Here is a 72,089-nt window from a genome sequence, read left to right as displayed (position 1 = left end):
TGATAACTGTTATTATACACAAATTCTACTAATGGCATGAACTGGGTCCAACTACCCCCAAAGTCTAGTACACACGCTCTGAGCATGTCCTCTAATATCTGTATCGTCCTCTCAGTCTGCCCGTCTGACTGAGGATGGAATGCCGTACTAAATGATAACTGAGACCCCAGAGCCTCTTGCAGACTCCTTCAAAATCGTGATGTGAATCGTGGGTCTCGATCCGACACAATAGATACAGGCACCCCATGAGAACGTACTATCTCCTGAATGTAAATCTCCGCTAAACGGCTGAGAGAGTAGCTGATCTTGATGGGAATAAAGTGGGCGGTCTTCGTCAATCGATCAACAATCACCCAGATGGAATTATGACCATGTAACGCCGTCGGCAGTCCTGCCATGAAGTCCATCGATATGTGATCCCACTTCCACTCCGGGATGAATAACGGCTACAACTGCCCTGCTGGTCTCTGGTGCTCAGCCTTTACCTGCTGGCACGTCAAACACTGCGCTACATACTCAGCAATCTCTCTCTTCATACCACTCCACCAGTATGACTCTCGCAGATCTCTGTACATCTTCGTACTACCGGGATGAACTGTATACAAAGATCTGTGAGCCTCCTCTAGAATAGTCTTCCTGATCTCAGTATCGGCAGGAACACATAATCTGGAACGGAACTGCAAAGCTCCGTCATCTTCAATACTGAACTCCTCCCCCTGCCCACTCTGTACTCTGTCTATCACCTCCACTAGCTCTGGATCTTCCTTCTGGGCAGCTTTAATTCTCTCCTGCAGGGTAGGCTGTACCACTAGGCTGGCAATACATACTGGGAGATCACTCTCCACCAACTCTATACCGAGTCTCTCCAGATCCATTATAATCGGATGCTGGATCCCCATAGCCGCCAACACTAGCTCCCTGGATTTCCTGCTCAATGCATCAGCTACCATATTTGCTTTCACTGGGTGATAACTGATGGTACAATCAAAATCCTTAATCAGCTCCAACCACCTTCTCTGCCTCATATTCAGTTCTTTCTGCGTAAAGAAATACTTCAAACTTTTATGGTCGGAGAAGATCTCACACTGCTCACCGTACAGGTAATGCCTCCAAATCTTCAGTGCGTGTACCACTACAGCCAACTCAAGATCATGGGTAGGGTAGTTCTTCTCATATTCTTTCAATTGCCTGGATGTATACGCCACTACCCTGCCATGCTGCATTAATACACAGTCAAGTCCCTTCAAGGACGCATCACTGTAAATGGTATACCCTTCACCCCCACATGGGATGATCAACACTAGTGCTGTGACTAGTCTCTGCTTCAGCTCCTGAAAACTCTGCTCACAACTATCGTCCCACTCAAATCTAACATTCTTCCTCATCAGTCGTGTCAAGGGCCCTGACAAAGCTGAGAATCCCTCAACAAAACGACGGTAATAGCCTGCTAGCCCCAAGAAACTCCTGATCTCCTGGACATTTCTCAGTCTAGCCCAATTCACTACAGCCTCAATCTTGCTAGGATCCACAGAAATACCGCCTCCAGATACAACATGCCCCAAGAACACGACCTTCTCCAGCCAAAATTCACATTTACTGAACTTGGCGTACAACTTCTTTTCTCGAAGTGTCTGCAAAACCTACCTCAAGTGCGTCTCATGCTCCTCATAGTTCCTAGAATAGACCAGTACATCATCAATAAAAACAACAATAAACTGGTCTAGGTATTGGTGGAAGACTCTATTCATCAAGTCCATAAATACCGCAGGAGCATTCGTCAAACCAAACGGCATCACTAGAAACTCGTAATGCCCATACCTAGTCCTGAAGGCCGTCTTTGAGACGTCTTTTGCTTTCACCTTCACCTGATGGTAGCCAGATCTGAGGTCAATCTTCGAATACACCCGTGTACCCTGGAGCTGGTCAAACAAATCATCGATACGGGGTAGAGGATACCTATTCTTGATTGTCACTTTATTTATCTCCCTATAGTCTATACACATCCTCATAGTCCCGTCTTTCTTTTTCACAAATAAAACTGGAGCTCCCCACGGAGATACACTGGGCCGTATGAAGCCCTTATCTAGTAGATCTTGCAATTGATTCTTCAATTCTGCTAACTCCACTGGTGCCATTCGATAAGGTACTTTAGAAATCGGCGCTGTACCGGGAGGTAGATCAATAGAGAAATCCACCTCACGGTCGGGTGGCAAGCCTGGTAACTCATCTGGAAAAACATCCACAAACTCCTTCACTACAAGCGTGCTAGCAAGTTTCGACTCATTCTCTGACATCTCTTTCACAACCGCCACAAACCCCTGACAACCACTCAGCAGTAGTCTCCTGGCCTGAATAGCTGAAACTAGCTGAGGCGGGGATTGTACATGCAACCCTACAAACTTGAATTCTGCTTCCCCCAGGGGTCTAAATATCACCTCTCATGCACGACAATCTATGCTGGCAAAATTAGCTGCTAGCCAATCCATGCCAAATATAACGTCAAACCCATGCATGTCTAACACTATCAAATCAGCAGACAATGTTTTCCCCTGAATCTCTACTGGGCAGTCGCGGAGTACCCTACCACACCTCACTACCGACCCAGTCGGTGTAGATACCAACAGTTCAACATCTAATGATTGTGTTTCAGCCTCACATAATTTAATACACCCCAAGGACACAAACGAGTGTGTAGCTCCTAAATCAAATAATGCAATAACTTTAAAAGAAAGCATAATGACCATACCTGTCACCACGTCACCTGACGCCTCAGCCTCACCCGACGTCAAAGTAAACACCCTGGTTGGAGCCGTATTCCTCTGCTGGCCCCCTCGTGGTGCCTGATAACCTCCCCGGTATGGTCTTGGAGCTGGAACTGCATCTGGTGGAGTAGGGCAGTCTCGTACCATGTGCCCCGATCTACCGCAGCGATAGCACATTGGAACTGCATCTGGCAGGGTAGGACAATCTCGCACTATATGTCCCGATCTACCGCAGCGGTAGCACACTACACCACCAGCTCGACACTCTCCCCAGTGTCTCCTACCACAAGTCTGACAAACTGGAGGACCCTGCCCTGTCTGCACCTGGCATCCTCCCGTCTCCTGTCTCCGCCCTCTACCATGATTACCCCTCCTCCACTGACCCGGCCTGTGACCCTGCTGCTAGCTCGTAGATGCAGATCTCTTCCTCTGTCCCTGCTCATCCGCATCAAGACGCTCACCAATCTCTGCCAAGGCCGCCCTATCGACCAACTCAGAGAAGTCCTGGATCCGCAGCACCACCACGTGCCTAAATATACTCCGCCTCAAGCCTCTCTCAAACTGCCTCGCCTTCTTCACCTCATCAGGAACAATGTATGGGGCGAATCGAGAGAGCTCGATAAAACGTGCTACATATTACTGGACGGATAGCTGTCCCTGCTTCAGACTCAGGAACTCTTCTACCTTAGCCTCCCTCACAGTAGCTGGAAAATATCTGTCAAAGAACAAATCTTTAAACCGGTCCCATGTCATAGCTATTGGAGTCACCCTCTGCTGCTCTAATAGTCTCACCGCAGTCCACCACCTCTCAGCCTCTCCTGTCAATTTATAGGTGGCAAAGAGGACCCTCTGTTCCTCAGTACATTGCAGCACAGCCAAGATTTTCTCAATCTCCTGCATCCAGTTCTCAGCGGCTACAGGATCAACTCCACCTGAGAACGCCGGAGGATTCATCTTCGTAAATTTCTCTATAGTGCACTCATGGCCTATAGATGGACCACTCTGCTCCCACCAAAAAAATCCAATTCAATTTGGATTTTACTTTCAAAGCTTCTTAAAGAAGCTTGTGTTATTATATATATATATATATAATAGTAAACATTTATTAAAGTGTAGCTTCTTGAAGAAGCTTTTATACTTTATACACACACACACACACACACACACACACACATATATATATATACATGCTTTAATATTTATATATATATATATATATATGTATATATTTGTTCCTTATCATACTATTCATTTTACTTGTTAATTTAATTAATTAATTTTATTTTATTATTTTATTATTATTATATTTTTTTTAAATTAAATTTTATTATTATTATTATTTTTTCCCGGTTACTACAGTATGTTTGTAAATGTTCCAGGTATTTGTGAAAAATAGCTATGTGGCGGCTTATTACCTTACGCTGAAATGTATAGGGATGTGAGTTCCAAAGTGATTCCAGGTTTTGTGAAAATCGGCTAGGGGCGGCTAACTACCGTACGCCGAAATGGCTAGGGGCGGCTAACTACCGTATGTTGTGCCCTGTAATGGCTAACTACCGTATCAAGAGTGGCCGGCTCTATATTCGGGGTGCAAAATATCACCAGTATGATTCGGCTGGTCATTGAATGTAGCAACGGACCACAGTGGGCCTAGGTTGATGCAGCGTAGTTTGCGCATGGTAACGTAATCGGGGTTAGACCAGGTGACCTTGTGTATTTGCATGTGTAGCAATGGATTCACTATTGGGCCTGAGTCGGAAACCTTCGTAGTTTAATGTGTTGGAACGTAACCGCTGTGAGACTAGGTGACTTGTGCAGTTGTGAGTAGTGTGACGACATTGACCATATGTATGTATGTATGTATTTGAGTATCGTATGAACTGGAATGGTTTTGGTGAAAATACTGGAACTGTATGGAATTGTATGGGAATATATGGAACTTGTTTTGAAACTGTACGTATGTGTTTCAAACTGTATCGTATGTATGTGTTATGAAGTATGAAAATGACACTGGTATGCCACACACTAATATAACCTGTTTTCTCCCTTACTGAGAGGTGTCTCACCCCGAATATATACAAATGTTTTTTTCAGGTCCTTCGGGTAGCCGAAACTAGCATCTTAGCATCCGGGAGCGGGGGGTGTGTTTAGCTACTGTTAGTACCTGATAGGTACGAATTTTGTAACCGGCTTGTCCTGATGGATTTTGTAGACACCCGTGGTATGTACAGTATTTGTAAGTATGTTTAACCCTGTATGGTATAGACTCTAGTATGGTACAGTTTGATGTAAAGAAAGATCGTATTCCGCTGCGTATATTGATGAGTATGAACATGTATTGTATGTATGTATATAGGGCATCTGTTACCCCCACGGGGTCGGACCCTCTTGTATATGGTATCATGTATGTTTTATATTGATACAAAGACAGGTTAGGTTACTTAATTTACCCCTGGGTCCCATTTCCGAGTTCGGGGCGTGACAGCTTGGTATCAAAGTTAACCAGTTTATTAGGTCTTATAGACTTGGTTAGGAGTATTGATGTGTACATACCAGAGTATAGGATGTGGATATGGGTAGAGTTGGTTGTGGGTTGTTTGGTTGCTAGACGGGAATTGTCAACGGTATTCTGTGTTTTTCCTGGGATGACGATTCCAGTAAAAGCGGGGCAGATCATTGATGACTTTCGTGTCGGTGTGATAGGACATACCTGGACCTGACAGGAAGTAGTTAACATGATTAGTATAGATCATTGTGTTAACTGTATGTGTTGTAGGGATTCTAACCGAATCCTATTCTGTTTTCAGCATGGAGCCCAAGGATAATAACTTGGAAAGTGGCTCCGAGGAGACGGCAAGTGATGAGTCTCCTTCTGTGTCTCATAGCATGGCGAGACAGGTGATCTGGGAAATTGGGCAGAGTGTCAGTAGACGTGAGAGCTCTCCTACTAATGCGGGGTGTACCATCGGGAGGTTCACACACATGCACCCTCCGACATTTACGGGAGGACTGGATCCGATTGTGGTGGAAGATTGGATTGAGAAGATCGAGAGGATTTTGGGAGTCCTCCACTGCACTGAGAAGCAGAAGTTCTTGTACACTACCTTCCAGCTGGCTGGGGAGGCGGGGCGATGGTGGACAACGGTGAGTCTGCTTGAGAGGCAGAGAGCTGGTTCATCTGATATGACGTGGGGCCGCTTCAAGGAGGTATTCTTCGAGAGATACTTTTCGATCTCCACTCGGGATGCGAAGGCTGATGAGTTTTCAAGCCTAACGCAGGGGAATTTGTCGGTGTAGAAATATGCTTCTAGATACATCGAGTTATCTCGATTTGCACCATACTTAGTTCCGAATGAACACGAGAAAGCGCGAAGGTTTGAGAACTTCTTGTGGGGATGCTGCAGATCCATGAGTTTTCTATTCTAGTGGATAAGGCCACCATAGTTGAGACCGACCTTCAAGGAGATGAGGTAGTACAGGTACAGGGGAAGAGGCCAGTATCTTCTGGTCCTCAGAGTGGTTCTCGGCAGGAATCGTGGAAGAAGAAGAAGAGCTATGGTTCCAGGTGTCAGTAGAACACTGAGTGGCTGAGTTCTCAAGGGGATCCATCCTCCGCACCGTGCACAAAGTGCCATAAATGGCACGAAGGTGAGTGTCAGCCGTTCAGGGGTGTTTGCTTCAACTGTGGTCAGTCAGACCACATGGTGAAGTATTGTCCGGAATAGAGAAGGATTATGCCTGCACAGAGCCAGAACCGTGGAAGTAATCAGGTGCCTCGGGGAAATTATCAGGCAACCACGGCTTCAACAATAACTCCGGCGAGAGTATATTCACTTACTCCAGCAAATGTGGAACACGCTGGGAACGTGGTGACAGGTACCATGTTATTGCTTTCGAATAAAGTTGTTGTTTTATTTGATTCAGGGGCAACCCATTCTTTCATATCTGCTAATTTTGTGAAATTGTGCGAGGCAGAAACTTGTGTGATGAATGAGATGATGTCTGTGATTACGCCAACTGGGAGTGTATCGGTCTGTAGTAAGATATTAGAAAACTGCTCAGTTGTGATTCAAGAGAGACTGTTACCAACAAACCTTGTGGTATACGACATGTCAAGTTTCGACGTCATACTGGGAATGGATTGGTTGTTCTCCAGCTATGCAGTAATTGACTGTCGGAAGAGGGTAGTAGTGTTCAGACCTCCTAGGAAGCAGGAATTTGAGTTCGCCGGATCGTGTGTCCGTTCTATGCCAAAAATTCTATCAGCTTTACAGGCGAGGAGGTTACTCTTGGATGGTTGTCAGGGGTACCTAGCTTGTGTGAAGGAACCGTCACGGGATGAGTTGAGACTCGAGGACATTCGGGTGGTCAACGAGTTTCCGGATGTTTTTCTAGAAAATTTACCCAATTTACCTTTGGATCGTGAGGTGGAGTTTGCGATTGAGTTGCTGCCTGGCAAGGCACCAATCTCTAAAGCTCCGTACCGGATGGTTCTAGCAAAACTTCGGGAGTTAAAGGAGCAGTTGCAGGAATTACTGGATAGGGGATTCATTCGACCTAGTGTTTCGCCCTGGGGAGCTCCAGTATTATTTGTGAAGAAGAAGGACGGGTCGATGCGTATGTGCATTGATTACCGTGAGATCAACAAAGTGACGGTGAAGAACCATTACCCTTTGCCTCGTATAGATGATCTATTTGACCAGCTACAGGGAACACAGGTCTTTTCAAAGATTGACTTGCGGTCAGGATATCATCAGATGAGGGTTAGAGCGGGGGATGTAGCGAAGACTGCTTTTCGAACCAGATACGGCCACTATGAATTCTTGGTTATGCCATTCGGGTTGACCAATGCGTCGGTAGTGTTCATGGATCTAATGAACAGGGTTTTCCATGAGTACCTAAATCGATTCGTAGTGGTATTCATTAATGACATTCTGGTATATTCGAAGAGTTTGAAAGAGCATGAGTACCATTTGAGGTTAGTGCTACAGAGGTTGCGAGAGAAGAAGTTATACGCTAAGCTGAAGAAGTGTGAGTTTTGGCTAAATCAGGTCGCGTTCTTAGGCCATTTGGTGTCTAAGGGCGATATCTCTGTTGATCCTAGTAAGATCGAAGCTGTGGTCGACTGGGCTAGATCGAAGAGTGTGCAGAAGGTTTGGAGTTTTCTTGGACTGGCGGGTTACTATTGTCGATTCGTGGAGGGATTTTCTAAATTGTCTGGACCTCTGACACCGTTGACCAGGAAAGGAGAGCAATTTGAGTAGACCAGTGACTGTGAGCAGTGCTTTCAAGAGTTGAAGCACCAGCTGGTTACTGCTCCAGTATTAACCATTCCTTTGGGGGATGGTGGATTTGTGATTTATAGCGATGCGTCTCTAAAGGGCTTGGGATGTGTGCTTATGCAGCAGGGTGAGGTTGTGGCGTATGCTTCTCGGTAACTGAAAGAGTATGAGAAGAATTACCCTACGCATGATCTGGAGTTGGCTGTTGTTGTGTATGCACTGAAGATCTGGCGACACTATTTGTACGGGGTGCAGTGTGAGATCTTCACTGATCATAAGAGCCTCAGGTATTTATTCACGCAAAAAAAGCTGAATATGAGGTAGAGGTGGTGGCTAGAATTGATTAAGGACTACGATTGTATGATCAACTATCACCCAAGAAAGGCTAATGTGGTAGTAGATGCGTTGAGTCGGAAGTCAGAACATGCAGCAGTATCTACAGTTGTAGCTCAGCATCACATCAGACGAGATTTGGAAAGCCTTAGCGTAGAGTTGATGTCTGGTGATCATCAGGCTTTCATTGAAGCTTGGTAATCCAACCAACTTTGTTTGAGCATATTAAAGTTGCATAGGCTAGTGATGCAGAGTTAGCAGAGATTGAGGGGAAAGCACGGCAGGGTTTGGCGGCGGATTTTAACATCTCTGATAGAGGTGTGTTGAAGTTTGGGACCAGGTTGTGTGTTCCAAATGAGGAGGAGATCAGAAGGACGATTCTGGAGGAAGCGCATCGTTCTCTATATACGGTACATCCGGGTAGTACAAAGATGTATCGGGATTTGCACGAGTCCTTCTGGTGGAGTGGTATGAAGAGGGATATTGCCCAGTTTGTGGAGCAGTGTCTGACGTGTCAGCAGGTGAAAGCTGAACATCAGCGGCCGGTAGGGCCATTGCAACCTTTGCCTATTCCGGTATGGAAATGGGAACATATTTCCATGGACTTTGTTACCGGATTACCGACAGCACTCCACGGGCAGAATGCTATTTGGGTAGTTGTTGACAAGTTGACAAAATCTACTCACTTTATACTGATGAAGGTTAACTACTCTTTGAGTAGGCTAGCAGAGTTGTATGTGCATAAGATTGTGAGAATGCACGGAGTTTCGGTGTCCATTGTTTCAGATCGGGATGCGAGATTTACTTCTCGATTTTGGAAGAGTTTGCAGGAGGCATTGGGGACGAAGCTTACTTTCAGTACAGCGTTCCACCCCAGACTAATGGACAGTCGGAGAGGACGATACAGATCTTGGAGGATATGTTACGGGCTTGTGTATTGGACTTCGGTGGTAGTTGGATTCAGTTTTTGCCACTAGTAGAGTTTGCCTATAACAACAGCTTCTAGGATAGTATAGGGATGGCACCGTTTGAGGCTTTGTATGTTCGAAGGTGTCGGTCTCCTTTGTATTGGGATGAGGTAGGTGAACGTCAGGTTTTAGGATTTGAACTTGTGCAGAAGGCGTCTGAGAATGTGGGTTTGATCCGGGAGAGGATTGGATCAGCTCAGAGTTGGCAGAAGAGTTACGCGGATGTTCGCCGCCGTGAGTTAGAATTCGAAATGGGAGGTAAGGCATTTCTGCGAATCGCTCCGATGAAGGGAGTCATGAGATTCGACAGGAAGGGCAAGTTGAGCCCGAGGTATATCAGACCATTCAAGGTACTTGAGCGAGTGAGTCCGATAGCCTACAGAGTAGCATTACCTCCAGCACTTTCGAGGGTCCACGATGTGTTTCACATATCTATGCTGAGAAGGTACGTGTTGGATCCGTCTCATGTTATTAGTTACAATGAGTTGGAAATTGGGGATACTTTAGCGTATGAGGAGATACCTATTCAGGTTCTTGACCATAAAGTTCAGAAGCTCCGTACCAAAGAGATACCGTTAGTGAAGGTATTGTGGCGAAACGACGAGGTAGAGGAGGCTTCTTGGGAGCTAGAAACGGAGATACGTCGGAAGTATCCACAGCTGTTGAGTAGTATTTTGATAGCAGGGTAGTATGAGTATGTATGTATGTAATCCTCTCTTATTGTATTGTATTCAGTGGTTAGTCTCAAGGAGAGTCCTGTAGTATTGTGAGCTCCTGAGACCATGTATGTATGTGACCACGGTATTTTCCTCCGCCATAAGTGAGGGAATGTATGTATGTATCGTAACGGGGCTGTGTATAAATAGCCGGCGTGTCCTCTAGAGAATGTATGTATGGATGGTGACCACTTGGTATCAGTATGTATGTATTGTGACAGCTTGGTACGTATGTGTCTGTCATGACAGTTTGGTTTCGCTTTAGAGTGAGTATGTATGTAGTAGTATGAATGTGTTGTAATGAGAGATTTCAAATTTCGAGGATGAAATTTTTGTAAGGAGGGGAGATTGAAATAACCCAAAAAATATAAAGGGATTTCTGCAGATTCGTCGACGAAGCTAGATTTCGTCGACGAAGGCAGTAGAATTTTCGTCGACGAAATTCAGAGGTTCGTAGACGAAGAGAAGCCAAGAGGTCTAGAAAATTTTAAATATCAGACTTCGTCGACGAGGCTGCCAACATCCGCGACCAAATCCTTGATTTTTCGTTGATGAAGGTACTTTTCGTCGACGAAAACTGGGCAAGTCAAAGGGGGTATAAAAGAAAAATTACTTTTCTTCATTAAGTTTCTCTACTCTCTCTCTCTCTCTCTCTCTCTCTCTAGATTTCCTCGCCGGTCATTGATAGAATCGGAAATCTGAGGTTACTACAAGGATCGTGGAGGGATTCTCTACAACTTCTGCGGATTGCAATCTTGGTTCAAGCGTTTTCAGGTTTCGGGCCAAAATCAAGGTAAGGCTCGATTTTCATTTTTGATTCGGTATATGTATAGTAGTATGGATCGTAAGCATGTTTAGTATTGTGATTTGTAGATTTTGGAGTCTCGGATCGTACTTTTGAGGGCCGTAGAGTTCGTGGTTTGGTTTCAGGTTGAGGTAAGGGGATTCTGTTTATATCAGTTCATTTTCAAAATCAGGATCAGTAAGCTTGTAGGCTACGATCGTATGTATGTTTTGACTACTTATTTGGGGAAATCTATCGGGTGAAAACACGATATTTTCGGGTTATAGTTTTCGAGAAAATTGGGGATTTCGGGTATCATCTCTTATTTGATTGGAAACCGGTTATGTTACTTAAACTGTATTATTGAGGTGACCGTAACCCATATTTGCATAAACTGTATACTTGAAATTGTAAACGATATGATTTTCCATAAACCAAATAAGTGTGGTATGTGTGTATGTTTGTAAATGTTCCAGGTATTTGTGAAAAACAGCTATGTGGCGGCTTATTACCATATGCTGAAATGTATAGGGACGTGAGTTCCAAAGTGATTCCAGGTTTTGTGAAAATTGACTAGGGGCGGCTAACTACCGTACGCCGAAATGGCCAGGGGCGGCTAACTACTGTACGCCATAACAGCTAGGGGCGGCTAACTACCGTACGCTGTAACAGCTAGGGGCGGCTAACTACCGTATGCTGTGCCCTGTAATGGCTAACTACCGTATCAAGAGTGGCCGGATCTATATTTGGGGTGCGAAATATCACCAGTATGATTCGGCTGGTCACCGAATGTAGCAACGGACCACAGTGGGCCTAGGTTGACGCAATGTAGTTTGCACATGGTAACGTAATCGGGGTTAGACCGGGTGACCTTGTGTATTTGCATGTGTAGCAATGGATTCACTATTGGGCCTAAGTCGGAAACCTTCGTAGTTTAATGTGTTGGAACGTAACCGCTGTGAGACTAGGTGACTTGTGCAGTTGTGAGTAGTGTGACGACACTAACCATATGTATGTATGTATGTATTTGAGTATCGTATGAACTGGAATGGTTTTGGTGAAAATACTGGAACTGTATGGAATTGTATGGGAATGTATGGAACTTGTTTTGAAACTGTACGTATGTGTTTCAAACTGTATCGTATGTATGTGTTATGAAGTATGAAAATGACACTGGTATGCCACACACTGATATAACCTGTTTTCTCCCTTACTGAGAGGTGTCTCACCCCGAATATATACAAATGTTTTTTTCAGGTCCTTCGGGTAGCCGAAACTAGCATCCTAGCATCCGGAAGCGGGGGGTGTGTTTAGCTACTGTTAGTACCTGATAGGTACGAATTTTGTAACCGGGTTGTCCTGATGAATTTTGTAGACACCCGTGGTATGTACAGTATTTGTAGGTATGTTTAACCCTGTATGGTATAGACTCTGGTATGGTACAGTTTGATGTAAAGAAAGACCGTATTCCGCTGCTTATATTGATGAGTATGAACATGTATTGTATGTATGTATATAGGGCATCCGTTACCCCACGGGGTCGAACCCTCTTGTATATGGTATCATGTATGTTTTATATTGATACAGAGACAGGTTAGGTTACTTAATTCACCCCTGGGTCCAATTTTTCGGGTTCGGGGCGTGACATCCAGGGGGTTCTAATTAGATTTGAGTCTGAACCTTGGGGAACCTAAACTTAGGTTCGGGAGAGAGCTTGATGCTCCGAAGGGGATGCCTACACTTAAACTCAAAAGCAATTTAAATGAATTGAAATAATTTGAGGAGCGTGAACTTAAGAATTTACCCTCTCTTGCTCTTTTCCGGTCTTCTTTTCCGGATTTTGTGTGCATTTGGCTCTCTGATTCCCTTTCTGAATTCTTCGATTCAATTTCCCTGCTCCTGGGTATCTGAAACTCAATGATTCTAATCTCTTTCTTTGCTCTCTACACTGTATAGTGTAGAGCTTCTCTCAATTTCTCACTCAAATTTTTCTTTCAAATTCTGCAGAACCTCCCCCTTCTAATTATTTCCCTCTCTCAATTCTTACAGAGTATGCTTATGCCCCCTAGAGGTGTCCTGCTACAGTAGTGGGACTCCCTTTTTATAGGGAGTCTCTGGGGGATTTTGGGTGCCAAATCCTCAGTGTGGCCCTCTCTCAACAGAATTCCCCACCAATGGACTGTCAGGGAATGATTTTATTCTCTCCATGTGATTTTATTTTTTTGATTTCTTTTATTTTTTTATTTTTCTGCTACTAAAAAACTGGGTCATCTTTCCCTTCTTTGCACAGGTGAAAGTCCAGGTGGCCACCCAGGACTTGCGGGCTTTTTGTGGGTTTCCAGTTCGCAGCATCATTTTGGTGAGTAGGGCATTTCTTATTTCATTTTATTTTTTCATTTTCCTTTTCTGTTGCTAACCGATTTTACTTTGTTTTACTCCTTTGTGTGCAGGTGGTTGAGGTTATCCAGGTGTCAGCGCAGGAGAGGAGGGCTTTTGGGGCTTCCAGGTGGCATATTGAGATTGGCAGGCATGGCATCAAGCCCACCTTTTTACTTTTATGTTTTGTAATTTCCTTTTTTGCTATATTGTGATGTGTGTACCCATAGTTTGTATGTATTTATTTTTTTACTTTTCTGTGTCTTGATACTTTATTTTATCTTGCACACTTGCCCTTTTGTATGTTTTCGTCCCTTCACGTGTATATGCACACTCGCACTCTCAACTGGCCTATGCTGTAACATCCTCAAAATTCATACCATTTTTTTTTATATATATAAATATACATCTATGTATTCACAACCATACCTAAGCAGCGGAAACACATATCATACAACCATTCACACATTTACTATACAATACCAGAATCCAATAGATACAGACTTTAACCATACAAAAATACCCCTCCAGCATCATCTACTCCAAAAATATACACTACTATGTCAAAAACTCACCTTATAACCAGGGTAATGAAACTACTCTCTATCCGCGAGCTTGATCCACTCACCTAACTGGCTCACCTGAAAAATATTAAATTAATAGGATGAGTCGACGCTCAATAAGTGGAAATATGTTATTACTAGTGTGTGGCAACTAAGTTAAGAATACTTAAAAATAGCAACTAAACTGTAATGCAATAAATAATCTATAAAGCATATCTTTCTTTCTCAATTTTAAAATATATTGTATCGTCTGTATTTTCTACTTTTCATACTGATAATATCATACTGTACTCATCATATACAGTAAAACTGTATACATATACATAACTGTACTTATTCCCTAGGACTCTGTACATCATGATTTGACCCCTCATGACAGGGTTGTGCGGCCCGTAGACAGGATTTCATCTGGTCGGCCCTCCAGATAAGTCAATATACTCTACTCTACCTCAGCCTGGCCAAACTGCATCCACTCCTAAGCTCAGGACTGGCTACTACCTCGTCAAACCGGCCCCCTCTACCTAGTGAACTGGGAAGCTGCAACCTCTCCGAGCACGGCTGACGGTACCCACATACTATCTGAGATATGTGGTTGCACTCTATCTGTATATAGCAACGGTACCATGCTCTGTAATCTACATCTGTACTGTATCTGTCTGTAATATTTCCACAGGGATCTGATACTATATATATATATCTGTTTCATGAAATTATTCGTATAAAAACTGTATATTCATGTACATTTCTCTGTATAATCTCTATAAATATATATTTATATATATATATCTATATCTGTATATTCTGTATAATTCTATATACTGGGAAAAAAACTATATAAACTGTACATACTGTCTACTTTCATGCATTCAGTATAGTATGATATATATATATATATATATATATATATATATATATATATATATTATAAAAGCTATATAAATTGCTTCATCGCATAAAAGTCTACTCAGGCCACACAAGCATTTAAACTCATATTCTATGAAACTGTATAATAAACTGGTATGAAAATATATCTATGAAATCTCTGTTAACTTTATTAAAATTCCTAGCATAGCATATTTCCCTTACCTTAACTTTGAAAAACCCCTATAAAATTCTGACTCTATACCCGCAGGATTCCTAACTCAACATCCTGAAAAACACAATCCCCCATAACAAAACATCAGTATTTTCTTACCTACAACATTTCTTATAACTGAGGAAAAAGGTAAATACTGAATAAAATGTCTTACCCTAAGATTAGGACGAAATACAACCCAACTTTTCTAGCGATCAGCTCCTGTAGACTTGCAGAGAATCTCACCAAGAGCGTCGTGGTAGCCTCAGATATTCGATCCGGCAAGAAACAGGCCCGAAAACGAAGAGAGAAGTGAGAGAGAGTCGTAGAGAGAGAGAGAGAGAGGGCCGCGGATAAGTGATAAAAATCTGGGTTTTCCACTTTTATGTTGCGGCCTTCGTCAACGAAATTCAGGCGTCCCCATAACCCCTCTCGGTATTTTCTCGTCGATGAGGCCCTGTATTCATCGATGAATTTCCTTATGTACTCGTCGACGAAACCCTATATTCGTCGACGAGTTTCCTTATTCACTCGTCGACGAAGCCCTATATTCATTGATGAGTTCTGGCAATTCCTTGAAATTATTATTATTATCATTATCTCCAAAATGCGATGTCGTCGACGAAGCCTACTGTCTCATTCTATTTTTGTTTCTATTTCCCTCTCTCTTAATATTTAAATATCATTATTTTTTGGGTCATTACATATGCTCCCTTAGGTCACGAATCCATAGTGTTGACCAATTTTGACCGAACATATTGACCAACTTTGACCAATTGAATTGGTCAACTTTGACCAAACAATTTGACAAATTTTGACCCAACAAGCATTGTTAATAAAATATGACTTCGATATCCTAGCAAAAGTCGATTTCAAACTTAAGACCCCAAGATTAAAGACTCGACTCAAGAATTGCCAAACTTGGTTTAAAATTTAAACACTTTGACTTGAAGGGTTACAAGCTCAAATGACCCTGTTTAAGAAAAGGAAAATGAAATCAAATCTTAGACTCAAACTGAAGAAAGGAAAAACTGGACTTTTAGAATTTAAACATTTCGAGAACTCAAAGACTTAACTCATGGGACACGAAATTTTGAAGACTTGATAAATGAAACAGATTTTGCAATTAACTGATGTGAAAGAAACCTAATCTAGAAGGAAACCGTTTTGAATTTTTTATGCTTGATCTATAATGCCTAACCTGAAGGGAAATGGGTTTAAAAATTACAGGATCATGGAACTTAACTTTGCGACTAGAAGGATTCACACCATCTAACGAAACCGGTAATCAGAAGGACTCATGTTTTGATTCAAGAAGACTCAATTAACAACTTTAACAGAAACCAAGGACTCAAAATTGGACGTTACGGGGACCCGGGCTTTCTTGATTTGAAAGTCAAGGGTTTTGCTCAGGATTCAAAATCAAGTCTTATCATGTCGGGCTTCTGGGGAGGCCTGGTTAAAATTGGGGTGTCAACAGCTTTCTTTTTGTTGATATTGAAAATATTGATATAATGGGATCAATTAGTACTCTTTTAATAATAAAATAATAATTGAGTTTTATTTGCTTCCGCTGAAAAATTTATATTTAGAAACTCATTCGGGTTTGGGTCCTTACATACATACATACATATATATACATACACACACACACACATAGTAAAAATTAATGTACAAATAAAGCAAACAAAAAAATCGAAAATAACAATTTGTTTCTAGGTCTATGTAAGGACCTGAACCCGAATGGGTTCCTAAATATAAATTTTCAGCGGAAAAAAATAAAACTCGATTATTATTTCATTATTATCATAGTTCTAATTGATCCCATTACATCAATATTTTCAATATCAACAAAAAGAAAACATTTAAAACTTAACCATTTAATATTACAACTCTTTGTATTCCTCGCTCATGCATTTGCTACTCTTGATTTCTTGTATGCTCTTCAAAGTTATTTGAAATGTAAAATAATAATTAGAGTGAGATGACGTTCAGTAAGTAAATAAGATTACTATTATTGTGTTGCCAAAATGAGCTTTCATAATATTATAATTTCGTAAAATAATATTTAATATTAAAACTTTAAGACTGCATTTAAAATAAATATAAATTTAAAAATTTTTATATAAAAATTTTACCATCAACTATAGCAATAAAATTTTTATAACTATATAGTGCAACTGTTAAATTGAACTTGTTAACTTTAAAAAACTGTAACTATAGTACTTAATTATATACATATATATTTTTCCTTCTACGTTTTCTTTTAAATCATCATTTAGACACAAAAATAGTCATGTACACATAAACATATACTTTGCCTTCAAATCTTTAATAGATAAGTTCGCATAATTATATATATATACTGTAAAAATCTCTCTTAGGTCTTTTAATCGTAAGTCATGTTTACCCTCATAACTGGATTGTGCGGTCCAAAAACTGGACTTAACTGGTTGACTGGTCAAATTAAATCAACGTACATCATCATTAAATGAAAATTTTCCTATTAAGTCCTGACTCGAAACCAGGTGTGCACTTAGGAGAAATCTACTATCATATATAATCACTCTGTAAACACTGTTGGTGCATTCTGATCCATTTAAACTTTAGGTTACGGTACCGAGCATTCGTAATTTTTTGTATCCTCTGAGTCATAAAGAGTTTTGAAAATATCTTATTATATAATTCATGCAATTAAAATAATATCAAGGAAATTTCATTTTTACTCATATTTTCATAAAATACGTAACGTAAATATAAACTTATGTCATCTTTACTCATATTTTCGTAGAATATGTAACGTAAAAATAAACTCATGCTACACGATTTTTGTATTAAAAATATTTTCTTGAATATAAATTAATGTTATAAAGTACCCGAGGGGTTTAGAATATTTCTTAATTAAAAAATAAACGCAAGTATATTAAAGATAAAGTTGACATAATTAAATATGCATAAAAATAAATTTGAAATTTTTTTATGAAAAGTAATTAACATAATCAAAATTTGCTTACTCTTACTTAACCTTATGAGATGGTCACAACGAATATCTCTAAAATAAGATCGAAAAAAGAGTGAGTGAGTGAGAATTTTAAGTATAACAAAAATTCTCCCTCCATTACTAATTCTTTCACTCACTAATTTTTCTTTTCCTTAGAAAAATTTTTGTGAAAAATAATTGTTGAGAGATTCCTATTTATAGGAAAATTTTAAGAAATAAAATGAAATTTATAAAAATATGGGAAGAGTGGTGAAATTATATATATATTTTTTAATAAATGAATGAGCATGAGATGAGTTTGGGATAAGAGGTATGGGATGGGGATGGGGATACATGTGAGGGAAATAAAAAAAAAAATGGGAGTACTTGCCTATACTTCCATTTAATTAGTTTTAAATTAATTTACTTAATTATTTATTTATTTATTTATATTTTTTTGAAATCATTACCTCTTTTACATCTATTTTGTTTATCTTATGAAATTTCATTTTGATAAGACCGATCCCCGGGGAGCAATTGAGTCGCAATGGTCTCTAAGCACTCACTTAGATAAGATCTTTCTTATACATCAATCATGGAATTAAGAATCCTAATAGAGAAACATTTTCGTATTGATATTAACTTAATGATCATTATTATTATTATTATTATTATTATTATTATTATTATTATTATACTTTAATCGTATATACCTTTTTGGGGTCATTACAATCTATATTTTTGTAGACCTAGAAAAAACCTCCGAACGGTACAATTTAAAATTTTATTTAAAATTGGTCATTAAGTAAACTAAAATAATAATTTAAAAATTTTAGATAGCAATCACAATTTAAAAATCACAATAAATTTCTTATTGTTTTAATTGAAAGAAGTTATACATTGAAATTTTTATTTAAAAAAAAGTATTAATACTTATGAATTTTTTATTTATAATGTCAACTAATTATTAAAATCTAATATTTAAAATAATTTTAACTTGTGCATTCCTATCATATCATCCCTTTTTATTATTCTTTTTTTTTTTTGGGTGTCCAAGTGGTCTACATTTATATTTTATAAGTTTAAACAATATGTAAATCTTTATAAGTAGCTTTGCATATTCATACTCAAATATTTGTAAACTAAATTGTAATAATACATGATTAATTTGTTTTAAATATATATTTGAAAGTTAATAAAAATTATAAATATGTGTTATATAATATTATTTTGTGTAATCTTGTGCAACATATATGGCATATTTACTATTTTATTTTATTTTATTTTATTTTACGTGGAAACTCCTGCAACCGATGAGCCATTCGGACCCCCCGGTACGATACCAAACTTACAGCGTGACAATCTTCCCCCCTGGTTTGCTACCCGAGTTAATCAGATGCGAACACAGTTTATTCACAGCCGGATTAACATATTTACTATTATAAAGATGTGAAGAGAATATCGCTGTGAGATCTCTTGCCTTCCAAAGAAGTCTTCTTTCATAAATAGAGACCCCTTGTGTTATGCAATATCAAGTGCCTTTAATTCAAAGAGAGTTATAATTTGATCTCTTGTCTTCACACTAATGTTTACAACAAAAAAAGTCCTTACGAAGGAAATATATAATTTGAGCTCATAGAATAAACTTTCAAAAGTTTTAGTATTCTATCAAAAGGAAGCAAATGAAGTATAAAGAGAGAGTGAGAGAGAATGAGAATAAAAACACTTGGTTGTTCAATATGTATAGTGTAGGGACCCGAATTCGTAAATAAGGAAAATAAATAAGAAAAGGGTAAAAAGGGAATTACAGTAGGGTTCTTTGACGAAGGTAGTATATTCGTCAACGAAGTCCCTTAAGCTCTTCATTGTCGAATTTCAAAGAGTCGTCGACAAAGAGATACCGAGTGAAACCAAAGAAAAAATCTGGATGGGACTCGTCGACAAAAGTAGAGTTTCGTCCACGAACTGAACTAGTTCATCGACAAAGGCCCCGCTTCGTCGAAGAATTTGACTCAGTCAAAGGCTCTATAAATATCATTTTTGGTTGCTTAAAGGTGAAGAAAACCTAAAAGCTCTCTCACTCTCTCGCTCTCTCTCTCTAGAACCAGCGAGTTCTCTCTCTCTCTCTACTATCCTTCGTCGATTGTTATCTGTTTCTATGATTGAAGGTTTCTGCGTAGATCAGCAGGAGAATCTCTTTAGTTATAGTGGATTAGATCATCGTTTTGAAGATTTTCGGGTTTTACCCTAAAATCGAGGTAAGTATCTGATGTAGTGACCCGAAAAATAATATGATTTTAATAATAAAAGGAAGGGAAATGGAAACCGGAAACAAAAGGAGGCCGTAGATTTTGTTGACGACATTGCATTTTAGGGGATAACAATAATTTCAAGGAAATTTCCAGGACTCGTCAACAAATACAGGGCCTCGTCGACGAATGCATAAGAAAATTCGTCGACGAACACAGGGCTTCGTCGACGAGAAAATACCGAGAGAGGTTCTAGGGCAGCCTAAATTTCGTTGACGAATACAGGGTCTTGTCGACGAATTTAATGAAGGACTTGTCGATGAGGTGACGTGTCTCATCGACGAAATCCCATGTTCTATAAATATGGAAATCTGGATTTTAACTTTCTAAAGAAGCTATCTCTTCTCTCTCTCTCTCTCCTCTTCCGTTTTTTCCCTCTCTCTCTTCGATTTTGGGCTCGTTTTTCACCGGATTGAAGATTTGAAGCTACCAAGACGCTCCTGGCAAAGTTCTCTACGAGTTTGCCGGAGTGGATTTTTGGGACAACGAAGTTAGAAATCATCCCTAAGTTGAGGTAAGGCTTTTTAAGCCAAATTTGACTTAACTATAGTTATAAGAAGTGTTATGCACGTAGAAATATTGAAATTTAATACTGGGAATTTTCATTTCCAGGGTTGTTAAGTTGGGAACCCTGCGGGTGTAGGGAAGATTTTCTTAGGGGCTTTGTAGGAATCAAGTAAGGGGATAAACTAAGCTAGTTTCGTTTTGAGAAAATGCGTGTATATGTATACATAGCATCTAGTTTTAGGAAAAATAAATATATTAATATATATATATATGATTTATATTTGTAAAATACTGTGAAAATGATCGTATGTTGAATATGTGAAAATCCATTTGTGTGGCATGAGTAAAAATGTTGTGAAATACTATTTTCTGGGAATGTGGATGATACAGACTTTTATGATGGAAAACCGGCGTACGGGCTGAGATTTTTATGATATGCTTGCCGAAGTACAGGCCGTGTTATGTGGATGTGATTTTCTAGCGTACGGCCTGTGCTATGATTTGCCAGCGTACAGGCCGAGTTATGATAAAATGTGTAATATCGGTGTACGGGCCGATGATTTTCATGATATACGTATATATGCAAATGATATGATTGATTTGATAATTAATGATATGAGATATTCATGTATCTCGATTTTAGTATATGTATATGATATCAGAACCTAGTTGGCTTGGTCTAGGCTAGCACTTGCACGGTACCATTTCTATGTGTCCATGGTCATCGTGATCATGATATTTGTGTTAACGCCGCTGTACGGAGTGGTGTGAGATTGGATGGTCGATGTGGTTATTAAAGAAGTGTGCTGCGATCGCCTCTGGTGTACGGACTAGGTCTGGCAGACCCATCGGACCTATAGACTACTGTTTGACTTGACAATGGTTGGCCAACCATTGTCAGGTCCCACCTTCGGGCCACACAACCCAGTCATGTGGGGGTAATACATGACAACAGCTAGCTAACCTACCAGGAATGTTTTTATGTTATTATTATTATGATATGAGATGAGATATGCTTGTGAAATGTAGTATATTCTGCCATGTTTTGATATACATATGTTTTCCTAGATTTGATAAACAGTACTAAATGTGTTATATATGATATATATAGAACATAGAATACTCATGTTGCGACACACTAGTATTAGTTTATTTCCCTTACTAAGAGGTGTCTCACCCCTAAATCTTATAAACTTTTCAGGAGCCCAGATAGGAGAGCGGGAAAAGCCCCGCTGAGCTAGTGTTATTTGTCTACCCTCTGCGAAGGGTAAGTTTTTGTAGGGACAGTTAGATTTTGTGGGAAATGTCCCTAGATATGATTTTTGGGATGTATATATATAGAAATACGGTGGTATAGTGACTCTGGTATATTGTAATGCATGTTATGGTGAGATGTTTATGATTATACGCTTTCTACTGCTTAGGTTTCTACTATTTATTCTGTTAAATCCCTGGTACCCACGGGTCCAGGTGGATGGTGACCTGCTGTGCTAGGATGTATGACGTTGATATTATTATTATTAAAAAAAATGTGGAAAAACGAGCAGGTAGTGACAGTTTGGTATCAGAGCCTAGGTTGCTAGGTTCTGTAGACTCTAGAATACAGCGGAAACAATACGAGAGTTTAGGAAATGATTTGAGGTTTTGTTCTACAGTCTAGAGCAGGACTTCCGTGGTAGTTTCTATGTTTTTCCTTGGGTGACAATTTCAGGAAAACCATAGTAAACTATTGTCGGGTTGTGTTCCTAGAATGTAGGACTAGGGATTAAAAATGAGTTAGAAGTGTTGAGATAAGTGGTGAGGATAGGTGGGTAAAATATAAGGATAGGATTTCTAAGTTGCGTCTATTGTTTTCAGGATGGATCCGGAAGGAAATAGTGCCCATGCGAGTGGCAGTGATGGAGCAGGACCATCAGGTGCAGCTGGGACCGACTCTAACGCAGTATTACGTAGCGTGGCTCAGCAGGTTATAGCTGCAAATCGCTAGGAGTTCGAGGGAGCTGAGTGGTCCATCTGCAAGCCATGGATGCACCATAGAGAAGTTCACAAAGATGAATCCTCCAGCGTTCTCAGGCGGAGTTGATCTTGTAGCCGCTGAGAACTGGATGCAGGAGATTGAGAAGATCTTGGTTGTACTGCAGTGTACTGAGGAACAAAGGGTTCTCTTTGCCACCTATAGACCGAAAGGAGAGGCTGAGAGGTGGTGAACTGCAGTGAGACTGTTGGAGCAGCAAAAGGCAACTCCTATAGCCATGACATGGGACCGGTTTAAAGAATTGTTCTTCTATAGATATTTTCCAGCTACTGTTAGGGAGGCCAAAGTAGAAAAGTTCCTGAGTTTGAAGTAGGGACAGCTATCCATCCAGTAGTATGCAGCACGTTTCATCGAGCTTTCTCTCTTCGCCCCATTCATTGTTCTCGATGAGGTGAGAAAAGCCAGGCAGTTTGAGAGAGGTTTGAGACGAAGCATATTTAAGCATGTGGTGGTGCTGCAGATCCAGGATTTTGCTAAGTTAGTCAACAGGGCGGATTTGGCAGAGATTGGTGAGCACCTTGATGTAGAGGATGAGGGACATAGGAAGTGATCTGCATCTACTGTCTATCAGTAGGGTCATAAACCGCGGCAGTGGAGGAGAGGAAATAATGGCAGAGGACAGAGACAGGAGACGGGAGGACGTGAGGCGCAGACAGGGTAGGGTCCTCCAGTCTGTCAGACTTATGGTAGGAGGCAACTGGGGAGAGTGTCGAGCTGGTGGTGTAGTGTGCTATCGCTGCGGTAAATCAGGGCATATAGTGCGAGATTGTCCTACCCCACCAGATGCAGCTCTGGTGTGCTATTGCTGCGGTAGATCGGGGCACATGGTACGAGACTGCCTTACTCCACCAGATGCAATTCCAGCTCCTAGACCATATTGGGGAGGTTATCAGGCACCACGTGGGGGCCAACAAAGGAATACGGCTCCAGCTAGGGTGTTTACTCTAACGCCGGGTGAGGCTGAGACATCAGGTGACGTGGTGATAGGTATGGTCATTATGCTTTCTTTTAAAGTCATTGCTTTGTTTGATTCTGGAGCTACACACTCGTTCGTGTCATCGGGGTGTGTTAAATTATATAGGGTTAAAACACAGTCATTAGATGTTGAATTATTGGTATCTACACCGACTGGGTCGGTAGTGAGATGTAGTAGGGTGCTCCAGGATTGTCCAGTTGATATTCAAGGAAAGACTTTGTCTGCTGATTTGATAGTGTTGGAAATGCATGGGTTTGATGTTATTCTTGGCATGGATTGGCTAGCGGCCCATTTTTCCAGCATAGAATGTCGAGCACGAGAATTGATATTCAGACCTCCGGGGAAAGCAGAGTTCAAGTTTGTAGGGTCACGAGTGCAATCCCCGTCTTAGTTAGTTTCAGCTATTCAGGCCAGAAGATTACTTCTGAGTGGTTGTCAGGGATTTGTGGCGGTTGTAAAGGAGATGACAGAGAATGAATTGAAACTTGCTAGCACGCCTGTAGTAAAGGAGTTTACAGATGTTTTTCCAGATGAGTTACCAGACTTACCACCTGATCGTGAGGTAGACTTTCTTATTGATCTACTTCCAGGTACAACGCCTATTTCCAAAGTACCTTATCGAATGGCGCCAGTAGAGTTGGCAGAATTGAAAAATCAGTTGCAAGATCTTCTTGATGAGGGCTTCATACGACCCAGTGTGTCTCTGTGGGGAGCACCAGTCTTATTTGTGAAGAAAAAATACGGGACTATGAGGATGTGTATAGACTACAAGGAAATTAATAAAGTAACAATCAAGAACAAGTATCCTCTACCCCGTATCGACGATTTGTTTGACCAGCTCCAAGGTACACGAGTGTATTCGAAGATTGACCTCAGATTCGGATACCATCAGGTGAAGGTGAAAGCAGAAGACGTCTCGAAGATGGCCTTCAAGACCCGGTACGGGAATTACGAGTTTCTCGTTATGCCGTTTGGATTGACGAATGCTCCTGCGATATTTATGGACTTGATGAACGGAGTCTTCCACCGATACCTAGACCAGTTTGTTGTTGTTTTTATTGATGATGTACTGGTCTATTCGAGGAGCTATGAGGAGCATCAGACACACTTGAGGCAGGTTTTGCAGACACTTCAGGAAAAGAAGTTGTACGCCAAGTTTAGTAAATGTGAATTTTGGCTGGAGAAGGTCGTGTTCTTAGGGCATGTTATATCTGGAGATGGTATTTCTGTGGATCCTAGCAAGATTGAGGCGGTAGTGAATTGGGTTAGACCGAGAAATGTCTAGGAGATTAGGAGTTTCTTGGGGCTAACTAGCTATTATCGCCGTTTCGTTAAGGGATTCTCAGCCCTATCAGGACCTTTGACATGATTGACGAGGAAGAATGTCAGATTTGAATGGGATGATAGCTGTGAGCAGAGTTTTCAGGAGCTGAAGCAGAGATTAGTCACAGCGCCTATATTGATCATCCCATCTGGGGGTGAAGGTTATACTATCTACAGTGATGATCCCTTGAAAGGACTTGACTGTGTATTGATGCAGCATGGCAGGGTAGTGGCATATGCGTCCAGGCAGTTAAAAGAATATGAGAAGAACTACCCTACACATGATCTTGAATTGGCTGCAGTGGTACACGCACTGAAAATTTGGATGCATTACCTGTATGGCAAGCAGTGTGAGAATTTCTCCGACTACAAGAGCTTAAAGTATTTCTTCACGCAGAAGGAACTAAATATGAGGTAGAGAAGGTGGTTGGAGCTGATTAAGGATTTTGATTGTACCATCAGTTATCACCTGGGGAAAGCGAATGTGGTAGCTGATGCATTGAGCAGGAAATCCAGGGAGCCAGTGTTGGCAGCTATAGGGATCCAGCATCCGATCATGATGGTTTTGGAGAGACTCGGCATAGAGTTAGTAGAGAGTGATCTCCCAGTATGTATTGTCAACCTAGTGGTACAGCCTACTTTGCAGGAGAGAATTAAAGCCGCCCAGAGGGAAGATCGAGAGTTAGCAGAGGTGATAAACAGAGTACAGATGGGTTAGGGGGAGGATTTCAATATTGCAGATGACAGAGCTTTGAGGTTCCGTTCCAGATTATGCGTTCTTACTGATATTGAGATTAGGAAGACCATTCTAGAGGAGGCCCACAGATCTTTGTATACGATTCATCCTGGTAGTACAAAGATGTACAGAGATCTACGAGAGTCAACTGGCGGAGTGGTATAAAGAGAGAGATCGTCGAGTATGTAGCTCAGTGTCTGACGTGCCAGTAGGTAAAGGCTGAGCACCAGAGGCTGGCCGGGCAGTTGCAACCGTTATTTATCCCAGAGTGGAAGTGGGATTATATATATATATGGACTTCGTGTCAGGACTGCCGACGGCGTTACATGGCCAGAATGCCATCTAGGTGATTATTGACTATTTGACGAAGACCGCCCACTTTATTCCTATCAAGATCAGCTACTCCCTCAGCTGTTTAGCGGAGATTTACATTCAGGAGATAGTTCGTTCTCATGGGGTGCCTGTATCTATTGTGTCAGATTGAGACCCACGATTCACATCACGATTTTGGAGAAGTTTTCAGGAGGCTATGGGGTCTCAATTATCGTTTAGTACGGCATTCCATCCTCAGTCATACGGGCAGACTGAGAGGACGATACAGATACTAGAGGATATGCTCCGAGCGTGTATATTAGACTTTGGGGGTAGTTGGACTCAATTCATGCCGCTGGTAGAGTTTGCGTACAATAACAGTTATCAGTCCAGCATTGGCATTGCACCATTTGAGGCTCTGTACGGTAGGAGATGTCAATCTCCTTTATTTTGGGATGAAGTGGGCGAGCGGCGAGGAGTGGGGCCAGAGCTTATGCAGCAAGCGTGTGATAAAGTTCAGCTTATCAAGGACAAGATCAGTGTAGCTCAGAGCTAACAAAAGAGTTATACCAACCATTGCCGCAGGAATCTGGAATTTGATGTGGGCAATCATGTGTTTTTTAAGATAGCTCCGATAAAAGGGGTTATGCGATTTGGGAAGAAGGATAAACTTAGTCCTAGGTTTATCAGTCCATTTGAGATTCTAGATAAAGTGGAATCGATAGCCTACAGGCTAGCTTTACCACCTGTGTTATCCAGGATCCACGATGTATTCCATGTTGCTATGTTAAGGAAATACGTCCCAGATCCTTCTCATATCATCAGTTACGATGAGTTGGAGCTTAGTGATTCACTGGGGTATGAAAAGGTACCAGTACAGATTTTGGATAGGAAAGTGCAGGAGTTACGTAACAAAAAGATTCCTTAGGTAAAAGTTTTGTGGAGGAATCATGCGGTAGAAGAGGCTTCTTGGGAGTCCGAGGATCAAATGAAGCAGAGGTACCCGCATCTATTCCAAGAAGGTTGATTGGATAAAATGTAAGTGGTTAAGAAGTTGTCTTTTTGCAGGTACATGTAATGGTTTAATTAGTGTAGCATTTTAGTGTTGGGAAAATTTTCTTGTGTATATGTAATCTCCCAAGACTCGGAATGTAACCACGGTATTCCTCCGCCAAAAGTGAGGGTAAGTAATGAAATAAGTAGACCATTTTGCCTAAGGGATGATGAATTATACGAATAGTAAATTTCAAGGACGAAATTTTATAAGGAGGGGAGAATGTAGTGACACGAAGAATAATAAGATTTTAATAATAAAAGGAAGGGAAATGGAAATCGGAAACAAAAGGAGGTCGTAGACTTCGTCGACGACATTGCATTTTGGGGGATAACCATAATTTTAAGGAAATTGTCAGGACTCATCGACGAATACAGGGCCTCGTCGATGAGTGCATAAGAAAATTCGTTAACGAACATAGGGCTTCGTCGACGAGAAAATATGGAAAGAGGTTCTGGGGCAGCCTAAATTTTGTCGACGAATTTAATGAAGGACTCGCCGATGAGGTGACGTGTCTCGTCAACGAAATCCCCTGTTCTATAAATATGGAAGTTCAGATTTTAACTTTCTAAAGAAGCTATCTCTTCTCTCTCTCTCTCTCTCTCTCTCTCTCCTCTTTGGTTTTCTCCCTCTTTCTCTTCGATTTTGGGCTCGTTTCTCACCGGATCGAAGATTTGAAGCTACCACGACGCTCCTGGCGAAGTTCTCTACGAGTTTTCTGGAGCGAATCGCTGGGATAATGAAGTTGGAAATCATCCCTAAGTTGAGGTAAGGTTTTTTAAGCCAAATTTGACTTAACGATAGTTATAAGAAGTGTTATGCACGTAGAAATATTGAAGTTTAATATTGGGAGTTTTCGTTTCTAGGGTTGTTGAGTTGGGAACCCTGCGGGTGCAGTGAAGATTTTCTTAGGGGCTTTGCAGGAATCAGGTAAGGGGATAAATTAAGCTAGTTTCATTTTGAGAAAATGCGTGTATATGTATACATAGCATCTTAGGAAAAATAAATATATTTATATATATATGATTTATATTTGTAAAATACTGTGAAAATGATCGTATGTTGAATATGTGAAAATCCATTTGTGTGGCATGAGTAAAAATGTTGTGAAATACTGTTTTCTGGGAATGTGGATGATACGAAATTTTATGATGGAAAATTGGCGTACGGGCCAAGATTTTTATGATATGTTTGCCGGCGTACAGGCCGTGCTATGTGGATGTGATTTTCCAGCGTACGGGCTGTGCTATGATTTGCCGGTGTACGGGCCGTGCTATGTGATGTGATTTACTAGCGTATAGGCTGTGCTATGATTTGCCAGCGTACGGGACGAGTTATGATAAAATGTGTAATACCGGCGTACGGGCCGATGATTTTCATGATATACGTATATGTGTAAATGATATGATTGATTTGATAATTAATGATATGAGATATTCATGTATCACGATTTTAGTATATGTATATGATATCAAAACCTAGTTGGCTTGGTCTAGGCTAGCACTTGCACGGTACCATTGCTATGTGTCCATGGTCTTCGTGATCATGATATCTGTGTTAACGCCACTATATGGAGTGGTGTGAGATTGGATGGTCGATGTGGTTATTAAAGAAGTGTGCTGTGATCGCCCCTGGTATATGGACCAGGTCTGGCAAAACCATCGAACCTACAGACTACTGTTTGACTTGACAGTGGTTGGCCAACCATTGTCAAGTCCCACTTTCAGGTCACACAACCCAGTCATGTGGGGGTAATACATGACAACAACCAGCTAACCTACTAGGAATGTTTTATGTTATTATTATTATAATATGAGATGAGATATGCTTATGAAATGCAGTATGTTCTGCCATGTTTTGATATACATATGTTTTCCCAGATTTGATAAATAGTACTGAATATGTTATATATGATATATATAGAACATAGAATACTCATGTTGCCACACACTAGTATTAGTTTATTTCCCTTACTGAGAGGTGTCTCACCCCTAAATCTTGTAAACTTTTCAAGAGCCCCAAATAGGAGAGCAGGAAAAGCCTCGCTAAGCTAGTGTTGTTTGTCTGCCCTCTACGAAGGGTTAGTTTTTGTAGGGATAGTTAGATTTTGTGGGAAATGTCCGTAGATATGATTTTTGGGATGTATATATATAGAAATATGGTGGTATAGTGACTCTGGTATATTGTAATGCATGTTATGGTGAGATGCTTATGATTATACACTTTCTGTTGCTTAGGCTTCTGCTATTTATTCTGTTAAATTCCTGGTACCCATGGGTCTAGGTGGATGGTGACCAGCTGTGCTGGGATGTATGACGTTGATATTATTATTATTAAAAAAATATATGGAAAAACGAGTAGGTCGTGACATCTGATTTCATTTTCGATTTGGTAGTTATGTAGTAATCGAGATTATAGTGAAGTAATGTTCTTCGGTTTTTAGGTTTCGGGGATCTCGAGTTGTTGTTTTGGACCGATCCATTCGTATTTTTGTTTTCGGGATTAAGGTAAGGGGATTTTTTTACATCAATATTTTTTTAGAAAACTGAACCGCTAGAAAGATGGCTTATTCCATTATACACATTTTGATTGCTTATCTGCAAAATTTTATTGGGTATAAATGTTGTTTCTTACGATTTTACAGTTTCATGATTTTTGGAAAAAAATAGGGGTTTTATTATATGAACTCCAAACTTTCCAAAACTACTTTTTTTTGTTTTAAAACTACAGTAGGAACTGCTTGATACCCATGTTTGCAATCCAAATGATATTTTTTGAATTATACATTGTTTATAGTGAATTTTGACGAAATGAGCGTGACATATGATATGAAGTGGAACATACTAAACTGTTATATTTGAAAATGAACTGTGAGAACTGGAATCCATTCTGTTATCTGAAAATGTGAAAAATAGGTGTCGATTAATCACCTAGCTTAAAATGTAAAAAGGGTTGAACCAAGAGCATTTTGTGCTAGTTAACACCACTATTTGACAGAAAAAATGAATGCATGAAAGATTGCATGATTACGATTGTGAAAATACTGGAATTGCACAAGTTGTTATGTTTTATTGTAAATTATATATATGATTGATTGGGAGCACAACTTGTCACTAAAGGAGTTGAAAGACACTCCAAATTATCTGAGACTTTAAATAGCTTGAGGCACGGTTTTGTATTTGAATGAGGTATAGTGCTACCACACATGTGAATCAATGTGGGTATCGAGATAGTTGGCTTGCAGGAGTGTATGGGGCCACTGGTGAAATAATAGACCAGGTGGGGCAGCCGGACTATATCTGTGATGCTTGATAGTGCTTGCATAAACAGGGCTCTATCAAAGTTATCAGTGCATGACCTGTACCACGGGGTAATTAGGCATATTTTTGAAAGTTCCAAAGCTGGTCATTGTCCTAAATTTTCTTATACATAATTTAAAAACTAAAATGGGTAAAGTCATAGGGTTGAGTACCGTATGGAGGGAATCGTACAGTGTATGGGCCTGTACCCTACCCGAAACTCGGGGACTCTCGCTTGTGATGATGTTGTATTATGTTTATATATCTGGTAAAGTACTGTACTGTGAATGTGATAATGTGCAACTGATTTTCATTGGAATAAACTCATGGAGTCACGTGCTGATGTAGTATCTTCCACCCTAGTAAGAAGTATTTCACCCCAATCTTACAACCTTTGTTTCATGTCTTACAGGACGTCGGTCCTAGTTCTTCTAAAGGGACTTTGGCGCGTATAGTCTTATTAGCATACGTAAGTTTTTGTATCAATACTAGGTTGTTAGCCTAGTTGAAACGACCTGCTACTAAAATAAAATCTTTTCCCCTAGTTTTAAATTCAATCATTAACCTAAACAGTAGAAGGTCAATCATATAAAATAAAACCAAACATAATACAATACCAGAGTATCAAATCATCCCATAATATACAAACATCGATGTTCTCTCGAAAACTACCGTTACAGATACCAAGGGTTTATAATACATGCCACCCAAAAATAATACTCACTCTCAAAAAGGGCAGTACAACAGCACCTCTACCTGCGAGTCTGCTCCGCTCACCTAGCTGGTTCACCTGAAAAAAAATTCAACACTGAGATGAGCCAATGCTCAGTAAGACGAAACATGTTATTACTAAGGTGTGGCTATTGAGCTATAGTTTGGTTTTTAGAATAATATGAATAATTGAATCTAAAAAAAATACTAATATTACATAACGTATAATAAAACCATTAACTACATAACTGAACATGTCAATCTGTATGAAATTACTTTTCATATTAATACTGCTATTTCTGAAAGTCTGATAGTACTCATAATATCTAAGAAATTTCCCTAAATGGTTGTTTGTCATGATTTAACCCCTCATGACAGGGTTGTGCGTCCTGAAGGTGGGACCTATCCTAATTGGCCGACCAGGGTAAGTCAACTGAACTTCGACATTCTGATCGGCCCCTCATCCATATCTAATGGAGAGCCTATCCCGACGTGGGCACGATCGACCTCATACCACTTACTATCTAAGTAAAGTGGTTGCACTTTAAACTGAATATCTGTAGTTATGGTACTGTGCTCTACTGTCTGATCCATCAGGGTCTGATACTATATAAGTAGCTGATATCTATAATATACTATTTTTACGGTGGTTTCTAAAATAACCATAACCCCATAGAATCTATCTAAAATTTTAAATAAACTAACTGGAAATCTGTTTTCTGTATAACTGAACTGCTATCTGAATATATGTTTATTGGGGCGTTATGATATTGATAAACATGTTATTCTGTAATTACTGAAAATGCATACTTCTAAGTATACTGTACACTGAAAAATTCGTCATTCTATAAACATGCAAATATTATGGTATTTTTGTTAATAATTATAAACTTGATATTCACAAATTCTATAAATATAGTATTGTTTCTGTTATTTACTCAAACCATACCAATAAATATTAATATTACCAGGCTCTGAAAACTGTATATATAGTTTGAATAATAAGTTAATACAAGCATATAATTTGTACTGAAATCATATATGGTTGCCTAGCATAGCATGTTTCCCTTACTTGACTATTGGAAAGCCCCCTATGGTATACTGGTCTAACACCCGCAGGGCTTCCTACTTAACACCCTGAAAACAACATTCACAAAAAAAAAATATCATTATTTCTCTGCCTCCATCATTTCTTACAACTGTCAGAAGGCCAAAAATTGAATATAAGGTCTTACCCTGATTCTGGGAAGAAATTCAAATTGATTCCACCGATGATCTGCCCCGGCAAACTTGGAGAGAACTTTTCTAGGAGCGTCGTGGTGGCCTTAGATCATTGATCTGGCGACTGACGAGGCCAAAATCGAAGTGAGATGGAGGAGAGGTCGTAGGTGAGAGAGAGAGAGAGAGGAAGAATTATGTTGGATTTCTGTGATTAAACCAAGTTTAGGGCTATTTATACTGTGGGATTCATCGACGAGCCACGTCACCTCGTCGACGAGTCCTGTAGAAATTTCATCGTCGAATCTGCACCCTCGTCAACAAATTTCAGATTTCCCAAAAATCCTCTCTCAGTATCTTCTCGTCGACGAGACGGGACCTCGTCGACGAGATCCTGAAGAACCCTCGTTGACGAGATCCCTGTGTTCGTCGACGAGTGCTTAGAAAATTTCTTGGGTTATTATATCCAAAATGCAATGTCGTTGACGAAGTCTACTGCCTCCTTATGTTTCTGTTTTCATTTCCCTCCCTCTTTATTATTTAATTATCATTATTCTTTGGGTCGTTATATTGGTGCAGTGTAAAGGGGATGTAATACAATTTATGTTTTAAGTATGGATCTTATGTACGGAAAAATACAGATAGAACTTTAGTATATGTCTAATAGAATCCCAAATGAGAATGTTTATGTTTTCTGTTGTGCATGAATACAGATATGTATGAGATACACCCACTTGTCCCTATTTAGGGCGGATTGTTTATATATGCTTATCAGATACAAATATTACATAGGTGTAGTAGCACTCTGGGTTTGTATAAGGACCGGGGCGTTACATATAGTTTCTCTAGTGTTCTTCATATTTACGAGGGCATGTGTCAAGCCCCAAACCCACAAGTGGGTCTTAGGTGTGAATATAGTAACCTAACCTCTCTATGTATCAATTAAACATATACGATATAATACTGAATGAGGGTCCGACCCCGTGGGGTATACATAAATCCTTTACACATACACATACATATCCATACTCATCAAATATGCAACAAAAAATGTTCTTTCTATACATACATCATACCATACCAGAGTATATACATAACTAGAAATATACATCCCAAAATACAATACATACCCTGGGTGTCTACCAAACCCAACACTAACAACTCGGTTACAAAACTCGTACCTACATAGGTACTGAACGTAGCTAACCGACACCCTCGCTTCCGGACGCTAGGATGCTAGTTTCGGCTACCCGAAGGACCTAAAAAGCAGTTGTATATTCGGGGTGAGACACCTCTCGGTAAGGAAGAAAGCAGGTTATATCAGTGTGTGGCATACGAGTGTTATTTCAGCATAAAACATAACACAACACAATATAGTACGATACAGTTCAATACATTTCAATACAGTTCCAATATTTTTCACAAATCCGTTCTAGTATATACGATACCCAAACATATGGTTAGTGTCGTCACACAAAGCACCCAATTACCCTGCGATAACCAAAGTCTCGCAGCAATAACGTTGTCAATACGAGCACCCGATAACCTATGATAACCGAAGCCCCACAACGATACCGTTGCCACTATGGTGTAGCGCACACCCATCAGTGACCAACCGAAAAGAACAGGCAATATTTCATACCCTTGGATATATAGCCGGACACTCTCGCCCACGGTAATTAGCCGAGACATGGCGTCAGCGTACGGTAATTAGCTGCCATTAGTTGATTTAGCGTACGGTAATTAGCCGCCACTAGTTGATTTACAAAATCTAAAACAATTTTGGAACTCATGTCCATATACTTGTCAGCATACGGTAATTAGCCCCCACTAGTTGATTTTACAAAAAACCTGGAACATTTTACAAACAACCATCCATTCCACACTTATTTGGTATACAACAAATCATATCGTTTTCAGTTCAAGAATACAATTTAATACAAATATGGGTACGGTCATCTCAATACTACTGTTTTAATACAACATACGATTTCCCAAAAAAAATAGAGATGATACCCAAAACCCCCAAATTTTCCAGAAAACTGTAACCCGAAAATCCGCATTTTCACCTGATAGATTTTCTCAAATAAGTAGTCAAAATGTACATACGGTCGTAAACTATAGGTTTACCGACCCCAATTTCGAAAATAGACTGATATAAACAGAATCCCTTTACCTTTTCTCGAATACCAAACTACGAACTCTGCGACTCCAAAACTACAAATCGAGACACCAAAACCTAAACAACCAAGAACAATACTTCCTTACAATTCTTACTACTACACTTATTCCGAAATGAAATTGAAATCGGACCCTTATCTCGATTTTGGGTCAAAACTTGAAAATCCCCGAAACGACCTTTCGATCCACTATTCTCAAAGATATTCCTCCCCTGATCTACGCAGTAACGTCGGATCGTCGAATCAAACGACAAACAGCGAAGAATCAAAGAGAGAAAGAGAGAGAGAGAGATCTCGCTGGTTCTAGAGAGAGAGAGAGAGAGAGAGAGTTTTGACTTACTTAGCCAAGAAGCAAATGAAACAGATATTTATAGCCCCTTTGACTCGCCCAACCTCGTCGACGAGATGGCGCCTTCGTCGACGAATCTATACATTTCGTCGATGAACCAACTCCTTCGGCGACGAACCCTATTCCGATATTTTACAACACATTCGGTATCTCTTCATCGATGAGACTCTGAATTTCGGAGAGAAAGAGTATGAGGGCCTTCGTCGACGAGAACAATGGCTTCGACGAAGCCTACAAAATTTACCTTTTTACCCTTTTTCATTTATTCAATTTACATACCTCGGGTCGGGTTCTTATAGCATGTATATAGTAATTAAATGAAAGCTAGTCGTTCTCCACTCGTTAGAGCATTTTGACTTGTCAGATCGGTCAACCACTTATAGAGTTTGATTGACCGTTTACTAGTTGTTAGAGAGAGAAAAAAAGAAGTAGCCATTTCTAACAAGACTTAATTACTACACTGGTCAACCACCTTCAAGGGCTGGTTGAATGCCTTTGACCTTTGCCTATGCCGGTCGACTGCCCCTGATACAAAGATCGAGGTTCGATATACTTTTATTCCCAATTTGTCAGTTTAAGTTCATATGTGTTATGTCTTATATTTTCTCATAGTTTTGTACTTTAAAGTACATTACAGTTGAGAGAATAATTATGACTTTGAGATTTTTTATTTTTTATTTTTTTGAAAAACACTAAAGAAGGAATCCCTTTACAATATTAGAGATGTATAATCTAAATAATCGAATAATTAAAAAAAATTAATTATTTTATAATTTTTGCGTATTTTAGTGATAAAATGACATAACTATGGTTAGAAATTCATTTTCAACTTTAAAAATTAAAAAAAAAATAAAAATAAAACAGAAACATGAAATTTTGAAATAAACAAATAAAATAAAATTATCCATTGTACATTTTTTTGACAAAAATTGAGTAATCTTAGATATGAAATTTCTTATTCAAAACATCAAATGTGTGTCAATGATTAAAGGGGTTAATAATTACTTTTTTATTTAATTATTTGATGGTAAATTAACAAAAAGAATTATCAATGTCTCACAAATTAAATAGTCATGGAAGCTTGTAAAATTTTTGAAGCTTAAAAAGGAGGACTCCATCTCTTTAGCGAACTTAAACAAACATAAATTTTTTTATCTTGAAATTGAGAATACATATACACACATATACACATAACCACGTTTTGAGTTTTATAACTTAAAAAATAATTATTTAAGACCATGCCACTGCCAAAAATTCTCCACTGGGGCCGCGTTTTTACCAAACTTTAAGGAAAAATAAGTATTTTATCATAAAAGTGAAAAAGGTCCCACCGGGAGTCGAACCCAGGTCGCTGGATTCAAAGTCCAGAGTGCTAACCACTACACCATGGAACCCGTTGATGCTGGCGAGCGAAATTATACTATACAAAATAATTAATTAACGGTAGACGATGCCCTGACAAACACTGATAACGCCTGCATTTTAGTTTTTTAATAAAACTAATTATATTTTATATCTTAACAACTTTATTGAGCTATTTTTTATGTTTCGATTGTTTAACCTCATGAATTGTTAAAATTTCTGAGCAAATGGGATCAAACAATTATGAAATTTTTTACTAAAATTTAAAATTTGAAAATAAATATTTTAAGATAAGAATTAGGGAAAAAGAAAAGTTATAAATTGATTACGAGTTAATTATTAGTAGTTCTAGGACATGCGAAGACCTACGCAAGTGGGAAAACATATTTTTATTTTTATAGTTTCTAAAAATTACAAAATATCACTTTATTCTTAAATTTTTCGAGCATGTAAAAAATCAATAAGTAATTAAGTAATATTTATAAATTTTTTTATGCAAATTCAAAAAAAAAAAATGTAACACTGTTGCATTATTTTGAAAATCTAAAAATTAAAAATAAAATAGTTTTCCACGAGGGAACAAGACGTAATCTTTTTTACAATTTAATAAATATTTATGTTAAAATATTTAAGGAATAAAAGTGAGCGAATCCCCTTTCTCATGATTAAGGGGGCATTTTTTTTTCAATTCATTAATTTAAAAAACTTAATGAGTTTGTAAAAGATAAATTAAAAAATGAACATACTCGCGATAAGTTAGGTGTAACTCGTATAAAAGATAAGATAAGAAAAGGATGACTCGGAAGGTATGGACACTTGCAGCATAGGTCACATAGTATACGAGTGAGGAAGAGTGAGTTAGTTACTGTGGGAATAGTGAGTTAGTTACTGTGGGAGGTAGTAAAAAGAGTAGGGATAGACCTAAAATAATTTGGGAGGAAATTGCGAGTAAAGATTTAATATCCCTAAATCTGTCAAAAGAAATTGTTCATGATCGCGTAAATTTTCGGAAAAAGATTCATATAACCGATCTTACCTAGTGGAATTAAGGTTTGATTTTGTTGTTATTGTTTGTTGTTTTTGGGTAGTTCTCTCTCTCTCCTTTTCTATTTTCTAAAGAATAAAGACATAGCATTTAAAGAAAAATAATAGTGTTTTTGATGATAACAACATTAATAAGTTACATAATAAATTATATCATCTATAAATTCATAATACGAAATAATTGTTGTAACTTTCAGAATGAGAGTATCTATTTCTCATTACACGGTTGATGAAAAAGAAGGAATATATAAGAAATAGTCATTCCTTCTATTACTGTATTTCTCTTTTTTTATACTGATGAATAGCTATATTAAGAACACCTATTTCCAATTTTCATTATTGGGAATATCTTTTTATTTTTTGATTTCATGTTGGATGAAATAAAACATAAATAAAAACATTTTCTTTACTCTCAACTTTCTCACTGTACTCTACATATTATTCCAAAAAATAGCTAGTTTATGTATTTTCTTTATTCTTTCATTCATCGCACAATGAGAAAATGAATAGATATTCTCATTGCGTAACTTAAAATTGTATTTAATTATCTAATTTTTATTACAGATTCATAAATAGCTCACTTATAAATTATTTATTTTATAGTAACAAAATAATTTCTTATATAACTAATATAACTAACTAACTAACTAACTACATGCATAACTAATTCTTGTGGGGCCTTAGTATAATAAATATTTTTGCTCAAGCTCGATGAAGTTATAATATACATTTTTTAATGAATTTACTTTGTTTCCGGTAACCATGATTGTTAAATTTACTATTGATTTTATCGAATATGAAATTAGATAAAGAATAAACATTCGCATGTTAATTCAAATTTGAGAAAAGCCATCGTATATTTCAAGTTATGGATCTATTATTTTTTCTACAATATTTTATTATGGCAATATAATTATCTGAAAGTTTATCAAATACTTGTATTTGATCACTCTACTTATAGGAACAATCATTTTATGAATCAAATGCAACCTACTTGTTTGTGTTATTTGCGAAAAATCTTTTATTTTATTTAAAATTTTCAAATAATTACAAATATATATATATATATATATTTTTTTTTCATTTTCCAATTTTATATATAAATGTTAAAGAATTGAAAAACAAGATGGCATTTTTGTAACTCTTTAAAAACCATACGTTAATATTATTTCTGTAAATAATATATATTTCTTCCCACATTTTGCTTCAAACCAATCAGCCCCCACTGTGCCGAACTGAGCCTTAAAGTTGGGCTCAAACCAGCGCAACTAGACGTTAGTCACTTTTGGGCTTGAACTAAACCTAGACTGAAATTGGGCCAAACCCTGATTGGGCCTGAGCCCAAACTATCTGCGCTCAGCCCAATTGGGCTTTGAATTAAAGGTCTGGGCCCAGTCCAATATACAGGCTAAGACACTTGGGCCTTGGATTTTAAATTAAACTTTTAGGCCTCCAAACAAATTTGGGCTCAAACCCATTGTGGACTCTTAACTAGTTTTGGGCTCAGGTCCACAATGGATTTTTAAAAGGAGTTGGGCTCAGGCCCACAATAGATTTTTAAATTCCGGCATCAATGGATCTAGGTCCAAATTGGACTTGGGTGTCGGGTATTTGGATTCATAATCCAAATGGATCGGGTCGGGTCAACCCAGCTAAGTGGATCGGGTCAATGGATCCGATTCGATCAGGTTGGATCTATCGATTGGATCCAGCTCTATAGTCATTTTCAATGCATTTTTCTATACCATATTAAATATAGAAAACAAAACTAAAATTGACACCTACATCTAGTCTTCAACTCCTCCACTCTTTAAATCCATATTTCTTTGATTTTGGCTTCAATTTTGAATTCAAATTCTGATATTTAGAGCCTCTAGACTCAACAGTTTTTCCGAACAGTTTTCTCGAACTTTCAATCAAAATTTGATCTGATTTTCTCACTAAAACTACTTGAACATTATCGTGCAAATCTTACTGTGTGCTCCTCACTGTATGAATTTCTCTTTGTGTGAATTTTTCATTGCGTGAGCTTCTCTGTGTCTCTCATTATCTAAATGTTTTTGTGAGAATTTTTCATTGTGTGAATTTCTCATCATAACTCTCACTGTCCTTCGCTCATTTCAAAAACCTCTATTTATAGGCTTTTGAAAAATAATTAAATTAAATTTTGATTGATTAATCAATATTAACTAGCTAGTTAACCATTAATTTTATCAATCAGTCCTTCAATTTAAAATGGATGCAGATTGAAGAATGTTGGCCCACTTCCATACATCCTCTTTTATGTTGTTTTTTTCAATGTAAAATGTATTTTTTTCCCCGTATCTTTATTTTTTTTTATTTTGATAATATAAGGTTCCAGACAATTTGGGGTGTTACACAAAGAATACACAAGATTCGTAATTTGATTGAGAGTTTATAAAAAAAATCATTTTCAAAAACTTAAAAATTAAGGAAACAATTTAAGGAATCTCTCGCATTTTAGTGCATAGTTTTTTGTATGAGTGTATGCAATGAAGACGCATGGTAGGAGGCATAACCCATTTTTTAAATAATAATAGCTAATGAAACTACTACTACTACTATTACTATTTGTTTTGTTGTTGTTGTTGTTATTATTATTAAGGCATATGCATCACCTCTTGAAGGTCAAAATTAAAACATTGATATAGTCTAATGACAATAATACTCTTAATAACTCTCACTAATTAACATACTAACACACTCAGTGATAATAGTAAAAGACATAAATAACTTTTAATACTCCCTCTCAAGTTGGAACATAAATGTCACATGCTCCTAACTTGTATAACAAATGAATATAACACGAGCACCCCCGGACGCTTTGATAAACAAATCAGTAAGTTGTATGTTTGACTTCATATAAGTGGTTGTAATGAGCTTTTGCACAAGTTTCTCATGAACAAAGTGACAATCAACTTTAATGTATTTCGTCCGCTCATAGAAGACTAGGTTGGAGGCAATATAAAGAGTAGTTTGATTGTCACACATAAACTTTATAAATATAGAATGATCCAATTCTTCCAATATGTATTTCAACCAAACAAGTTCACAAGCACTGTGAGTCATAATTTTTTATTCTGATTCTGCACTTAACCTTGCCACTAAGGGTTGCAAAACTTGACAGGTGACTTCTTATTCATCCGTTTAAATCAGGTTTTTGTTTAGTAAAAGGCAACTCATTTTATAAATGGGTCAACCTGAACCCAACCTATTTAATAAAATGGTTGGGCAGGCTTGGATTGGGTACTCGCTAGGTGTCTTGTTTACTTTTGGGTGCCCACAATCGGCCCACCACTTAGCACAACCGCACAAACATAGAAGGCCCAGTTGCCCAGTCTCCCAGCACATCGCTCCTTGGTCCTTTCAGCTTTGTCTTTAGCGAATTAGGGCCCTTTTTTTGAAAAAAAAAAACTAGAGGTAGTAGTTCACATAAATCTTGTGATTCGAGCCAATTCGAATTAATAACTCCTACTTAGTGTATTGCATGTGTATGAATGTGTAAATGAAGTATTTTGATTCAATTTGTTCCATGCTTCCTAAAGCATTATTTGTTTAAATTATATTTTCATGATGTATTATTATCATTTTTATTTTATGTTATTCTACTAGTAAGATTGGGTTTTACCAACAACATAATCATATAAAGCAAGGTAAGATACTATATTTCAATAATATAAAGACAAGTATTATTTATTTATTTTTTAATTAGTGGGGGTGAATTTTGATATTTGTGGGAGGCGAATCCAATGGGAATACATATATTCAAGGTCTTAAATTTTGATTTCGACTCAAATTTGAAAACTTCAAAATAATGGAAATCAGCAATAAAGTATGAAAACTTTAGAAATGATTAATATAAAAATAATAATATAAGTTTTATGACTAATTTATTACAAGTTAAATGCATATATGTTGTGTAACGTCAAAAGGTTATAATTTGTATATCAAACATATTTATAAGATAATGCACATTCAATATATTCTGTTAGTATAAATAAAATTTCTAAATTATTTAAATATAATTATGAACGATTATATAAAGAATATTATTATAAGTTTATATTTTTCATATAATTTCAAAAGTCTTTATTATAATTTTTTATTTTAATAAAAAATTAAAATGAATTAAAAAAAACCTTTTACTTTGCTAATAAATATCTCATTTGATCTTATAATTAAAATTTTGTAAAATTTTAAGATTTCAATAAATTTTTTCACTTTGGAGGGTGATGAAAATCGGAAATTTTGATGAAAATTTTGAGAATTTCGTGAAAATTTAATACTTCAGGGCGGTAGGAGGGAGGGATAATTCTTGGCAGGGTGGATTCAGGATTCAGGTTATGCTCCTTCTACTCCAAATTCACTCCATTTACATTTCATAGATGATCAAGATTAGCCATAGCATTCATACCTCTCAGATTTGTAAATTTGTTCTCTATTGACTATCGTTGTTCTTCCTTCATAGGGCTTTATCACCGAGCTTTGAAAAAAAAATCAAAACATTGAGTGCTTTAGGGTATTGAAGGAAACCCCTGCAGTTGTACCTGAAGGTTTAGTGCCTTCGTTCCTCCTCCTTTATTCATGTTCTCTCTCTCTCTCTCTCTCTCTTTGTGATTTAATGATTTAATTTAGAATGTGGATATTATGAAAAATTTTCATTTTCAGTGTTATAATTAAAAAATTCCCCCCATACTGTTATTTTTGATTTGCTGAGAAATCGTAGATTAAGGAAGTTGGATATGAGGTATTTCATTTTCTGCGATTTTGGAGCTGCGGAAACAAAACCCTCATAAGATTAATGCAGCCATTGGTGAAGCTGAGATTCGGTTATGTCGCTTTTCAGGAGCCAAAAGAAACAATCCATTTTTTCTTATTTTTCCTGTGTTTCCTGGGCAACTGAACTGACGGTGGGAGAAATATTGGTGATGTGGTTTTGATTGTTTGCATAAAAAGAATCAGCTTAATTATTGTTTTTTTCCTTTGATTATCCTTTTTTAACAAAAAATTTTTTTTATAAAAGAATCTACAAGCTTTTGAATGAATGATCTTTTGAATCTGGCAGGTGTTTACAATGTTACCAATATGGAGCAGAAGCTTCAGTCATCTCTCAAGGATTGGATTGCAGAGGAACATGGGATTCAGGGATCATCTGTATTTGGTTCCTCAATTGAGCTATTCTAAGGTTGCTGCAGTTGCAATGCCAACTGGTGCCGATTTAACAGAAAAAAATTTCTCAGGCAAATCAGAGGTAATCCATTTCTATTCACATACTAAAGATAAGGGCAAAGATACAACATTCAAAGACCACAAAAAGCATTGAAAATTGTAAACAATAATAGGAAATGCTACCCTGTGGATTCTGATCAGTTGCTCTTCTGATTTTATGTGTTAATTCTTATAGATTATCCCGAAAGTATTCCTATTTTTTTTTAGTATATCATTTTTGAAAAGATTTTTGTTTGTTTGTTTGTTTGTTTGTTTTTAATGAAAAAAACAAATCAAGCTAAGTAGGGATATACTTATGCATGAGATAACAATCGATGTAAGAACCCAAAAAATTTGCAAGATTGCCTACATCCACAAGCCAGAATGAATGAAGCACTCTCATCTTGAATAAAAAATAGAGGACATGTCAAAACTTGAAACCCTGGCCTCTCCTGCACTAGCCTAGCAACTACCGCCCAACTTTTAAACAAATAGTTACTATTTTTATATGATTGGTCATTCATAATACATGAGTGCATACATATATGTGTGCGTATACACATAATAATGGGAGAACTGGGGTGTGTGATGGAGAGGTTCAAATAGAGGTATAGATGTACAATATAAGGAAAGAGTGACATTAGTTTCTAAATTGGAATTTGCACTTTGAACTAGTACACAACTTGTTAACTACTTTTGCAAGTGGTCAGGCATGCGACTTCTCATGTTTCTGAAAGTTGAAATTGCGTATCAGTAGTCTATATTACCAAAAAAAAAAAAAAAAAAGTGCACTGCAGTCTATATAATTACTGTTTGATCTTTTTGGCACTGTTGAGTTTGGAATCCTAAACAGATTGCCTGTGAAAATCCTGGAAGTTGAGGATGTCATCCTGCTTCTTTTTTCCTTGGGCTATTTTGTTTAATCTCTCTCTCTCTCTCTCTCTCTCTCTCTCTCTCTCTATATGTGTGTGTGTGTGTGCGTGCGTACGCGGGAGCTTTGTGCACTGGGCTGCCCTTTTTTTCATCTGTTGGAGAATGAAAAGAGTTGAAACTGCTATGGCATGGAATGCTTCTGCTTCCACAATAGTTTTCTTCAATACATTCATTGAGAAAATTTTATCATCAACTGTGAGACCAAAATTTCAGAGGACCTGTGCAATTATTCAACATATCTTGATCAAAAGCTGACAATATCAGATGCTATTTAGAGGGAAAAAAGATCTGATCTTTGAAATGTTGTACGCATTTTATCTTTCTTGTTTGATAAAGCCACCTAAATATAATGTGGTGAAAGTGAGATTTTGTGGCATGTCAAGTTGTCAACATGAATAACATCTCTCCCAATAAAATTTCTTAATCTTCTTGACAGTGATAGTAGGGCATTGAAAGAAACTCTAGGAAAGAGTCATGTACGATAGATTGGGAACACAAAATATAGGTATCAAAAAAATAATTTTGTGCTTGGGTTGTGCCCATTGTGTCTTCAATTTGATAGAGTGCTTTTTGAGAAAAGGATCTCAACCTAAGAGGCTTTAGTTGGTAATCAATTTTGCCATTTCAATATGTCATCGACTCATCGTTCTAGACCGCATTGACAAGAGAACATCTATGGTCTTCATTATGATAATGAGAGTTGCACGCTTTTTGATTTACTGAATGTTTTTTGAAATTATGCACATGCGTTTTCGACTAAACATTCTTATAAATTCTTCTACTGTGTGGATAGAATTAGAGAGTTTTATTTTCTTTTTTGTATTTTTGTTACTGGAAAAGTTAAAGGAGCAGGAAATGGATTTACACCTGGTTTTTCGTTCATTTGTGAAAAATTACGTAATTCCTGATTTGGATTGTTTATTTGTCATCAGTCCATCAATTGCTTTCTAGCTGGCAAATCCGTAGTTACTAGAAAATGCTTATACTCTAGTGAGCAAATTAGTATGAGCATTCTGAGACATAGTTTATTAACTCTGAAGCTATCAATCCAAAGTTTCAATTGAATGTTTTCCACATAACAATTTTATATGTAAAAATAGAGTGTTATTTTTCAGTTTTATCTTCAGTCGTTATTCATCTGCATTACTAAATGTTATATATTATTTTGATGGGCAAAAGAAAAGCCACACTAAGGGAGTGTAATCCATGTACAAGAGAGCAGAAACTTGGAAAGAAAAAGAAAAATCAACAAAATCAGTTGGTGCCTGAACGTGCTGCCTCAGAGGGGGTTCTTGAGAGGGGAGGAGAGCTTGTTGTACGCAAGCAATGGGTGTTCCATAGAGGGCTCAGAGAGGAGAACTGTGCGATTCCTAAGAAGCTCAAGCCATCAATTATGGAAGGAGGCAGGCAGAGGGGTTTTAATGATGACTGATGGGATTCCTTGAAGTAGTAGGAATCCAGAGAGAGTTGCTTTATTTCCAAAAGATCTCTACTGAAAAATGGTTGGGGCATTTTTTTAGGGAAAGGTGAACTAGTGTGAGACATTATCATCTAATAAAAGAATGTCGCATCATGTCTAAGCCAATGAAAAAATGATAAACTGTTGGATCAATGGAGTGACTAAAGTCATGACACATGGTCAGGGTGAGAGAAAGGAATAGGAATCTCAAATGACATTTGTCTGATGCTTGAGCAACCTAGGAAATTGCTAATGGGTCAGAACATCACATATCAACCAATGAGAAAGTGATAAATTATTGAACCAATGGTCAGAGTGAGGGAAGAAAAAAGGACACTTGTCTGAAGTCAACATAGGAAACAACCTGGAAAACAAAAAGCGGTCACACATAAGAAACAAGTGTGTGATGTCATCCTAGGGAGGTAGGGAGGAGGAATTTTTTAGGGAAAGGCAAACAAGAGTGAGATGCCCTCCTTCAACAAGAGAACATTACAACACGTGTCAACCAATGGTAAATTGTTGGACCAACAGAGTCATGACACATGGTCAGGGTAAGAGAAAAACTTGTCTCAAATGACATGTGATTGACACTTGAACAACCTAGGGAAACGCTAACGGGTCAGGATTCCCCTTAAGCAAGCTTTGGTTCAAGCCAATCCTAGGATCGAGATTGGCATGGCCAATTCTGGGCTTGCGCTGCCAATTATAATCTCATACTAATATAATGCATCCTTATACCAAGAGTAAGGAAGTTTAGGTGATCTTTATTCCCTCCTTAGAGAATCCCGTCCTAGTTTTCTGACATATGGGAGAAAACTTGATATATATTGCCAAAATCAAAAGGTTGATCCAATAAGAGATGACATTGAACAGGGCAATGCTTTCGTTGCTGAAACTGAATCTCAAAAAAGCAGCATCTAACACATGACAAGATGAGGTAAAGTTGTAAACTAGTGCTTATCATCAATGGCAAGACATTTTTCTGGGTCTGCCAGAATTTGAGCAGACACTGAAGGAGGTCATAAAGGAAAATACTGGGAATAAGCTAGTGAGCATAGATACCAGCCTGTAATGAGATTTCTGGGTCCTGTCCAGGATGCATGAATATCTGCCCAGTGTATGCCCAGAGAAGCTCTGGCAATGCTCATAAGCATAAGAACAAGCAGCTCTCTGTATGCATATACCAAGAATATGGTGCTGCTTTGCTCCGTAGGCTTGTCCATATTGCACTCCCCAGATTATACAACAAAATTAATGGTATAATTTTGGATAGAAAGGCTATGGGAAAATATCCTTTTAGGGCAATTAGAGTTGGAGGAGGTGCTAATTTTGTGGTGTTATTGTCCTGCAAGTTGAAAATAGTTCCTGTTTCCTTGAGCGAAGAGGTTTTTGTTTTTTACCTGTGGTTATTTGTCGTGGAGAAGATGGACAATGATTTGTCCATGAGTCTTCTTTTTCAAACCGTCACATCCTAACAGATTGAATGGGGGGAAGACAAATGCAGCTCTGTCAATACCATATTAAGCACACCATTCTTAAAAATTGCCATGATGAAAACTCCCTAAACTTTAAAAATTCTTTAGGAATACTTTCATGGTCCTAGATCCTTAGTCTGTAACTTGGTCAGTAAAATTTGATTAAAAAATATTGTATACCTTGACTATCATCACCCACCGTGACAAAATTATCCATCCTTGTAAGCAATAAGAAGAATCTTCCTATGATGAGTTGATGACAGAATACAGGATGATCCTTGGGGCATCTCTGAAGATCAAAATCAGTCACCACACACCACTTTTGCACCACACCAAATCTACCTATTACTGCTTTGTTGAACATTTTAAGCCATAAAAAGACTTCTAAAGATGATGTACGAATCCTGACTCCACCTAAGCAACCAACCCAAGAGGTTGCTCCATATAAACTTCCTCTTGGTGACCCATGCAAGAAGCATTCTTCGTATCTGATTGGTGTAAAGACCAATGAAATGTAGTAGCTAAAGAAATAAGCAAATGAATGGAAGGCTTGGCCACGAGGAAGAAAATGTCTAAATAATCCTAGCCATGCACCGGAGTGTAGCCTTGACTAGTCAAACCTTCAATTGGGCAACATGGATTTACTCTCATCTCAAACACCCAACGAAAGGCAACCCCAAACTTATTAACAAGAAGTAGCACACAATTTCCCAAGTATCATCAACCCTCTAAGGCATGCATCTCTTCATCCACTTAGAGAGGGACAAGCTTTAGGCACAGAATTAGAAATAAAGATGGATGATTGAGAAGTAACAAAGCAATAATGGAAAGCTGGCAAAGAATCATAATATAGACCATTGGAGATAGGATGTTCAGTAGATGTGCGTTTTCCTTTTTGAATAGCAATAGGTAGATCAGTGTCTTGAGACACGCGATTTGTTGACAAAGCAGCCATAGGTGGAGCACTAGAATCTGGAGAGGCATATACTTGTAAGTTAGGACAATCCAAATAGCCAGAAGGACTCCATGGAGATGAAGGTGCTTGAGGAGAAAGAGATTTTGGACATGAAAAACCCACATTAAGAGGACACAAAATAGCAGGTAATGGAAAGCAATTATCTCAGAGTAGTAGGGAGTGGGCGCTGCTGGACAGTGATGATGGTGGAGAAATGATTCAAGGTAGGACACTGATAAAACCTAGAAAAACACAATTGAGAGCACGAGGATCAAATTTATCTATCCAAGAGAAATGATGCAAAGTAGGACAATGAGAATAACTCAGAAAACACAATTGAGAGCATGAGGATGAAATTTATCTATCTAAGGGATAACTGATAACAGAGGATAAAATTGAATATGTGTAGCGGTAATGAGAATGAAAGATCATTGTGAAATAAGATGGCCATGGTAATCTGCCTTTGAGTATGGACGATGGCATCAGATTAATAAGAGAGCAAGCAATAAGAACTGCTTCACTCCAGGACACTTTGCACACATTCCTTTATTCATTTCTTTTGAAATTCCTTGTGTTTCTCTCCCTCTGGACAGTCCAAAAAATGTCAGAGGGATCAGCTCCAAAATCTTCTTCCAGATTTATCTGTCTTAATACCCTTGTAAACCTACAATTCTCACATAATAGTACCTGATGCCACTCAGAGAATCCTCATCTTAGACAAGGCTCTGTCTCAAATCTTCCGGGACCACCTACTGCTAATAAGAAGATGCTAGTCTTTCTTAGCTCCCTTTTTGCTAAATAATATTTAGAAAAACCTCAATGACCTCTCTCAAATATATGTGTGTCATTATAAATTTTCTGCTTATAATCCATATGAGCATGCCTTATTGTAGCATATGCTAGAGCACATGTACTGAGGTCCAGTTCCATGAAATTGAATATTAAGCGATTGAGGTCGTTAAGAAGGACTTGATTCACCTTTAAAGAAATGTTTCCGTAAACTGAGAATGAAAGAGAAGGATACATACAGCTCAGTCCTATTGTTGTTCTTCTTGATGGCAGTTAAGGCAAGCAAATCTCATTGCTCCTTACCTAAACTGAAATATTTTTTCCTTCTTTCTGTTATACTTTTTCATGGTTGGTCATTGCATTTAACATGGATATGGCTTAGACATGAATTAAACTTGTCGGGATTGAGGCTTTGCCAGTTGAGTGGTTTGCATTGGGCTTGCTTTTTGCATTGTGAACCTAGTTAGACAGCTTCAATTTTCAGTCATCTTCAATTTTCTACCAATTCACAATTATGTTGTCATTATGTATACTGTTATGTATGGATTGGCACCTGTTCACTACTTCACTTATTTTAGTGATTTGGTGCCTGTTCATATTTTTAATCTTTTTTCCTTGGAAATGTTCCCTCTTTCCTGAATAAATTTGTTTCCTATCTCAAAAAGGGGAAAAAAATGTATGCTGGTGAATTCTGTTCATTTTGCTTATTGATACTATTACTCGATGTATGCTTTTCATCAGCTTGTTTATTATAGTTGAACGTATAGATATGGTGCATGTTTGTTTTAACGTTTTATCGGGAATGCTGGTTAAAGCTGCCCTATTTTTATCTTGCTGAAACTCAACATACACCTTTTCATCAGGTAAATTTGGATAAAATGTTTTGGTCCAGGCCCTGTTCATTGGCATTGGCCCCTGATTCCCCATTGAGAATTGAAGAGCCCAAGTATGAGGGCTTTCGGCGTGCTATTCTGAAGCTGTTGCTGTATTATAGCAAAGAGAGCAAGTATATTCGGGGGGCAAATGCAGTCTATATGAGAATTGTTTCACAAATTGATAAACCATCCATTTACAATGGTCAGTCTTCCTCATATTGTTGTTCTTGGTAAAAGTACGGCCTTTTTTTATTTTTTTGGTGTGGAAGGCAATCTGCTCATAAATTGTAGAATCATCCAAGTATGTTTTCTATGTGTAGTTGGTTGAGTCTATCAATGTCCAAGAATGGTCTATTTTCTGTTTTTGGTTGCTTTTCTTATTCCCAATAGTTGATTGTGTTTTTCTTTGGGTTTAGTATTCAGAATTTTATTTTTTAGAAGTTTATCAATGTTCATTGTTATAAAATTTAAAATGGTTTAGCATGCTTGGGTATTGGAATTTACCCCTTATGTACAATAGTTGGTATTAACCTGCTTAATTTTATTTATTTTGTTTATTTAGAAACTTTACACCAGTGCTCAGTGACTGGCTAGACTTTTTGTTTCCTGTGAGCTTTATAGCCTGTCCCTTTTTCTTCTACTTGGGTTGGCACCTGCTTGGTGCCCAGTAATACACACTTTCATTACTTATCTGAAGAAAAATAAAATAATATGACAACATAAAGTGGAAGGGACTGTCTAGAAAGCAACAACTAACTCATCTCTCGCATGGCACGGGGTGGCAGACTCTACTGTCTCTTGCACAGAAAGGTTGTCTACCCTGTCCTTGGGTAGAAAATGAGTTGAACAAGTTGTTTAAGAAAAGAGACTTGATTTTAAATCTATGGCACAGTGTCTGATAGGCTCTGCCATCTGAAACAGCTGGCATTCCACCATTCTAGCATCTTTTTTTGCATTTTTTTAAAAAAATCTTGGTCAAGTGATGCTTCATGATAAGGAGAAACTTTTTCTCTAAATGACATGGTTATATGGGTATTTGGTCCTTTTTTCTGGTTTATTTTTCTGTTAGATTGTCATATATAGACAAAAATGTGGATAGGGATTAAAATTGTATAATATTTCAACCTCAAAGACCTGGTGAGCTGATATTTTGCTACAAACTTGTTGCCCTTATTATTTATTGGGGATTTGAAGGTGTGCTGCATGAGATTTGTAAATTAACACACTTTTGCTGAATGTTTGACGTTTAAGGGGAAAATGTGTAAAATGTAAACCCATTTCTTTTGCCTAAAATGGAAACTCTGGTGGGGTTCCATTTCATGCCATTTCTGAGTTAGGAGTCATCATTATACATGTTAATCTTGTAATATTTCATGTCTATAGTGCCATTTTATTTGTTGTGATCTAATGTAGACTATTCTGCTTCAACTGCAGTATTTAGCTTGGAGAAAACCTTTAAAACAACATTCTCTTTGCTTGTACTTCACATGTGGCTTTGCTTGCGCCGCTTGAAAGAAGAGGGAAAAGAAGGTGTTGATTTTGGGCAATACTTGTATGAGATGTACAATCATGATGTGGAAGTGAGAGTATCCAAAGCTGGGGTTTGTGATCTCTACTTAAATGTTAGCTATAAATAATTTTGTGTGAACACTGTTGATGCTTTGTTGTTTCTTTGAAATTTTAATTGGTTACTTGGTATGAGTTTTCTGTACAGCTGCCTCTTTTGGGAGGCTGAAAAAAAAAATTGATCAGTTCTAGAAGGCATTTGTATGTTGATCGTGTGATTTAATTTTTCTTGGAAAAGAAAGGCTCTGCTCAGGTTTCATGTCTTTCTTGGTATAATAGAATCTTTATATCTGTCAAACAAAAAGTTTTTGAAGTACCAATAGCCTCTAAAACTGTGAACATAATTACCTATACTTCACATTATAACTAGGAACACTTAATTGTTTTTTGCTAATTTATCTTTTATTTTGATTTATTGACTGAATTTTTATTAAGGAACAAGTAGAACGATAAATAAACTTACAATTTTTTTGCAATTTGTATGTTGAGCATCGCAGAAGGCTCAATAGGGTTTTAACATTATTTGAACATGTGAGTTTTGGCATTGAATTAATGATCATTTTCTTTCTATGCATCTGTTGTGGGAGAGGGCAGTTTTATTGCCTCTGTTTGGGGTTTTTCTTCAGGATGTCTTTTTTCCCCTTTTTTGTTCTTCTCTCTCTCTCTCTCTCTCTCTCTCTCTCTCGTGTTCTTTTAGGAGAATACCTCGCTGTCCTCTTCCTCTCTTCCTTCATTAAAATTTTTACTTTTTTTCCATCTTTAATTTCCAGGCAATTGATGACAACCTGTGGCACAAGACATCAACGACTTTGTAGAGCATCGCAAACATCAAGTATTCAAATTGATGAGTCGGTGATTTTTGTTTTTGTTTTAATCAGTAAAGAGAAATTTATATTAGCAAGTCATCAAAGGGATGCCAACCCGTGGCATAACACATCAACAACTTTGTAGAGCATCGCAAACATCAAGGATTACATTGTGATCATTAACAATTTGCCCACTAAGCCAGCTGGAAACAACAACAATCCACTGCTCTTTGCAAATCTGAAGCAGAGTAGTATCTTTGAAGGCTCTCTTATTTCTTTCTTTCCAAACACACCAAAAGATGGCGAGAGGGATGAGGTTCAAAGCCTTTTGCTTCTCCTTGGTGATTCTAATGCCTTTCCAAGCCTTAATCTCCCCTCCAACTGAATTTGCCATAACCCACTGCTGTCCAGTCAAGGATAGAACCAAATTCAACTAGTTACTTGTCCAGGGGTAGTGGAGAAGAATGTGGTTGACTGATTCTGCATCATCCATACAAAGAAAACACCTATTTGTGACCGTAATCCCTCTTTTCTGCAGATTGTCAAGGGTTAAAATATTTCCATGTGTGGACTCCTAAACAAAAAAGGCAACCTTGGAAGGGGCTGCTGTCCTCCAAATGTAAACGCAAGGGGAGTTGTTGCAATTTGTTCCCATCGAGGAGAGCTTCATGTAGAAAGATTTAATAGTGAAAACACCATTTTTTTCCAAAGCCCATTTTGATTCGTTGGGAATGTTTTGGGTACAAAAATTATAGAGAATTTTGTGGAAGTCAGAGTGTGCATGAAGTTCCCAATCTGCACATTCCTAGTCAAAGCATTGTTCCAGAAAATTCCCTAATCAGTGATTTGGCGATGATAATTGATAAGAGCATTTTTGTCATAAGCCAAGCTGTAAATGGAAGGAAGGACAGCTCTAAGAGTATTGTTCTCGCTCCACGCATCATGCTAGAAGTAAACATTAGCCCCATTTCCCACTTGGAATGTCACAAACTGGAAAAAATCATCCCATCCTTTCCTGATGAATTTCCAAACTCCCACTCCATAGGGTCCCCAACTATTGTGTGTTGTCCAACCATTAAGCTCATATTCAGAAACAATAATATCCCCCCAAAAGTGGTCTTTCTTCTTTATGAACCTCCATAACCACTTCCTGAGGAGGGCTTTATTGAAAGTGAGGAGGGATTTGGGCCCCAAACCTCCTGAACATATGTGTTGTTTGACCACTCCCTATCTAACAAGGTGATATTTAAACTCCTCTCCTAAATTTCAGCAAGGGAAGTAGGGACATGAACTGTACTAGAATATTTGTCAAAGTGCTTATGATGAGGGTGAATCCGCTTCCTTTTGATAAGAAATTTCTTTTCTTTCCTTCCAATCACCTTTCAAACTTCTCAATAAGAGGGTCCTTGACTCCTTTTGTATTTGAATTTGGCTCTAGGAAGGCCGAGGTAATTAATGGGATGAGATCCCATCTTGCAACCCAAAAGACCAACAAGAAAGGTTGTCCCTATGTTCTCTCCAATCAGAATAAGCTCATTTTTACCAAGGTTCACTTTCAAGCCTGAGACAGCCTCAAACCATTACAAAATGCATTAGAGGTTGAGGATATGAAGAGGATCAACAACAACGACTTGCCTTAAGTCCGACTAGATGGGGTTGGCTACATGAATTCTTTTGCTTCAATTCACCCGATCAAGAGCATTTTCCTCTACTAGATTAAGGGGCTATTAAATCCTCCATTATCTACGAAAAAAATAATAGTATCATCTGCGAAAAGGAAATGAAAAACTTCTGTAAGCTTTTCATTTCTGCCCAACTTGAGACCTCTAAACACCCCTCCTTGAGTAGCTTTCATCAGCATGAGGCTAAGGACCTCCATAACCAAAATAAATAGAAAAGGGAACAAGGGGTCTCCTTTCTTAAGCCTCTCAAGGAGCGAAAGAAATCGGAAGGATAGCCATTTATAAGCATCTTTTGTACATTGAGCAATCCACACTAGCTCCCCAAAGCCCATTCTCTTGAGGAGATAAAGAAGGAAGTTCTAGTTGACATGATCAAATGCTTTCTCCATCTTCAATTTGCTCACTATTCTCCCTTTTCCCTCCTTTAAACAGGCATCCACCACCTCATTAGCAATAAGGGTAGCATCTGTAATCTGTCTTCTAGCCATATAAGCATGTTGATACTGACCAATGACTTCCGATATTGCTTTTTTGAACCTCTTAGCTAGGACTTTGGCAATGATTTTATGAATGCTTCCCATCGAGCTAATAGGGTAGAAGTCCTTGATGTTAACAGCCCTAACTTTCTTCCGAGCAAGAGTGGCAAAGGTGGTATTGATGCAACCGACAAATTTCCTGATCTATGAAACTCCTCAAACACGTTTAAAATGTTGTGCTTGAGAAGGCTCTAGTTAGCCCGAAAGAAAGCCAAGGAAATAGCTTGGAGGGCTTTTGCTTCATCAAAGGGTCTCTCAAGCCACCCTGCAGTGAATGAACTAAGAAACTTGAAGTTGATGCCATCCACTGTAGGTCTCCAAGTCTCAGTTTAAGTGTAAAGGTCTTTATAAAAATCACAAATACCTTTCCTAAAATCCTCTTCCCTAGTTAAGGTGATTTTCCCAATTTCAATGTTGGATAAGGTGTTACATCTATGATTTGTGTTTGCTATCTGATGAAAGAATTTTGTATTACGGTCCCCCTCCTTGAGCCATAAAGCTCTGGATTTCTGCCTCCAAGATATTTCTTCAAGGTTAATAACCTCGTTCAATTCCTTCTTAAGCGTAGATCTTTTGGCTCCCTGTTCATCATCAAGACCTTGGAATATCTCCTACTCATCAAGTTCTTTGATGCCATTAAGTAGAAGAGTTTTCTTCACCTGGACATTGCCAAAGATGTTTTTGTTTCATATCTTTCATTTTTCTTTTATTCCTTTCAATTTTGAGACAAGCACAAACTAGCCTTCCCCATGACTTGAATAAGGAGCACCAATTTTTCACTAACTCCTGAAACTATCATGCTTTAACCACATATTTTTGAAGCAAAAGGGGGTTGGCCCCCATTTAACTCCCCCAATGTCGATGGTGATGGGGAAGTGATTTGAGATGGGCCTAGGAAGTAGACTTTGAATCATGTGAGGAAAGTGAAGTTTCAACTCAATTAGGAACCTATCAATCCTTGAAAAGGAATGTGGCTCCCTGGAGTTGGACCAAGTGAACTTGCCACCAATGGGAGGGAGATCAATAAGGGCATTCAGGCTGTTAAAGTCAAGAAATTCTCTTATGCTACTAGTCTTGAGGCTGCCCCCACTTCTTTCATGTAGATAAACAATCATGTTGAAATCACCTCCAATGATCCAAGGAGCATCCCATCTACTCCTAATCTTGAAGAGCTCATTCCAAAAAAGCGGCTTGGACCTTCTCCTGGGCCGTAAACCCCTACGAAAATCCACTGAAAGTTATCATTCATGTTTTTGAACAAATAGGAGACTAAGAAGGAATTAATGGAGTGGTCCAAGTTCTAACAATTCCACAACACTAGGCTTCCACAAGACAAGAATACCCCTTGAGCTGCCTACTACTCCAAGGGATATCCAATCACAAGCGTCTTGGCCCCAAAGGTCATGATCAAAAGCTGTTCCATTGTCTCCACCTTAGTTTCTTGCAAGCACACCACATTGCCCCTCCAATCCTTAAGAATACACTCCTCTTGGATTTGTCGTTAAGACCCCTCACATTTCAGGAAATGATTTTCCTTAACATGATTTAACATGAGGGCTCCGGTTACTGTATGCCTCTGCCATTATGAGCATGCTCCTGTTTTTCCATAGTTCACTGTGCATTCAAAGCGTTTTAATTCTTTATTGGTATCCAACTTTCTGATGCTGCCCAATGGTTTTTTATGATTACTTCCCACCTCCTCTCTTCTCTTTTTTTCAATATCCTCAAACAATCCTGAGGCTTTGTCCTCAAACCCTTTGAAGGACACACCTATGATTTTGATTACCGATTTCAACTTCTGTAGAACCCAAACAGATACTTGATTCTTGAAGTGAGTGCTGCCTGAGTCCAAGACATTCGAAGTATCAAAATTGGGTCTATCAATCAAATCCTCAAAGTTGGGGTTGACATGCGAAGTGTCAAAGCCAGTGCTGGGGGCAACAAGGGCTAGTCTTTCAGCAAAATAAAAGTCAAATAGAATTTTCTCTTAACTAGGAGGGCAGATCGTTTATCATGTAAGGATTGTAAAGTTATCCTTGGTGAAAGCTTGACTACTCAACATTGAGTTTTACTATTAGATATATGTACTAAAAAATGGAAGAGAAGGGATAATATATATCAATGCAATAGAACTAGGTGGTGAAACTTAAAGCGAAAAAATATAATAAATTTGAAAGATAAAATGATTGAAGATGGTGATTGGACGACAAAGGATGGTGTAGACATAAACACTCTTTAAAGTTGGATAGCTAACTTTATTAAAAAGATAACAAAAGAGATTTTAAGTGAATCAAAAGGAAGATTCTAGCAGGGAAAGTTGGTGGTGGGATCAAGGTGTCCAAAATGCTGTAAAGGTAAAAAGAATTTGGTGTAAAACATGACTAAAATGTAGAAACGTGGAAAACTTTGAAAAGTATATAGATATAAGAATAATGCAAAAAAATGTCATTAGTGAAACTAAACATAGATCATTTAATAATTTATATGCTAGATTAGATATAGAAGAAGGGGAAAAAGACATTTAAACTTGCTAGAGCAAGAGAAAGAAAAGTAAAATGTAGGTAATGTAAAATGTATAAAAAGTGGGGGTGATATTGTCTTGGTTAAGGAAGAAGACATAAAATAAATGTGACGAAGTTACTTTAGTAAAACTATTTAATGAAAACCAAGTAGAAGACTTAAATTTAGAATTGAAAAATGAGGGAAAGGCTAACAAAATGAGATTTAATCACAAAATTAGAATATAAGTTAAGTTGCATTAAAAAATGAAAAAGCTATAGGATCAGATAACATCCCAATTAAAGTTTGGAAATGTCATGCTTAGGTGATAATGGAATTATATAGTTAACTAATTTATTTAACACTATTATAAAAACTAAGAAAGTGCCTAACAAATGGAGTAAAAACACTCTAATACCTATATACAAATGTAGAGGAGAAAATCAAAATTGTAATAACTATTGTGGAATTAAACTTATGAGTCATACAGTTAAATTTTGGGAAGGGTAGTTGAGCAAAGATTAAGGTTATAAACAAGGGTCTTAGAAAATCAATTTCTTTTTATGCTGGAGAGATCTACTGGAGAAGTTGTATATCTTTAAGAAGATTAATAGAAAAGTTTAGGAAAAAGAAGAGGGATTTGCATATGGTTTCTATTGACTTAGAGAAAGCATGTGGTAGGCTACCTAGGGAAGTTCTATGGTAGGTTTTAGAAAAGAAGGAAGTATGTGTTAGGTACATTGATTTCATTAAGGATATGTACCATAGAGTAATGACTAGTGTTAGGAGTACAGGTGGAGAGGCTAGGGAATCATCAAATACCATAAGGTGTACATCAAGGAGCTGCTTTAAGCCCTCATTTCTTTGCTCTGGTGATGGATGAACTTAGTAGGAGTATTCCATGTTGTATGTTGTTTGCAGATGATAGTCTTGATTGATGAAGCTAGGGGTGGAGTGGATCTAAGTTAGAATTATAGAGAGAAACTTTAGAATTTAAAGGTTTTAGGGTAGGTAAAAATAAGGCAGAATATATGAAATGTAATTTCAGTCATAGTAGGAGGAATATTGCAGAAAAGGTTAAACTTGATGGTCAAGACACTAGTGTGTTGTGTCATTAAACTTGGGTAAAATGGAGAAGTACTTGGAGTGTGCTGTGTGATCGTAAAATACCTTTAAAATTAAAATGGAAGTTCTATAGGACAACATCAAGACCAACTATGCTATATGGATTAGAATGTTGGGTGATTAAAAGAAACAACATATCCATAAAGTAAAAGTTGTTGAGATCAAAATGCTAAGGTGGATGAGTAGTATAACATTAAAAGATAAACTAAAGAATGAACATATTCGAGGTAAGTTAGGTGTAGCTTCTGTAGAAGGTAAGCTAAGGGAGGGGCAACTTGGATGGTTTGGGTATTTGCAACATAGGCCGTATAGTGTACCAATAAGTGGAAGTGAGCTAGTTATTATGGGGGCAGTAGAAGGTGTAGGGGTAGACTTAAAATAATTTGGAATGAGATAGAAGGATTTAATAGCTCTGAATTGTCAGAGGAAATTGCCCATGATTACGTAAATTGGCAGGAAATGATTTATGTAGCCAACCCCACTTAGTGGGACTTAAGGCTTGGTTTGTTGTTGTTGTGGGGTTGCACAATGTTTGAGTTACTCATGGAGATGGTGCATCCCCGTGAAATGCATCTTCCTTAATCCTTACCTCCTTTGGCTTGTTTGCTTATCTTTGGGTCCTAATAGAGGAGGGATTTGGGCTTGCGTAAGCCTGTTGAATAAATCTTGATATCCTTTAGACCACTTAAAATAAGTATTTCCATTCAATTTCTCTGTTGTAATGATGAGGGAATCAAACTTTTGGGATTCATGAACTCCATCTCGATGAAAAGAGATAGACGAGCAAACAATCACACCAAAGGAATGAATCACAAACATGATCCTCCAACACAAGTGCCTCCAACTACCACCAACAAATTGGCATCAATGTTACCACATAGCTGGCAGACTACCTAATCTGAGTACGAGTTAACAACCAAAAGTGCTGGAACTTTGGATCAAAACCATAGCAACTGACTTGATCATGGTCTACAAGAAGACTCAAGTCGTGAAAAACCAAATTGAGGCAACAGGAAGTTTCACACACTAGTGGCTTAAAACCATAGTGACTGACTTGATCATGGTCTACAAGGGGGTTCAACCCATGAAAAACCAAATTGAGGTGACAGGAAGTTTCACACACTGGTGGCTGGTGTGTGGCATCAAAGTTGCCGCCCTATGATTGGCATGTGAGGGTGCATTGAGTGAATTGACACTGTCTGTGAACAAAGATCATGTTGATTTCCCAAAAAATTGAAGAAATCCTATCATTTTGATCGGGCAGTTCTGTTTATCAGGTTTCTGGAAATTTTTGACTCTGGTTTGGCTCCGCTGGGATGCAAACAACCTCTCCAAAGGTGATAGTAAAGCTTAGTACAAAGGGGTTTAGGGTTTGGTTTGGTGATGATGGCTGCTTTCTGGGGTTTTAGGCCTCAAGACAATGTTCTAATACTATGTTAGAACAACGTAGTGAATTGCGAACTAAGCTCCACGATAGGTCTTCCTGTCCATTTATAATATATCTCATGTACCTAACATACACAATAACATATGGTTATGTTATATGGTAATTGGTAGCTGAACTTATGGTTTTGGAACAATATTTGTGGTACTGAAATCTTTGGACTTCTGAATATAATGTGTTTTGCCCTCGTGTCATCTAATGAAGAGTTTGTGGTGAAATTGAGTTCTTTATTTTGATGGGTACACATTAATTTATTTTAATCAAAAGAGATCGGAATATAGAAATAATAGCATCATTGCCTAGGGTCTTTTTTACGCTTTATCGTACTATTTGAAAGGCCATGTTCTGTCTAAGATTAAGGCATTAACTTGTTGAGTTGGTGGGTTGTTCTTAATTATATAATCTATATTTAGCACCATAATTTGATGCAGAGTAGAAGGCCTTCTGGTGAGTTGGTGGGTTGTTCTTAATTATTTAATCGATATTTAGCACCACAATTTGATGCAGAGTAGAAGGCCTTCTAAAGCATTATCCCCAGATATTTTGACTCTATGCTTTGACAGTTAGATTTTTTTCCCCATCCTTTTCCTACACTATTTGTTTACTTGGGCTTTGGGGTGTGCAGAATAGATCGTTAATATTGCTTGCTCGGAATTGTTCTGTCCGGAGGTGGTGGAAGATTTCTTGGCTACTTGTTATTTTTTTTTCAATGAAGAAAAATTATATTAAAAGAGGCATTAAGGGGATGCCACCCAAGTACAAAGGAAACAACAGGAGAGAAACATCCCTCACTGAAAAAAAGTGTCAAAGAAAATCAAGGATTACAAAGGCGTCCCTTCCATATTCAGATTTGCATATGACAAAGATGCCCTTATTTGCAAATGCATGGAACTAACTAGTTAAAAGGGATTGTTTGGGATATTCCTATGAATAGAATGCTTTTGATTGGGAGCTTGATGCTTATCAGGCTAACTCAGATGAGCCCAGATGGGCTTTCAGCAAAGATGGGAACTTCACTGTTAACTCTTTCTACAAACACCTTTGTTCCCTGACTAAGAGCAGCACTAACTTCCCTTAGAAGCTGATTTGGAAAATGTAAGCCCCTTCAAAGATTGCCTTTATTTACTTGGGAAGCTACTCTTGGAATTATCCTTACCATGAACAACCTTAAGAAAAAAGGTTTCTCTCTTGTCAATAGATGCTTCTTATGCTTGGAGCAGGAGGGATCAGTCGGTCACGTCCTATGCATTGTTCATGGACCAAGAAACTTTTAGAACTTGGCCATCTCCATCGAAAATCAGAAGTGGGTAACTGCAGCTACATTGGAAGATGAGCTGTGGGCTTGGAAAGGGTTCAGATCAAATAAGGAAGAAGATCTGTCTCCCTCGTCCCCTTGCTATTTTTTGGCAACATCAGTCTAAGAAAAAAGGAGTTTCTTGACAACATTAAGGAGCTGGATGACATGGAGATCAATGAGGGTCTCAATGCTGAAAACAGATTAAGAAGGGTTGCCCTAAAAAAAAAAAGATCTTGCTCAGTCCTCACATTAGAAGAAGTAGATTGTTAATATTACTTGGAAAGAATTGTTCTGTCCTGGTTACTTCTTGAAAGGTTTTGGTGGGAATAAAGATGCTAGTAGAATTCGGAGAAGTGCAGTTTTTGGGGTTTTCTAGGGGATTTGGTTGGATTGATATGCACGTATTTTTACTTGTTAGAGGTTGATGTTATCATTGTTTTGACTTAGGATACACTTTATGGCTCTGTTTTGGGCTTGCAGCTAGTCATTTTAAGGGTATGTGTTTTTCAAGTTCCAGCATGATTGGCTGGGGCTCTGTTGGTTTAAGATTTTATTTCCCCTCTTTTTGTTTGGTTTCTATTTTATCTTTAGAGGACTTTATATTCTCCTATGTGTATAACTGCTTATTCTTATCTCCTTTAATGAAATATTTTCTTTTTTGTATTAAAAAATAGCATCATTACTTAGGGTAAGCTCTTATAAGATTTAAAAATCAAGGATATTTCTATCACTTATGATATTATAACAAGGTAGGTTGTAGGTACATATAAGCGTATTTTTCAAATAAAGGTATATTTTTGCCATTTAGAATGTTGTACTTGGAGTAGGCTACTAAAAGGGTATTTTTGTCTAAACAAACTTAAGAAGTAAGGATATTTTTTGGAAATCACAATGCTTTATACCTCTTTTAACACATTCATATTTTTGTCAATCACAATGTTTTAAACATTATATGCATGCATATTCAGTTTATAGTTTGCATTTTTGATGCAGATTGTTTAAAATGACAGGTTAACTTACTGTTGGCTAGATGGATGAAGGATTTGGAGAAAATATTTTATGGAAATATTGTTGCCTATGATTCTGCCATGCTTCCAGAAGCTAGTCTTGATGAGCTCCCAAGTGTCTTGTGGAGGTAAGATTGTGATTTGGGCGCTCTTGTTCACCTTTTCTAAAAGTTATCCACAAAAATATCTCTAGAATTTTCCACCAGTGATAAAGATTCCTCAACCTATTTATCTTGGTATAAGCTGTGACGAAATCATAGTTCTAAACTGACTTTAGGGCCAGAATCAACTTAGGGATTTTTTGCAGCTTAAAACAAAATTTCAACTTGAGTTTACTTGGTTTTATACTTCACTTTGTGTGAACTTTGCTTTTTGTAAAGTTAAAAAATTTAAATCATAATTTGTAATTTCTAATGTAATTAGTTTATGCTTAATGATGCCTTCTTTCCACCATTTTCTCTTGTTGGCAATGGCAGTTCGTTCTATTGTAAGTTATGAGGTGATGAGAATCATGAAACGTTAAAGTGTGTTGGTTGAAGAATGTTGACAAAACTCTCCGTGTTGAGCATGGTATCAAAAGCAATGTTTTTAACTTAGATCCATAGTGATTTTAAGGCTTAGCCTTCAAATTGTTGGAGGAAATTGTCCATGATTGTGTAAATTGGCGTAAATTGATTCATATAGCCGACCCCACCCAATTTTGATGGAAATTTCAATGTTGATTCCAGTTTTAAAAGAATGATGGAAATTAGTAGTTGTGGATTTTTTGATGAAGCTTTATAAATTGTTAATAGATGTAAAAACGCAATATTTAGATGTAAAACATTATAAATAAAATACAGTATATGGTGTATAACTTGCAATAATTGTCATACAATGATGGTCTTAAATTTTGGCAATTTTTCCAAATATTTGGTCAAAATTTTGAATTTCAGGAGGGTTCAAAACATAATTGTGGTCCAATTTATCTTTTGTAAAATTTCAGGAATATCAGCCAAAATATCAGAAAAGTTTTTTTAAAAAAAAAAACTGAGAAAGTGTTGCGAAATTTTGAGGATCTAAATTATTGAAAATAATATATTTTAATATTTCTCAAATTTTGATTCATAATTTCCGTAATTTATTACAAGTTTCTGATGTTTCTTTAAATCAATATTGAAATTTCTGTCAAAATCAAAATTTGTGTATATTGAAACTCTTGAAATTTCCGTAGAAATCCAAATTTTTGTCCATGGATGCAATAACAAATTAACAATACTAAATACATTCAGTTAATATAAGGAAAATTCACGAATCAGTTAAATTTAATTTTTATGCAAATACAGCTAATTTACAGAGAAAGATTCAAATTAAGTATTGTCACTAATATCTAAGTTCGATTTTGCTTAAATTTTATAATTCTCGTGGCTATCATTCTTGTCCACTCCACCTTGTAATAATTTATGTTTTCATCAGAAAAGAAAATTTGTCAAGAGAAAATTTTCTTCCTGAATGGTTTTGATTATCAATTTTCAGTTTCAAGGAAATTTTGTTCCATGGCTAAATTTTCAGCAGGTTTTGTAGACATTTTGAGATTTCAATAAGTTTCAGATAATTCATGAAAATTTTGATGGAATTTTTGGCTATTTAGTGGAAAGTTAAGACCATGGTCAAAAGTACTACCCTGAAAATGGCAGTGGTCATGAATGATTTTTAAAGAAATATTTTGTGGCCTCAATGCCACTGTTGGGAACAGTTGCAGTAGGATTGTAGTTGTTGGAATTACAATTCATATCAATTCTGCACCAAATAGATCTGAATCTTACTGGAGGCAGCTGAATCGTTGCTGAATCTACCTATTCACACTCTTAACGGTCAAATGATTCACCCAATTCTGAACCTATGAGATCCAGTCAGACCTGACTGGCTTAATCCAATAAAAAAACCCTTTTTCTTATTGCTTTTTTTTTTTTTTCAGACATTATTGCCTTCCATTCCTCTATATTTCTGTGATGAGAAAGAGGAGAATAGAACTTTAGGTCTTCTCTTGCCTTCACAATACCATTCTTCACTCTTGGAGGAATAAAGTATTCTGCCGTTGACAGGGCGGGGCAGGACACTGCTTGGCTAAGGTGGTATTCATGCTTTTTTAAGACTCTTGGTTGGTCTTTTTAGTATAATCATTTATTAGTTTTTCTTAGTATCTTTTTTCTCTTTTTAGCTTGAGAAAGCCGATGTATGAAACATGATTTTAGTCGATGATAAGCACCAAAACTTTCAGTTTATTTATTTATTTTTTATATGAAACTCTTAATTCCTTCCTTTAAACAACATAAGATTGAGTTTTTTTATTAATTTTATGGACTCCTTCCCTTACTTTTTATTGTTTAGAGAAAGTATACATATGAAATATAAATTTTTATTTTTTATTTTTAAAATTTAAATGCACTAACTATAATTGTTTATGAAATCAGTTTTGGAAATTTGTACCCAATCTTATGATTCAATTCAATTCTCAATTCTTGAAATTAGGGTTTTGGTTTACGATTCTAATCTCAATTTGACATCCATATGAGTAGGATAAGGATTAGGTAGACTGACTGGAAAGTTTGTTTTTTGCCAACCTGTCAGGGCTAAGCCAAGTGCTTTATATGAGCTACAGTTGTCAGTTGGGAGTCAGTTGAGATTAAGCCTGGTCCTAGTTATTTTTGGTAAATCATATGATGGCATTAAGGGATCATTTTAGATCATTGAATGAATCTTTCATTTCCCACCTATTTTTGTGGTCTTGGCTGAAAATAGGTTTTTTATTGTCAGAGATCAAAATATTGGACTAAGTTTGTATTCAAGTGGCCTTCTTTATTTTTGTTCCCAAGGATTGAAAAACAATTCAGCTAGCTGTATGCTTTATGAAATTTGATGAACAAGAATTGCTGATGTTGTGAAAGGGAAAGGTGTGGGAGAATCTAACGGGTTATTTCAAATTGTCTGGAAGATCAGATATTGAAGAACTGATTAAGCAAAATGAGGTGAGAGTTGAGTTGGAGGATTGTGAGTTGGAAATGATGTTGAATAAGTGAAAGTTTGGGGAAAGTTTGCTGGTGATTGCTTGTTAATAGACTAATGAATGGTAAGGGGATTCATCTGGGGCTGATTTTAATCCATTTGTGTTAAGTTTGCTTAAAGCCTACTATTTATGTGTTAATGTTGGTTTTCTTTTTCTTTCTTTCTTTCTTTTTTTTTTCTCCTTTTTTTGTTTTCTGGTTTCTTCTTCACCCCCTGCCCGCAGTAAAATAGTGGAATAGGAATTGGAATCATGAGGGTAAACACATGGATTAGCCTTAATTTATGAATTAGTATTTATGTTACTTTATTATGAATTGGCTTCTGATATCTAGGAAAGTTATGACTAGGTTGGGGTAGGAATGTTTTCAGGTCCCATGGAATTTTATGCAGTATAGAGCATTTGGGCTTTTATAGATTAATGACAACCTTTTTAGAGAACTTTTATATTTAATCAGTTGTATTTGAATATATATAAAAAATATTTGATTGATTTATGAATTGAATAATATTAATTTTTTGACAAATACATTAATTTTAGTCTATGAAAGTTTCCAAGGGACTATTCTTGACATGTATGCTTGGTTGGCTCTTAACCCAATGTCTGTGTGCCCTGTTTTTGTTGCAGGAATATCTTTTCTGATGATGGTGTATCTAAACCAAATGATGCTGCATCAAATGCAGTCCAGGCATGTTTTTTTTTTATTTGCTTTTGTTACTTCGATTGGTGGACATGCAAGTGTGAGGTCAATGGAATATTGGATCATCAAAAGAAGAAAAAAAAATGGAAGTACGGTAGAAATGTGTTTTCCTCCAGGTTTGGGATGTCTAGGATTGAACCAATACCACACCTAGTATTTCTTTGCTACATCATAGAATCCAGACCCTACTGCTTAAAAAGAATAATGATGATGAGCAAATGGTGGACTTCAGAATTGAAGTACTGCTGATAATTGTGGAACTGTTGTGTTTGCTACATGTTTGACCATATATATATATATTGGTCTTCTTTTGTTGGTTTGTGTTTTTGGCCCCCCACGCCCGCCGCGCCGGGGGGGGGGGGAGGGGAGGGGAGGTTAGTAGTTAAGAAAGGGCTTCAATGCAATATATCATTTTTCATCTCTTATTTGACCTGTTCCTTTTTATTTTTTCTTGTAATTTCTCCACTCTAATGTCATGAATATAGAATCATAGACTGTTTTCTGCCCATGTACAATAGGGATAGCAAAACTAAATGATTAAATACATTTGCAGGCAATGTCGAGGTATGTTCGGCGAGAATCTAGCTGCCTGTCCCTAACAGGTAGGCCCCCAAGTTCTTATCTCATGATACAATGCAAATTTTTTTACGCTGTTTATTATCTGCATTATTGTTGTAATTGTCATTGTTATTTTTTTCTGGGGAAGGGGTGGGGTGGGGTGGGGTTAGGATAAGGTTCAATACTTGATTATAGTCTTTAAGAGATTCTGCTACGCACCACTCTATGGAATGGGGCAGAGCCATTGCTTTGAGAACACCCATTGGAGAGCCATTTGGTGGCACTTTAACTTTGGGAAAATATGTTCAGAGGATTTATCTGATAAAAAATTATAGGATATTTAATATACCTATATTAAGTAACTGTAAGTTTTTCAATTTCATTCATTTGACATTTCTTTTTGTTTACGAACTGTGAGGGTTGATCTGTAAAAATTGGCATCTTTTTATGCTTTGGGAATTGTTTTGTGCTCGGAAATATTGGTTCGTGCTGACTTATTTTAGCATGCTGTGAACGTGTCACTTGCATTGGAACTAAATTTTTGTGCGTAACCTTTTTGTGCATTTGGGAGTATTATATGTTACTTGAACATGCGCATTTTAAAATGACTCAATTTTTTTTGGAAACTCTGTCATATTTAGGTTTTAATATTCTAGTTTTTGAGAAAGTTGTGAATTTTGATGGACAGACAAAGGATCTATATTTTCTGGAAACTTCATGTTCTCCTCATTGGAGCATCTGTCGGATTCGAAGAAACGGTAAAATGGCAATGCCTCAGGATAGTTGAAATAGAAGTTTGTAATGGGGATTTCTACCTTATTGGGTTAAATATTTGTAAAGCTCATGTATTCCTTGTAGGAGGGAATTGTTTTGTTTTCACATATTTCTTTGTTATTTTTTACCAGAGAATTTCCTGACTTTTAGTGTTTAGTTTGTTTCATTGTTAATATTATTTTTAATAATAATTATATCCATGAAGGATGGAGTATGAGCATATTTTTATTTGTGTGTGAAATAAGTGGTGGTTAATTAATAGGTTGGCTGATTGAGAGAGGTATGCTTCATTAGCCCTCAGAGGCTATTGATGATATTTTCTGTGATGGAGCACGAATAGTTCGGTGAACTAATCGTCCCGTTAGTTCATAAATTGGATTGTTAACTAGCTAAATTTTATATTCTTTTCTGCATACTTGAATGAAATAATATTCAGATTGGTCTCTGTTTTGACTAATCTGGTTTTAAAACCTTGCTTATGCTTGGAAATCTTCGAAGTTTCTTTGAAACACAATGAAGGATCTGTGCTACAAATAGATTTTTATTTTCATTATGTTGTGAAGAACATATTATATGATGAAGGATAAATCTTGTGGAGAAGTCATATTTACCTTACCTTTGGGAACGTAGAATGGAAATCTTAAATTTGAATTTATGTAATTCCAAACAAAATAGAAATTTAAATTTTAAAATTCATATTCCTAAACATTATCTTTGATTATTAAGAATTAACTCTAGGAATCAGAATCGAAATGGTTGATTCTCATTAAGTTGGTTGTTTTATGGGAATCTCATTACGACTTCCATTTCGTGCAGGGATGCCCTTTGCGTATATTTTGGTTCCTGACTCTTATTTTGGAATCAAACTATGATTCCTGGAAACATAGTATTTATTATAATATGATCATATATATTAATATAATATAGTATATATTACATAAATTTAAAAAATAATATTAATATCCTAGTTGTTAATAATTAAAATATTATAATATATTTTAATATAAATATTAAGTCATCATTATTAATATTTTCTATTGTGTATAATAATGTTATAACATATAAAAATTAGAACAATATTAAATGTTAAATATTATGATATACATGATTTATTATATTATTATTTTAATTTTAAAAATAAAATAATTAAATTAAATATTTATTATCAGCAATTATAAATACGTAATAGTAAAACTTAATAATGATATAGTATAGAAAAATATATAATACTATAGTATATTGCATATGGCACAAATATTATAGTGTAATATTATATATAATATAATAAGCTATATACTACATAAGTCTAAAAGTATAATATTAATATTATATCATCATTAAATATGAATTTATAATAATATGTTTAATATAAAATATTTTAATCATTATTATTAATATTTATATTACATATAATAATATTATAACCCATAAAAAGCGATATAATATTATTAAATTATAGAATACCATGATATAATTGTGGTTATTATTATGTATAATCTTATAATAGAATATTAATTATTAATATTATCAATAAAACAATAATAATAAATTTTGATAACGACATAATATATAAAAAAATAAAATAATATTTTGTGATAAAATATAATGCTATGGTGGTTATTTTATTATACTGATATGTTATATTAAATAATAAATTATGCTATAGTGTTGTAATATATGAGATTTTTATTTACATTTAATAAATTAAATATAAAAAATAATACTTATAAATTATAAGATAAGAGATAATATTAATAATACAACTAAAAAAATTATAATAAAAGTATAATAAAATATAACATGTGAAGTAAAATCAAGTACATAATTATAAAAATGAATTTATTGTAATAAAAAAATTATTATATAGCTTAATTGTAACACCTCGAACCCGATATTGGGGTCTGGAGTGTTATTTAAAAAATAAATAAATCTCTGATACCAAAATAATTACACAGTGGAAGACCTCAATATTCATATACCAGAGTACTAAAAACCTTTTATTACAAGAATATCTCCAATAGCAAATTTAATACATCCTTGGAAATTCTAAGATAAACTACAAATGACAAATTTAATAATTAATCTAAACTACTATTTCTAACCCCACCCATGCTTCTGTTGCGCACTCTAATTACTGTCATACTCTACATGACATCTAAAAAATATTTGATAATGATTGGGTGAGACACTTCTCAGTAAGTATGAAATAAATTATCATCGGTGTGTGGTTAATGAGTTTAGTGTATACATAAAATAACCATTTGTTAATAAACAACAACAACTGTTAATACTTTTATAAACTATACTCACACATACACCATTATTTATAAGTGAGAGTTTTCGAGAATTAGGGAGATTACAAGCCCATAACATGTAGTGCCCCTTTGTTCTGATACTTTATATAACCTTATCCATTTAACTTGGACGTGACTACATCTGATACCTATCAGGACACTCGCCTTATTTAACAAGTCTTTGGGCGGAGAGTTTACCTCGCTCCAATCACATGTAATGCCACAGTATAAAGTAAATTTAATACTTTATTATAAATAACTTTCACATGCAAACTATAATTCACACCTATATAAATACTATAAACTGTAAGCTATTAATACTTTTACAACTATAAGTTGTGTACTGTAAATATTTTACAACTATACTCTGTGAATTGTAATATTTGAAATACTCTGCTCTGTTATACTTTGTTAAATATGTTCTGCTTTCATATACTCTACTTTGTTATACTCTGGTTAAATCTACAAATATGAATATAAGAACTCTCATCGAATGGATAAATGACATGTTTCCCCCTATGACAGGTTGTGCAGCCCGTAAGCTAGATTTAACCCTAGCCGGCCTACCATTAGGTTAAGTCAACTATACTCCATCTCTGCTAGTACGACTGACCTTCCCATGTTGGTTTATACTCCAGGGAAAACTCTACACTTCATTAGCCCAATCGACTATTCAATACCAATACTCTCCTCGAGACGTGTGGTTGCACTAACTCTTCATTATTGTAGCTATGGTACCGAGCAATCTATGGTCCATCGGAGTTCTTAAACTATACTTTGCAATTTGATAAAACTACCAATGATTTATATGCCACCATAATTATTTACTATACATGCATTCTTTTCAACCATTCCAGAATATATATACACACACACACACACACACACACACACATTTTCAGTATTTCCATCAAATAGTCCAAATCATATTTTCATGATAATACCACAAAAATACTCAAATTTAATTATGCAGTAAAATATAATTAAATCTCATGCCACACAATTTATTCAATAATTATAATTATATAAACTACTAGAAAACAGAAAATTTTATACCCAATATTTGTTTTACCGAAAATACTGGTTTAATTATCTCCACCATTTATTTAACTTAATATATATATTTAAAAGAAAAACGGATATAACCAACCCTACTCATTTTAATTGTTTACCAAAACATGTTTAACAACTCAAACTCATAATTTCAACAGGACAAATCATTCAGAAAATCTACTCTAATAACCCAAAAATCAAATACTTTAATTCAATCGGTTCAACTTTAAAATAACAATTATTATAAAATCCCTAAGCTCACAAACACTCATTTAATTAACTCATAATAATAATAATAATAATAATAATAATAATCTAAAATCCAATTTCCATATACCAAAATACTCAGAAAAACGTATATATAATTCCTGTAATTTCATATTACAATTTAATTGGTCAAATTATAAATACTTCTGACATAATTTATTTCCCTTACCTCACCCTAGGAGTGGTGCTTATGACTCTCCTACGACAAATTCACTCTGGTTAAAATATTAGTGGCAAAGAATGAAACCCAGGGGTATTTTCCGTTCTCCAATCGGTCAAAAATCGGAGAAGAAATTGAAGAGAGAAGGAGACAGGTGGAGAGGAGAGAGAGAGAGGTGATGTAGAAACCCGAACTTGAAAAATAAAAAAAAAATAAATAAGGAAGAGAGAAATAAAGGAAAAGAAAGGAAAAATAAGGAAATTGGTTTGGCAGGACTCAAATTGTCGAAAATTTTATAGAGCTTGGGAAAAACTGTCGACGGTTTTCTTGCGACTTTGCTTACTTAAGGATTAAGCAACACAATATTTTTCATAACTTAAAAGTTCTCTCTCTCTCTCTCTCTCTCTCTCTCTCACTCTCTCTCTCTCTCTCTCTCTCTCTCTCTCTCTTTCTCTCTCTCTCAGGGTTTTGGACTCTCTCTCTCTCTACTCTCACTCTCTCGTAGGCTCACCCGACACTCCGATCCCTTTCCTCTCTTTTCTCGACTTGCCGGTTCATTTTATGCGGTGGGATCAAAAAGTTAGGATTTTCCGTTTTCCGAACAGAATTAATTTCTTTTTCAAGAACAAGTAAGGGGAATAAGTTAAGTCAGGTTTTTATCGAGTTTGAACCGATTAAAATGTACGTGATTTCAAAGGTTGTTTTGAAAACCGACCGTTCAAAAATGGATTTTACAAATATAGGATATATGATATAGTATTTTGAATAATTGAATGGCGAAAAGCTTGGTTTTACTTTACAAACTAATATACTATGAGGTATTTTTTGGTTGTTTAATGGATTATATTCAAATACTGAAATTGTGTAGTAGGTAAGTAATCGGTATTATTTATTGTAGAACCGAATTTGGGTATGGTTGTGAAAATACTGAATTGTTTGTGAAACATACTGGATCTGCCTTTGCAAAATACTGGGATTTGATATGATGATTGAGGACCGGGTTTTATTTAACGGTTGGGGGCTAGGTTTTTTTATTAAATGCCAGGTTCTATATGAAATGAAATTTATACTACAGTTCTTATTATCGAAATTGCATGATATGGTTTAAGAATCCTGGGGACCAGTTGTATTGTGAGCACGATATCGTTACTAGGGAATTATTATTAGACCATGTGCGCCCACATTGTACTGAGAGGCGTAGGGTGGTCTCAACCAATTGGCCTGCGTAAGGATGAAGTACCTTTCCTGAGGATCGGACTGGGAAGTGGTAAGGCAATCGGACCTGCAATTGGGCTATGGATGCCTACAGACGCACTTGCAGATGGTTACTTTGACTCTGTCTGGGTTGATCCCCCAAGGCATAAGTCCAGCCTTTGGGCTACACAACACATATCATGGGGGGAGTAAATGGTGTGTTAGTCCTAGGGAGTGTCTTTTACGCATATATGTTAATTTATGTAAATGGTGTTATTATTTATTGAACTGGTTTATACTGAGAAAGTAAATGCATATTTTTCAACTGTAAAGATGTGAGTACTTGTATGTGAATTAAAATGCATGAATATTTATGACGAAGTAAACTCTCCGCCTGAGGGCTTGCTGAAAAAGGTGAGTACCTTGATAAGTATCAGTTGTAGTCATACCAGGTTGCATAACGTATTAGAGCATAGGAGCGCTACATGTATAAGTGTGTAATCTTCCCTATCTTCGGGAACTTTCGCTTATAAATAATTGTGTATGTGTGTGTGTGTGAGTGAGTATGATCTGAGAATGATTTTATTACTGTGGTTAATTAACAACTGATGACATTTTGTATACATTAAAACTCACATTGGCCATACACTGATATTAACTTAATCTGCCTTACTGAGAAGTGTCTCGCCCCAATATACAAATCATTTATCAGGACCATCTTGAGATCAAGCTTAGCAAGCTCTAGAGCGGGGTGATGGTTAGTTTCAGTTTTTATGAGTGTTTGTAAGAACTATGATGTATTTAAATTATGTTTAAAGTCCATGGATATGTAATATGATCGTATGGACTGAGTTAGTTGTCTTTCTTTTGGTTGGGATGTAATATGGATATTGGGAGAGTTCTATGTATGTTAGCAGTTTAGAACTCTAGTAATGTTTTGGAGAATGTATCATTTATTTCCATTGCTTTCATATGATGAATATGATATCAGATACACAGACATCACTAAAGTAGCACCCTAGGCCCCACATGACAGGTTAGGGCATTACATATGGTATTAGAGCCTAGATTTGTTAGGTTCTGCAGATTTCAATGGTTAATAATTACCAGAGTAT

At 36.9% G+C, this 72,089-nt stretch overlaps 1 protein-coding gene and 1 non-coding gene across 2 annotated transcripts; one reads left to right on the top strand and one right to left on the bottom strand.

The window, feature by feature from the left end:
- Positions 1–36,170: 36,170 nt before the first annotated feature.
- TRNAQ-UUG (transfer RNA glutamine (anticodon UUG)) lies at positions 36,171–36,242 on the bottom strand. Its single transcript has one exon. It is a non-coding gene; the product is annotated as a tRNA-Gln (tRNA).
- A 5,216-nt stretch (positions 36,243–41,458) lies between these two features.
- Positions 41,459–66,226, top strand: LOC131160725 (uncharacterized). Its single transcript, XM_058116601.1, has 9 exons — positions 41,459–41,615; positions 41,744–41,828; positions 42,341–42,526; positions 48,958–49,171; positions 50,404–50,570; positions 60,935–61,059; positions 64,602–64,662; positions 65,228–65,276; positions 65,921–66,226. The coding sequence occupies exons 3-9, from the start codon at positions 42,350–42,352 to the stop codon at positions 65,992–65,994; spliced, it is 867 nt and encodes a 288-aa protein (XP_057972584.1). The 5' UTR covers positions 41,459–41,615; positions 41,744–41,828; positions 42,341–42,349; the 3' UTR covers positions 65,995–66,226.
- Positions 66,227–72,089: the final 5,863 nt, after the last annotated feature.

Source organism: Malania oleifera, chromosome 7, assembly GCF_029873635.1.
Source record: "Malania oleifera isolate guangnan ecotype guangnan chromosome 7, ASM2987363v1, whole genome shotgun sequence".
Lineage (NCBI taxonomy): Eukaryota > Viridiplantae > Streptophyta > Magnoliopsida > Santalales > Ximeniaceae > Malania > Malania oleifera.
This window is presented reverse-complemented; position numbering and strand designations above follow the sequence as displayed.

What these genes read in the sequence shown, in the direction of transcription:
- LOC131160725 (XM_058116601.1), top strand. Translation starts at nt 42,350, where the DNA reads ATGTTACCAATATGGAGCAGAAGCTTCAGTCATCTCTCAAGGATTGGA. An exon ending in TAAACCATCCATTTACAATG is followed by an intron (nt 49,172 to 50,403) that starts GTCAGTCTTCCT and finishes CTTCAACTGCAG; the next exon opens with TATTTAGCTTGGAGAAAACC. An exon ending in CTGCATCAAATGCAGTCCAG is followed by an intron (nt 64,663 to 65,227) that starts GCATGTTTTTTT and finishes ATACATTTGCAG; the next exon opens with GCAATGTCGAGGTATGTTCG.